The sequence below is a fragment of the Dermacentor albipictus genome, chromosome 3 (assembly GCF_038994185.2).
Source record: "Dermacentor albipictus isolate Rhodes 1998 colony chromosome 3, USDA_Dalb.pri_finalv2, whole genome shotgun sequence".
In the NCBI taxonomy this organism is placed as follows: Eukaryota; Metazoa; Arthropoda; class Arachnida; order Ixodida; family Ixodidae; genus Dermacentor; species Dermacentor albipictus.
The window spans coordinates 100,323,846-100,395,934 of NC_091823.1; the positions used below are offsets into that span (position 1 = coordinate 100,323,846).

Below are 72,089 nucleotides of genomic sequence, written 5' to 3' on the forward strand. Positions count from 1 at the left end.
GAAAGCCTTCCAAAACCCTTGATAAGCAGCAACAGAGCAAGCACAGCACCACAGCAACGCATCTAAACATCTAAAAGAAACAAAACGAGAGGGCGTAGGCACTCCAGAACGATGCAGAGGATGAACAGCGGCGCTAATAGAAGCCTGAAACGCAGTTCTTGACGATGCAAGCGACCTGGCAAGCATTAGAACACATGGCGGCTTGTTCGAGCAGGTGGCTCAATATTACGAACTATCTGGCGCGCCTTGCTATAGACTGAGATTCGGCTCCAGTGTGTGGCAAGTGGACTGCGTAGCGACCACGGTGTCAACGAGCCAAAATAAAGAACGTTTACAAGCGATTCTCTTGAAAACTCTGAAGACGGTCGTGACAACCTGTTAATGAATATGTTGATAACGTTGCTCGAAATTTATTGCCCATATTTTGCACCAGCCTTGTCCGTCTGTAAGTGCCTGTTTTTTGTCTCTAAGGGTGAGAAACAACCAATAAAAAGTTATCCTCGCGGCGCAAGCTGCAACTTCTAGACGACTGCCCAAGCGTTACTACAAATATAGCTTAACATATGTATAGCTTTTATGTTACTTACCCAGTAAACGTTATTTCTAGAAAGGGAAAGTTGGGTTTTGCTCACAAGCTTGCCTGTGGTAAAATTTATCTGCCAGAGCCTTGTTCAACTCGTGCCAATGGTCATCGGCTTAAAAAAGCTTTCGAGTGGCTCGTCGAGGACGTCTAAATAGAACTGCCAGTCTGCCGCTCTTAAGCAGCCTTTGTTTATCAAAAAACAAGTTCTCGTGGATTGAAAATTAATATGCCTCGTGGCAAAGTAATGACTCCAGACCACATCACTCCTCACGTGCTTGTGCCGGGACAGCATCTACAAGGGTACTCGCCGTGGTTGCTCAGTGGCTATGCTGTTGGGCTGCTGAGGACGAGGTTGCGGGATCGAATCCCGGCCATGGCGGCTGCATTTCGATGGGGGCGAAATGCGAAAACACCCGTCTACTTATATTTAAGTGCATGTTAAAGAAACCCAGGTAGTCGAAATTTCCGGAGCCCTCCACTACGGAGTTCCTCATAATCAGAACGTGGTTTTGGCATGTAAAACCCTATAATTTAATGGACAAGGGTCAAACAACCATGCTCGGTTACTGCTCCATCAAATGAAATAAATTGAACTTCTGCTTCGCAAGCAAAAATTGGCGGTGCATCTATCCTTTGGAGATGATTGGCGACTTTAAATATGTTAACAATAAAACTGGCAGTTAGTACGTAATTAATGATAACATTTTTTATATAATGATTATTATGAAAGGCGGCACATACCCAGCGGCAAATACCATGTGACCCAGGTTGGTTCAACGGTTATTTTTGAACCTGGCTTCCACAGCACAGGCAGCCCGACGTTCTACCTGTTTGGCTATAGACCACCCTGTGTCCCCAGTTGACGGGAAAGATGTTAGGCATGGACATAAATACGTAGATACATACATATATATATACATAGATGCATACCGACATACCGCAAACTGGGGCAAGTTCCCAAAGAATGCTAATAGAATTATAAGAACACTCTCGTTTCACGGTGAGCAAAAGCGACCAACAGCGGGTGAACAAAGCAAGCTTCAGTCTGCGTTCCAACCAGGAAGCTTGTCGTAGTAAGGGCGCTATGACAAGCCTCCATGTCTGTGGCACAAGCGTTGGCTCTGTTGTCGGGAAGGGACTCAGCATGAGACATCCCTTTTTCGCCCACTGTTGACCTTTTCAAGTCTCCACTTTCTTGTGACTCCTCTGCGCTGTCTGGTCAGCAGGAAGGTTTCTTTTCCCAAGACCAACAAATCTGAACAGAAAACGAGAGAAAGGAAAAAGAAGGACAAAGGTATCCCTTAGCCCGTATGATCCCGGTTCGTCAACTTACACTGGGGTAGGGCAAAAAAGTGAGAGAATAGAGAGAAAGAGATAAGGGGGCAGCACGAATTAGTGTATGCGCGCTTTAGTCGCAGACGAACTGAAATGTCTGGCGCTGCGCACTGACTTCCGACACTGCCCTGTTAAAGACTCTCGTATGCCACGTAACCTTCGTGTCCGTTAATCTTGAAAGGAGAAAATGGGCATCCACGTGGACTGCAGTGCGAAACTGCAGGGGCAACTCATACGTGTTTCTCAGAAAGAAAGCTTCGCAGACGAAGAAAAAAAAAGAGAGATATCTCTTCACTCACCTAAGAGAAAACTCATTGGTCACATAAATATTCAATTCAACTTAGTTTATTTATTTCCTATACCAGAAAGAGTAGTAAGAGCTAAAGGCCACATGGCCTGACAGAGACTCTTGCTCCTGTTGACGTTCAGCATACAGGTACAGTGACGTGCAATATGACATACAACACCAGTGCCCGTGGTCGAAGGGGATCCAAGACTGTACGGCTGCGCAGACACAGGGTAAGTTCCAGACCTAAACACAGCTTCAATTAGTGGTATATATTAAACCGCTATTTCACATATCAGAACCGCCGTGCAGCCCTGGAGCCTCGTCAACCACGAACAAGGTTGTTTGAAGTCATATTGCACGCAACTGTACATTTCACAATCCATACAGGTATGTTTACATGCATTGTACGCACATTTTATTGCATACTTTCTTCGTGCACCTTGCATCATAAAAATCCCTCACATAAATCTTAGATCTGTTAAATTTGAAAAGCGACACAAACCAATACATATATCAAAATCACTTTTTTTTCTACCAAGATTACAGTGCAGGGAGCACATTTACCCTAGGAAAGCGGATACGGCCGGACGTAACTGACACGAGCTGCTATCATTCATTGCAGGGACATCAGTTACACACGGGATGTAACAATGACGAAGCTGACAGAGGTGAGCGTGTTTACAAATAAAGGATTCCAAGTTCTTTGATATTATTACATGTTAGATGTGTTATGTAGAAAGCCTGTTTTCGACGCGACGCACGGACAAGACCGAGGTTCTCTCCGAGGAAAGTGTCGGAGTGGATTAATCGCACCTCTGTCAAGAGACGGAGAGAGAGAACAAGTTTATTTGAGTGAAGACCCCAGTCCCGGTCCATGAAGTAGCATATTGGGCGCTAGAGCAGGAAGTCACTCCGTGGCTAGGTAAAGTGCCTTGACAAGTTCTAGCACGACACGTTGGGCATCTAGTGATAGCTCAAACAGCTCACGGGGTATATCGGTCATCAGCCTTCGCCAAAATCACGCCAGCCAACTTTTGTCGATGTTTGCCTAGTGACACCGGCTTTCTGCTGCTGTTTCTGATGCAAAGTATTATTTATCTCACACTGAGCTGGATTTTCAATAGCAGCGTGGTCTCGGTGTCGAACACGAGTGACTTGTCTGCAAAGAATGCAGTGCTAGCGATACTAGTGCCTCCACGAAGCTCTTGATAGTACGCCACGGGAGTTGTGTATAGGTTCCCCTAGTCCCCTAGGCCCAGAAAGTAAACACAGCATTTATGTTTACTCTGTGGTTGCTCCCTCTAGTTCTTAGTACGTAGCTTAATATCCGGAGAAACGTCATTAAACATCGGTGAATTGTGCATGCAGCATGTCTTCTTTCAGCACTGCGCTCCGTGCCGTAAGCTACACATATTGTCACTCACCTATTCTGCATTCTTGGTGCAGGACGTTGTGGGAGTGACCAAGGAAAACGGGTATGTAGCGCGATTAGCGCACGGCGTTATTCATCAAGCAGCTAACCGAAGCTCGCGGAACCGCGGAAGCGTCTATAGTTCTTGCAGCATCATGCACTGCTTACCGCCATCATGCATGTCAAGTCAGCTTCATTTCAAAAATCATGTTGGAGTTACATGGTAAATAAATATTACAACAGGAGGTCATATATCTTTAAAAAACAGACATAAGGTCTTTCTATGATTAGATAAACAGGATAATTATACAAAGTGAGACCGCGGTAATAAGAAGTGCGGACATGTGAGCAATAGGAATAACAATGATTAGGTAAGTTGCTAATATCTAAGAAAACAATTGGGTGCATACGATAATGATATACTAAGTAGCCAAAGCACAAGAGAGTGAACAAGCTGAATAGGAACGAACAATATAACATAAACAGTATGAGAGTACGCCAACAGTATAACAAGTTTCTTCCTGCAATGTATACTGCAAACGTTTCTGCAAAATACAGAACACAAGGTGTCTTGTATTTTCCTATGTCAGATTTACATATTGTATTGTAACAAGGGCAGCGATTTTATTTTCTTTCTTGCTACTCAATCTATACTACAGGACAACTAGTGTGGACGGTTGAATGTTACATCATAGTATGAATAGAGGCCGATAAAAAAAAAATATGTCCCACACTTTCATGTGCCTCGCTGCAGTAATTGTTTCCGAACTGATATCCAACTAAGACGCCAGCGCCACTGGAGTATTCCAACAGGAAGTAGCATTAAATTACCAGAAAGAATAATTTTGTCACTATCCCTGCATTGTGTCGTGACCATATTTTTTATCAGCATGAAAAACACGTAGAACATTAACGTTGAGGGCACGAAATTGTGCTATTGCGTTTCACAAGGCTTCACAACAACCAAGACTTTGCAACAACGAGAGCTTTCACTTAAAGTTCATTCTCACCGTTCACTCTTTAACAAGAACATGTGTGCGGCAGTTCCTTCGAATATATCTCACCGCAATAGGCCCTAATGCGCAATTCCAGGCAAGGGACAATGCGGAGGGCGTACAGTGCCTTCCAAATTAATCAGCACTTCTCCATCCTAATGGCATTTACATATTTTCTTTTTTTTATTCCTGTCGTAGGCCACCCGCTCGTCTGGTACTGTACTTCAACTCACTCACCTACGAGCACATTCTTTCGGTACCCAAATACGACGTAAGTACCACAGGCTATACTGAACACAGCAGGTATACCTAGTGCTATTATTACACTTTAAAAATTCTTAGCATAGGATGTCACGCAATTTGTTCGAACAGAATATGTATACGGATGGCTTTCGTTGGAGTATAGGTTCAGCTACATGAGCTTGGCTCAATATGTTTGAGCCAGAAGTCGTACGTACCCGATCGCTTTTGCTATTTCTAACTTGGAACCTTTATTCAAGCACGCCCATATATTAAAACACCCATTTATAAGTAAGAAGATGTAAAGATTCGCGCGCGCGCTGCAAAGCACACGTAAACAGCATGACCTGCTAAGATTTCGCTCAGCCTAAATGATATACTTCAGCCCGACAAACAATCTCCACTCGTTTTTGTCGAGTTCACGTGAGCGCATTGTCTGCTCGCAAGTGACTCAAGAGATCTGTCCTTTTGGAACAGCCACGTTAGAAGTTCCGTGTTCTTATAAAATAGCTGTGAGAACGCATCGGTGTCGCCACACTAATCCGCGCTTAGTAATGCATTCGGCTTAGAGTCTGTCCACAAGCGCTAGTTGAGCCGTTGAACACCACAGACAGCAGGTGCTGTGCTGTACTGTTCTTACAGTTGTTCCAAAAATTATGAGCAAGATGCGGGCACCAACCGTACACTGCTGACCCGTACAGAATCGTAAGAACCAGGAAAATGTGAATGGTTAACGCAGAGTTCCGTTTTAGTTGGTCTATCGTACTGAAAAATGAAATAGCGCTGTAGAAAGGCAAGGACGGACATAATACAGCACCTGCCATGGCTGACGATGTGAAGTGATGACTATGGACAGGTCGCTGAGTGAAGGATTGCAAACACATTTATTATACGACACAGTTCGGCCAACTCAACTACAAGCCGTGTCGTCGTGCTTCACGTACGTCCTTGTCCTCTTTAGCGCTACTCAGTTTCCCAGAGCAGGCCCGCTCCGGTTTTCCGGGTGCGTCAAGCTTCGGTGTCCATCTCGACGCCGGCCCTCGAGCTTCCCGTGTAAAAGTGGTACGCGTGCAGGAAACCCACGTGCTGGGCAATCTGGGCGGCATCATTGGCATGTACCTGGGCCTGTCCTTCTTCGTCCTCTTCCAAGTCCTCGACATCCTGGTCGTCGGGACGCTGCGGCTCAGGACGATGTTCCAGCGAGATGCACGCGAGCGCCATCTGGTGTCGCTTGCACCGCCACCTGCACGGGGCCAAGCTCGGACCTTATTGCACCAATACTGAGTGTCAACTCGAGTAGCGTCGTCGCGTTCCCGCTCTCTTCGCCACCTCCACGGGGCAGAGGTGTTTGATGCAACTCACCTCGATGCGCGTTTAGCTATAATCGCGCCCACTTTGCTGCGTCGTCGTTAAGTTTGCACGCAGCCGCTATTCGCGCTGTTATAGCATTGTCCGGTACTACGCCTCACATTCTCGTGCGCCTCCCGTGCCGTACGTGCCGAATGCGTCGTGAAGGGCCCCATTAAACTCTTACATCTTTCTCCACCTGTTTCTGCTAACTGCACCCGTTTTTTTCCTGAACCGTAATCCTCTGCCTCGTAACTGCCGCGTTTTGCCGGACGGAAAGATTTGCCGCAAAGGTAATGGCGGCATGGCGAAGCCTTTCTTGTGGTGCGCCATATACCGCACAAGACTACACAACACTACATAACAAGGCCACATAACCACCGTCAAACAAAACTGCTCGTCACCTCGGAACGTCGCGGAAGAGCCAATTATGAGGCCCTCCTAGATTTAGAAAGAGGTCGACGTCTCCGATTCCTTTCCCTACACCTATAACCCACCTCTTCCTGTCCCAACCAGGCCACGGGCCAAATTTTTATGAATAAACGTTCATGCCATGTCGATCCCTCGATCACCTCGATTCCAGTTTCTAATCTAATGCTCCGTGCGACAGGGCCGTCGCGTGCTGGCCGCGACGGCCTGACTCTTGCTGTTCTACGCTGGACTTCCCTCATTCCTGGAGCCGGTTTGTACAGCATGTTTCTCAGTTACTGGTGCATTGGCACAAAGTGTTCGCTGGATACGTGCAATATGGAAATAAACTGGGAGGGAGCATCACGCCGCCAGTCTTCACGAGTCAACTCTCCGTGACGCCATTCCCCCCTTCGCCCTTTCTCTCTCAAAACGCCGGCCGAACACGTGACCCAGCACTTGGCCGAATCGGCCCAGTGTGCTTAGTTCCCAACATATAATAATCGACGCGAACTTTCGCCTTCCGACATGTTCGTGCAAATTCAGCAGTTTACTGCGACGTATGCGCATACATTTATCGTCGCAGCGTACAATTGCGGGAGCCGCATAGTTTGCGGTCGCACTCGCTTTCCTTGCGGGAGAGAGCGCGCAATGAGCGCGGCTGTGGAAGAAACGGAAACTTACCGTGACATGACCACGTGTCAGGCCGACTCTTCTAGGCTTCACTGTTGCTACGCAGTGCTCCCACCTAGTTCTTTCTTTCCTACGTGGCTTATCGTTGCACCAGGTTTAGACGTGCCCCTGCTTGCCTGAAGCTCTAAATTTAGGAAGGCATCGCCGCGATGTCTGTAGCAAGAAAGAGCATTTTCCTTAGCGGAAATGGCGCAGCGATTGTAAATATAAACAGAAAAACATTGCAGCTGTGCTTGTTGATACAAATCGGAGGTTATATGCAGCGAAAGAAAGTAGGCAAAGAAAGTATCGTTTTAAGATCTCACGTGACTGTCCACACAGCGAGCGTGATGTTCTCGTGTCCCGCATGAACTAGGCTGCATCAAACGGGGCTGCATGCATTTGTGTGACGCCTCTTGTTTCTTTTCTTTCTTGCGCGTATGTCTTGCGGCAAGTCCACCAAATATAAATATTTAAATGAGAAGAAAAAAGAGAACAACGCTTTTAACATAGTGCAGTGCAACAGAGAAATTGATAAATTATCGGTGCAGGCGTTCACTGCGAAGTTCACAGTGGATATTTGTCTTACTAGCGCTACCGAAACAGGCATGGCGGTTGGTGATAGCGATAAACGCACTGAATAACCCTAAACATTTGTCGCAATAAATAAGTTATGTACTTAGACAGAATACGCCCGATCGGCCCACGATGGTGCCCACGTTGTACCACTACCACTGTCACGAACAGACGCAGCCACAAGTCTTCGCTCCCTCGCCCGCGAGCTTACGCACAATCTGTGGAACACCAATGAGTTCACGAACGAACGTCTCCACTGATTGGATCCATGTCTGCAACTCCGCCTAACACCAGGGTTACCACGAGCGGAAGCAACACTTCTGTGCCGCCTGTGGCTCGGCGTGGCATTCACGAACTCCTATTCATTCCGCATTGGAATGACCGACAGCCCTACTTGCGGCACCTGCGACTGCGAGGAGACGATTCAGCACCTCCTTTGTGACTGTCCCAGCTACAAAGTGCCAAGAACAGTGCTCGTAACCGCTCTCGAAAAACTGGACAATCGCCCCTTTACAGAGGAGAAGGCTCTAGGACACTGGTCCACACGGGCTTCGGCACTCAAGGCCTTAAGGGCTTTGCTGAAGTTTTTAAGGACATGCGAATTGTGCGATCGCCTTTGAGTGTTGTATCGCGTAGTATCGCGGTACTGCGTGAATTTCCTTAATTTTTTTTCTCCTCTTTTTCTTCTTTCTCCTTTTATTCCCTTTACCCCTTTCCCCAGCACAGGGTAGCCAGCCGGTACTTACACTGGCTAACCTCCCTGTCTTTCCTCCTCTTTGTCTCTCTCTCTAGACAGAATACGAGAAATAGCGCAACTTGCTCCATAGAGGGGCCTACACTCTCTTATTCGCGTTCCCTTATAGTGCGCCTATCTTTTCCTTTTTTTCTTTTTTTTTTCTTTATTTAGCTGGAAGACCAGTTAACATTCACTACACATATACTCGGTGGCAAATGTTTTCGAGGCCACGGCATCAGCAAAAGAAAAACAGCAAAAATAATTTCTTGTCGCGCAGTCGTGCAACGTGCAATTGTGTCAATGCATTGTATTTATTGAACACGCAGATGTTGCTGACTGGACAATTTCACACGACATGCCTGACTACAACAACAAAGAAAAAATAACAGATTGTTTATGTGGCAATTTTTGCTCGGAACTGTTTAGATAGAGACTAGGCCAGGAGATGTAGACACTTCGCATCAGTTTGCAACACTAAAAAAAAAAAAAGGGGGGGGGGGGTACGACATCTCTCTCTTTCCGAAACGAAACAACATCCACGTCGTAGACGACGTCACCTATATCTTGATGCGTAAACGGGCAGGCGTTCCTCTACCATGTCTTACACGCAGTTGTCGTGTAAATTGGCACTCGAATTTTTCCACTATTGAGTCAGAAAAATACCCAACCTTCTTCACATACAAAAGTAGCATAGGCTGCCATAAAAGACTGCCAGAAATGGAAGCCAGAAATCAGATAAGAGAAAGATTGCTACAGTTCAGCAGACATACGCAAAGTGTGAAAAAAGCTCACGGGTGGAGAAGATAATGTCATTTAGCGAAGTAGTACGAAGCTACAAGAATATAGGATACAAATATCTGGGATCTAGGACAACCATCTACTTCTCTAAAGAAACTACTTACACTGAGTATGGGCTCCGAGGATGGTACACGTGTACGCTGATTTGATCGGTTATGCAAGGTGGGAGGATTATGGCCCTCAAATAGGTGGTGGCGCCGCGATCTTAAAGATTCGGTACTAACGCAGTAGGCTTTGAGTGCCGGGTATTTTCCAAGGTGGTGTATCGTTACACAAGCACGTGGTGTGGCGCGATCAGAATATGATCGCATGCCTTCTCCTGAGAGTCACGGCGCAGTGGAACACATACAATTGTGCTCGGCGTGGAAGTAAGTTATGTGACTGGTGCTACCATGCCGCCTTGCCTAGTGCTACTGTATAAGCTAACGGCAGTTTGGATGGCGTGTCGAAGTAACGCTCACCTGACCGAGACTTTTTTCATACCCGCTACAGTCTTTAAAGCGAGCTTCTTCCCACACGTTATCTTATTGCGGAGAAGCCAGCTTCAACTTGTCTTTCTTTTTGGCGGGGGGAGGGGTTCGTTGGAGGGGGGAATAAGAAGGGAAATGAGTCATATATTAAAGAGGACTGCATATCCGGCCATAGTGAAATAAAAAAGCGAGGCGGACTCTTTTATAGGAACCTTCTTTTATATTCTTTTATAGGAACAAGAAGTGAAAACCCGCGAGGTTGACCCGACCAGATGGTCCGGTTGGCTGCTCTGCACAGGGAGATGGCAAGCCGCAGAAAAGATAAGGAAGCAAGAGAGGATTTAGAAAGAAAGGAACACAGCAGTGTTCGCACATTCTATAGTTCTTCAATGAGCCATGTTTTTTTTTTTCTTTAAGCACGCTAGCGCTTTCAAACCAGTTCGGGCCGACGTCGGCTGGGAGCAGGGTCCAAGAATTCTGGCTTCCGTAAGGGGACGGTTGTCAATCCGGTACGAATAGACTTTCTTAATGGGAAGACTTCAATACTGTGAATTGCGTTTTCAACTATCTGCAAGCCCCGTTACGTACATTGCGCGCGCTGTACCATGGACGCCTTTTCGCCATAAAAATTCGCTATTACAGACCCAGTACCGTTCTGCAAGAACACTATTTGCAAGTTCCTCAAAAGAGCACTATTTCGGCGACAGTTCGCTGTGCAGTCACAAACCTCGAATCTCTCTACCTATGCGCCATGAGGCTCGAAACCTTAGGCGAAGTCCTAGATTTCTAGAAGGAACCATATCGTACTATTGTTCCCTAAAATTATGTGCAGACTGTCAATTGCTAAGAAAATGAGCGAAGTCATCGGTAGGCGGAATGTTCCAAGTTCACATTTTGTTTCCGATATATCGAGGCCTTGGCTAGTTAAGCGAAGGAAGTCAAAATAAGAAAGATATTTCTATATGAAAGCTGTACCATGAAATGAACTAATAAGATCTGACTCGATTTGACTGTAGCGTTTAAAGTGCGTTTATGTGAGCCCATCGCTTTCATCCAGGGGTAGCGAAAACTTTTCAGTGAAGTGTAAACCTGACAAAGAAAAAATACTACTTCGCATCTAGTTATTGTATTCTTGCTTCACTGCGTCTGAGCATGTGCGATAAAGGATCGTTGGAATGGGGGAGCTTAGAGCTCTCTCTCTCTCTCTCTCTCTCTCTCTCTCTCTCTCTCTCTCTCTCTCTCTCTCTCTCTCTCTCTCTCTCTCTCTCTCTCTCTCTCATGCACGCACACCTAGCACTGTAACCCTAACAGGTTGGCGAGACTCGAATACGCTAAACACTGGCAAGTCTGCATCGAGAACGTCGCAATACAAAGCATATATATCGTCCAAAAATATGACCCACTCGAGCGTGTTACTTAGCATCCCGGGGAAAAAAACTAGGGCACGCTAACTTCGAGTTCCTCACCATGGAAATCACCCATCAATCAAAGGACTTCCCTTCGCTTTCTATGAAGCTCGCGTGGCGGTCTCATTGAAGAAACTAACAATCGATGTCAAACGCAAACGCCCAATTTTGTGGTCGATGCTGCACACTCCCCTTGCCAAATGAAGACGGAGGTCGCGTTTCGAACTTGGGAAGTAGCGCCCGCTCGTTCACTGCGCAGTTGTGAGCGATCATGTTAGATGTGAACAAAAAGACACTCGGCTTTCCCTCGGTTCCGATAGTGATCCCGGCCGAAAACGACGTCCGGTTTGGCACGAGAGTTCGTGCGACACAAAAGGGTCATTTTCCGAGTGGCTCTGGATATGCGTACGCACACGCGTTGCAAATAGCGTGCGACGTCCGCGCTGCGTATTCGGCCGCGTTTATGCATTAACGAAACGGGCCTTCACAAACTGGGTCGCCACAACACAATGGCCACAGGCGGCCCGAGCTGTCAACACCGATTCGCGATCAATCAACGATATTTTCGAGAAGTTGGCAATATGGACCTGGGTGTAACTCTCCCCAAGTACAGTGCAGGGTGGGAACGGTATTACATACTTGCAAGTCTGTGGTAAGTTCGGTATAGTTTCTCCTATTTTCCAAGTAAAAGGTTCTTTTGTTAACGTTTTCGGCAGCCGTTTTACGCGTGTACTCCTCCGCATGCGAGTCAGAAGCAAGGGGATTGCCGCTCAGTAACAGGTGATAGACACCACGTGAAGTTGGCGGTCCACTGAACTCCTGGATTCACTTATTTGTTTCACATATGGAGAGCTAGAGAAAAAGTGGGAAGAAAGGAAAGGTAAGGAAGTTAAGCGGAGGGGGAGTGAAAGAGAGGCATATAGAAGACAATTTTACCAATTATGCGCGTGCAATGGACGATTCCCAGCGTTTCTACAGTCGCGACTTGAGCCTGTCGGCTTAAGGTACAGTATAGAAGAGCTCGTGCGACTTCCTGGGCTGGTTAGCTGTGAGGCCCGGCTCCCAGGACTTTTGCAGGGTAAAGCCGCTCGGAGACTCCGCAGTATGTTAACCTGTCGCAAAGCTAGCCCATTTCACTCACTAGTGCGCCTTTGGCCCTGCATACTAGCAGAACGAAAGAAATGTCTTCTCCACATTCGTGATAATCCAAGCTATAATCAAAGAAATTCGTTCTGCTTGAGTATTTGCTGAAATCAGTCTTACGCCATCTTTAGTATGCAATCTGCATAAGTTGCGCTGGTTGGTCCCGGTTTAGCAAAGTTTCACAGTACATCGGAAAACGACAAGGGCATCAAGCGCTGTAAGCGTCCTTTCCTGTCGTTTTTGTTCCGATGCGCTGGGAAACATTGATGATGTACTCCAAACTCAGTAATATTTATATAGCTGCAAATTTTCTTAATTATAGAGGACGGTTCATTTTTTACATTATTTACCGAAAGAAGTGCACGGGATTAGATATTTTCGATTATTCCTTATTAGTGCTCGAGGTAGCAGCGATGTTATGAAAACTTAACAGAGTACTTCCGCGCGAAGCGTCACGTTATAGTAGATACTGTAACATGACTCCTGGTGCCGCTGTTGTCTACGGTTCGCACCTGTAAATTTTACTCCTATTGATGCTAACTTCAAGCCTGACCAAAAAAAAATAATAACAATCGGAACATCCGATTTTAACATTTTTAGATATTATCATTTGAGGTAAAGAGCGATGGTTCCCAGTAGAATAGAATATGTGCAATTTTTAATGTTACGTACTATGATTTATGATTTGGGCCTACTTTGGCATTGTGTGACCAAGTGCGCATTAACAGCTCATGATTATGATGATGATGATGATGATGATGATGGTGGTGGTGGTGGTGGTGGTGGTGGTGGTGGTGGTGGTGGTGGTGGTGGTGGTGGTGGTGGTGGTGGTGGTGGTGGTGGTCGGTTTGGTATTGTCTAAATTTTCCGAAACGTTTGTTACGGCCAGAGGCCTTTCGGACCATCTGCAACGCCCTGTACGATGCAGAATCAAGGATCAGGTTAGGTGTGCCACTACGTACCAGTGATATCGAGGATGCATCAAATGCAGAGTACAAGTTCGCGACAAGGATCCTTCAATGCGTAATTTGTCTAAAAGGCGTTTGAGGCGTCCTTAGCGCAGGACCAGTTACATAGCACAAGACGTTTGCACAATGCACAAGCGTCAAAATGTGCATTTCTTGCAGGAGATCTTGCACGCGTTCTCTGCAGGGACTGTTCGTTTCTTGCAGAATATCCTGCGTTGGACTTGGGCCCACAGTGTTTTCTTTATAAACGTGGCTGATTTGTCACTGTGTAACTCCGCACGGATAACTTCAACAGGGCGTCTTGAGAGCGGTCCAATATGCATATGTTCTCAGCAATGCACGGTCAAAAGTGAAGCATCATTGCGCAGAGCCTCACAGAGCATCTGGTTGTCTTGCACGCAACAAGAGCCACCATGGCACGAACGGACGGCGGAGCAGAGCGTGGCGACTACGGCGACACCCGAAGCAACAGCGTGTGGCGCGCATGCGGTCACGTCTACGGCCAGTTGGCTCGGGACTCCGGTCTCCCGGGCGCCGATGTCCTCGTCGAGGGAGGACGCGTTCGCCGCCTGCTGTGGACCGCGGCGCTGGTCACCCTGGTGTACTACAGCGCCAGCGAGACCGGCGCCATCCTGCGCGAGTACTTCGCGTACAGCGTGGCCGTCGCCTTCGAGTACGGCACGAACGAGTCGTTCGAGCTGCCCGACGTCACCGTGTGCAACGTGAACCCGCTGCGCCGTTCCAAGCTGTGTGCCCTGGAGGCATCGGAGCGCGCCATGGATTCGGAGCTGGAGGAGCGCCTCTGCGGCAAGGGCCAGAAGTTCAAAGAAGTGCGCGTGCTTGAGGAAAGTTATCATTCGGAGACGTATGTGTAGCGGTGAAATGGTAGAGAGAGAGAGAGAGAAAATAATGCAGAGGAAGGCAGGGAGGTTAACCAGAGGTAGTTTCGGTTGGCTACCCTGCGCAGGGGGAAGGGTTAAGGGGGATAAAAAGAGAGAGTGGAAGGGGGAAATAGAAAGAAAGGGAGACAAGCACGAACAAAGCGCGTACACTACATAGCGGTAGGGGGCGGCATTCTTAGAGTCTGTCGTGAAGCCCCGTAGACCGCAAGAACCTTAATAGCGCGAGTAAGGCCTTCAATGCGGATGTTCTTTGGGAGCATTGGCCTAAAGCTTTTAGTTCTGAAAGTGGGCGATTGTCCAACTGGTCCAGTACTCTCCAGAGAACGTTAATGATCTGAAGCATAAGGACAGCGTGCGATGGGAAGGACACGTAGCGTTCGTGGGATGGCAGGATCGGCTGGACGCGCGTTTCAAAAAGCGCGTCAAGTGCAGCTTCGCGCGGTAATTACGCCAACGACGCGGCTGACGTTGCTGGTCGATCGTTAAGCGAAATTTGTTTCGTTAAGAAGTTCCTTTATTTCTCTGCACACGCTTGTAGACTATACGTAGACTATGTAAGTCTATGCAGACTTGCAGATTCTGATGGGCGAAATTTTCATTTTTATTTAATGGCTTTCTTTTCCAGCTTGCCTTCTTTTTTTCATCTGTTCACCCTGTTCGATTACCTGATTCAGTGTCATAAACTTAACATTTGCTGGTAGCTTCGTACCTCGACTGGGAACAATGTGCACTTAGTGTTGTTCTAGAAAAAAAAACATCCATCGTTTTACTAAACAAAAAAAAACTTGGTCCATATTAGCAGGCACACTCTGCATATATATTCAGCGCGTCAGATAAGGAAAGAATATAATTAAAGTGATCGAGATTTATTTCCATGACAAGCGCTTCCGCGCTGCGCTTTGACAGAGCACAGCTTTGTGTACGGTCTCCCAAGAACGGACAACGCATTTCCAGGTTACTTTTGATTTCGCAAAGTAACTGCTGGTCGCCGCAGGGACACGGCGCGAGCAAGCAGCATAAGAATCTGTTTTCTAAGCGAACGCTTAAAGTGCAGCCCTTACTCCGACACGCACGTTGATCCTTGCTCGACGCAGGCCAACACGGACGACCTCAAACTGCAGCACCGATTGTCGGACTGGATGGCCCAGAGGGCGGTGCGCGACGAAAAGCAGCTCCAAGCGGTGGGCCACCAGTTCACCGACGTCATCATCGACTGCACCTACCACGAAAAAGACTGCAAGCATGCCAGGCGAGTCTAGCAGTGCGTCTGAAACAGTGCAGTTGGGTAAGGGTTTGCGCCACTTCGGTGACCGAAGTCGGGGAAGTGGAGCATGTGAGCTCATTTCAAGGAGACCAGACAGAGCAAACAAACTCACGACAGAACATATCAAATAACGGTAAGATCGATTCGTCAACTTTGACTTATCTGTCCGGGCAATAGGGTTGGCAAGGTCACACCTAGTGAGACCTGTCTTTTCTTCCGTGTCTTGCGACTTGCAATACAGTCTCCTATTTATGATTTAGTAATGCGAGCTCTTGCAGTTCTGTCTTCAGTTTAAGATTTAGCATAAGCACCAAATTCTAAGCTTTTCATAATACAGACAGCTTTCTCTACGGGAAACATTTGTGTGAAGGACGAGAAGTATGAATCAAACAAGACTGAGTAGATTTTGTCACTCGAAACTGGCGACGTGGTCAAGATATGTGTATAACACACCTGCGCTGTGAAGGGGATATACGATTTTGGGTGTCGTTAGACATTTGTAAGAGACTTCAAGTCAGTGTACTGGTAATTTATAGAACCCAGGAGAATACGACTATATTTTGGACGGTTGTTGACTCCAAGTGACGGATGGAGTGTGACTGTGTCCGTCAAGACACCGGTGGATGCAGTGAAACTCTGAAGGCACTTAACGAGGGATGTGATTTTGGGAAAATAACGGCGCGAAAGTAATCATCTGGTATTTCACTCTGCTAACACAACTATGTAGCGTTCGGGGTTCTCAGTGCGCCATTCTGCGAGGCCTCCAGTTTGTTTCAAGGAACAGCTAAGTGCACTGTTCGGTTCGTTTAAAAGCTTGGTAAATGTGCACCGTTTCCTTCAGTCTTGTCTGCAGCCCTACTTAAGTTACACGCGTATACATTTTATGTAGCAAAATATGAGCAATTAAGGAAGAGAGATTATGAGCAAGCAAATGCAATGGTCAATGAAGATGTGCAGGCAAGCGTGCCTTCGCCAGCGAAAGTATTTAAACTCGAATCGTTCAAATGACTTTATCAGTACATGAGCAGCACACGACGAGTGAATGAGAGCACAAATACTGCTAATTTTAACGCGATATGAACTCCACACTGTCTGACTTGGCGCACATGACTGATAACAGTCAACGGGCGTAGCGAACCAATCGCCGCTTTGAATTTTCACCGTTCACAGGTTCTTCCTTAACCACACAAACCCCTGGTACGGCAACTGCTTCTGCATCCACTGCGAGAAAAACGATCGGCTCTTCGAGTACAACTCTTTGGAATCGCCTTTCGACGGTAAGTAATGGTTGTGTAGCATGGCCCACCAATTGCTCCGCTTGAGTTGAACCTTGTTTCTGCTGAACGGCTTTCTGTCTCGTATTTGTAATGTAAGAAAAATGGCTGGAAGTAGGTATTTCAGCTCCATGCCTCATTGTTCTTGACACTGCTCTCGCACGTGACGATGCACGCGTTACCGAAAATAGACAAAGGATGGCGATAAGAAATTCGAAATGATGCTCTTATTGACGAACGTAGATTTTCTTCGATTAAGCAGACCTGTTCTTTTTTTTTTCCTTATCCCAATATAAAAATTCGTTCACGAAAGAAAATCTGAGAAAGGTAAGCGTCTGTCACAGCTACAAAAAATGCAGAGAATTCATTGGCATCACTATAGAATAATAGCTGGCTAGAAACCATTTGCGTCGTAAACCCAACTATTAAAGAAAGTAACTACCACAGGTCGTTGTTGGCAATGGCCTAATTACTCTTATCTGGCCATTTTGTGCGATAAGGCGTATGCGCGGCACATGTGACCTCGGCTTGGCGCGCGAGGTACTGGAGCCGGTCACATGCTTCAATGGCCATTCACGTGTGGTGTGAATGATTCCGCGCGCCGAATAGCGTTTTCTCGCGTCTTCCACTGTGGATGCTGCTCGCGCGAATGTAATGCTCGCGCGAATGTGCGCGAATGTGCGCGAATGTAACCGAGTTCTGCGTAAATTGCTGTGACTGTGTCGTCCCGATGTCGCAGGTCTGGTGATGACGCTGAATCCAGAATTGCACGAGTATCTGCCCACGTCCTACCAGGCTGGATTCCTTGTTATGATACATGCGCACGGCACCAGGTAAGCTTCTGTGTACCTGCCGCAGTGACTCAACGCTCCAGTAGAAACGAGTACAGACGAGCAGCGAGAAAAAGAAAAAAGAAACGACTGGTGGAGAGAGTGAAGTTTCAACGAGCCACACACTCGCTGGTTGTGGAACCGGATTGTACATAGAGTAAAAGATAAGACGAGTCTTAGTAATTAATTAATTAATTATTAATTAATTAATTAATCGTTGATTAATTGTTTGAGTGAGTGAGTGAGTGAGTGAGTGAGTGAGTGAGTGAGTGAGTGAGTGAGTGAGTGAGTGAGTGAGTGAGTGAGTGAGTGAGTGAGTGAGTGAGTGAGTGAGTGAGTGAGTGAGTGAGTGAGTGAGTGAGTGAGTGAGTGAGTGAGTGAGTGAGTGAGTGAGTGAGTGAGTGAGTGAGTGAGTGAGTGAGTGAGTGAGTGAGTGAGTGAGTGAGTGAGTGAGTGAGAGTCAGTCAGTCAGTCAGTCAGTCAGTCAGTAAGTCAGCCAGCCAGCCAGCCAGTCAGTCAGTCAGTCAAGCAATGAAGAATCTCTCGTGGCTGGTATTAGCGGAAACGGCAACAAATAGATAAAACGCCAGAAAAGACAAACTATAAACTTTAGACTGCGACGATATAAGTACGCTCTTTCTCAAGGACCCAGTCACAACTCATATCACATTGGAAATGCTCATAGCAAACATCAGGCACATTGCCCGCTCCCCTTTCCAACACATTGCCGCACTGCCGAAAGACCAGCCCAGTGCCTCCTTTTGCCAGGAGATATCGGCGTGCCGTGACTGCCTCCCTCTAGATTATATACCTACCGAGAGGCTGCTTTCACCTTCATGGCGTTTGGCCCGCCCACAAGTTCGACTGTCCGTACCAGGGATTCGAACGAAAGCAGGGTCGGCTTGCACGATTATTTAATACCGAAAATAATAACGAATTTAAGAACGCGTTCTGGCGCGGACTAGGAGTTGTTAAGGGACATATAAGAACGCGTTCTTAAATTTGTTATTATTTTCGGTATTAAATAAATGTTCGTGCAAGCCGCCCCAGGACTCTCGTCGCCAGTCCTCAAGCCCCTATCTCTACTCGTGCTGCACGAGACATTCAAATATCTTTTTCACATTTACACCGATGGCTCGACAACTGTTGACGGATCTATCATCGTCATCATCAGCCTGGTTACGCCCACTGCAGGGCAAAGGCCTCTCCCATATTTCTCCAACAACCCCGGTCATGTACTAATTGTGGCCTTGCCGTCCCTGCAAACTTCTTAATCTCATCCACCCACCTAACTTTCTGCCGCCCCCTGCTACGCTTCCCTTCCCTTGGAATCCAGTCCGTAACCCTTTATGACCATCGGTTATCTTCCCTCCTCATTACATGTCCTGCCCATGCCCATTTCTTTTTCTTGATTTCAACTAAGATGTCAATAACTCGCGTTTGTTCCCTCACCCAATCTGCCCTTTTCTTATCCCTTAACGTTACACCTATCATTCTTCTTTCCACAGCTCGTTGCGTCGTCCTCAATTTGAGTAGAACCCTTTTCGTAAGCCTCCAGGTTTCTGCCCCGTAGGTGAGTACTGGTAAGACACAACTATTATAGACTTTTCTCTTGAGGGATAATGGCAACCTGATGTTCATGATCTGAGAATGCCTGCCAAACGCACCCCAGCCCATTCTTATTCTTCTGATTATTTCCGTCTCATGATTCGGATCCGCCGTCATTACCTGCCCTAAGTAGATGTATTCCCTTACCACTTCCAGTGCCTCGTTACCTATTGTAAATTGCTGTTCTCTTCCGAGACTGTTAAACATTACTTTAGTTTTCTGCATATTAATTTTTAGACCCACTCTTCTGCTTTGCCTCTCCAGGTCATTGAGCATGAATTGCAATTGGTACCCTGAGTTACTAAGCAAGGCAATATCATCAGCGAATCGCAAGTTACTAAGGTATTCTCCATTAACTTTTATCCCCAATTCTTCCCAGTCCAGGTCTCTGAATACCTCCTGTAAACATGCTGTGAATAGCATTGGAGAGATCGTATCTCCCTGTCTGACGCCTCCCTGTCAGTGCTGTCTGACGGATCTATAGGAGCTGTGATCTCCCCCGAAAAAGCCATGGCCATTCAGTTTAAAACTTCTCGCCGGACAACGTCGACTGCTGCGGAGCTTGCTGCGCTTCGCAGCGCACTTCACATGATTCATGAATATATACCACGAATTCACGAAGCCACAAAGATGGAGCATATTTACCGATTCGAAGGCAGCCCTGCATTATCTGCTATCCGCTCTAAGTTGTGGGCGACAAGACCAACTTGTGCTGGAAATGACGCAGCTATGTCACCGATTAGCAGAAAGATGGCATGACGTCACTCTTCAGTGGCTTCCAAGCCACTGTGGCATCATGGGCAACGAACATGCCGATGAAGCTGCGAGGAGGGCTCACGAAAATGCTCGAAAGGAACGCATCCCGCTATCAAGAACCGATGTAACAACCAAGCATCGCATACTAGGGCGTGATGCCACACGATTCAAATGGAACACGCTTGATTTCCGGCATACTCGACAGCACCGCCTGGACCAATCCCTCCGATTACGCATTCTATCTGGACTTTTTCGAATTGAGACGACTGTTCTCTATACCGACTGTGGCTTGGAGTGTCTTTTACGAATACATTTGCTTGCCGCGTCAGAATGGCTGACAGTGCTACCTATGATAGTTGCGGCAGCGAGGAAACAATTGCACACATCCTATGTCATTGTCTCCGCTACAGCTCCCAGATACAGTCGCTTGTGACAGAGTTGGCACGCCTCGACGACCGGCCGCTTTTTGAGCAGGCAATCTTTGAGCGCCGGCTGATGCGATCTTCACACCGGAAGGCGATGGAGGCACTACTGAAGGTCCTCCGGTCAAGCGACCTGTTTGAACAACTGCGACACTCATGAGTTCTTTCGTGTGTGTATGTCTGTTTGTTTCCTTTATTTCTGTAATCTCCCACTCTTTCTATGTCTGTGCATTCTTTATCTTTGTGTCTCCCCGTGCCATTTCCCCACTGCAGTGGATTTCCCACAAAGTGGATTTATATCTCCCAGTTAACCTCCCTGCCTTTCGTATCTCATTTCTCTCTCTCTCTCTCTCTCTCTCTCTCTCTCTCTCTCTCTCTCTCTCTCTCTCTCTCTCTCTCTTTCTCTCTTCCTCAAGGTATCTTTCTTGAAAAAAAAATGCTTGGAATCAAGTCTGAATTTGGACTGCGACTACATTATCATTATGTTTCTCCCTCTCTTTCTACTTACGCAGGCATTCAGTGTGCAGCGATGGCGTGTATCTCACACCTGGTTACACTACATATGTTGGACTTACCGTGGTAAGCCACAATTCCCGGGCATATCATGTCCCTCCGGAATGCGGTACTATGGCTGCAAATTACTCGCTTTCTTTTTATTTATGACAGGAATTATTAACCTAAAGCGCTCAAATGAAGGTTTCTAGAGACTCGGCAAAGCATAGCTCGACGTGGGCTGAAACTGTGTAAAACAGCACGACATTAAAAGAAAGCATCGAAGCAAACTCGGCTCAGATTTTCACTCTTGATAAATGTGAGACGAAGAAGTTGTCTCGTTAGGCAACGACTGAGCAAAATTTGAATTTAATGTTTTTCCATTTCACTAAAGAAAGAAAAGATTGTAGTGCTGGTGGTTGCGGAACCTTGATTTAGGTCCTTCAATTCTTCAATAAAGAAAGAGCAGAAATAGCAGCATTTTAAGACATTAAAGTTAACAGCTTACTTAGTTAAGACGTCAGCTTAAAAATTTGTAAGTGTCCGTCAGAAAAAGAATAGATTTCGTAATTCTGTAAACTGTTAACAGCTTACTTAGTTAAGACGTCAGCTTAAAAATTTGTAAGTGTCCGTCAGAAAAAGAATAGATTTCGTAATTCTGTAAACTGTAAACCGCGGACAAGCCTGCATGTTATGCTCGACAAAAAATCCACACGGCAATCATTTTCAGGGGACTTTGGAGAAAGCCTAAATAACTCCGGTGAGTGAGTGAGTGAGTGAGTGAGTGAGTGAGTGAGTGAGTGAGTGAGTGAGTGAGTGAGTGAGTGAGTGAGTGAGTGAGTGAGTGAGTGAGTGAGTGAGTGAGTGAGTGAGTGAGTGAGTGAGTGAGTGAGTGAGTGAGTGAGTGAGTGAGTGAGTGAGTGAGTGAGTGAGTGAGTGAGTGAGTGAGTGAGTGAGTGAGTGAGTGAGTGAGTGAGTGAGTGAGTGAGTGAGTGAGTGAGTGAGTGAGTGAGTGAGTGAGTGAGTGAGTGAGTGAGTGAGTGAGTGAGTGAGTGAGTGAGTGAGTGAGTGAGTGAGTGAGTGAGTGAGTGAGTGAGTGAGTGAGTGAGTGAGTGAGTGAGTGAGTGAGTGAGTGAGTGAGTGAGTGAGTGAGTGAGTGAGTGAGTGAGTGAGTGAGTGAGTGAGTGAGTGAGTGAGTGAGTGAGTGAGTGAGTGAGTGAGTGAGTGAGTGAGTGAGTGAGTGAGTGAGTGAGTGAGTGAGTGAGTGAGTGAGTGAGTGAGTGAGTGAGTGAGTGAAACAACTTTATTTTGTCCACTATAGGCGTAGGTAAACTCCACGCCACCTGGCTAGGCCCACTCGGGGACCATCAGGTGGAACCTGACGGCCCTGTCGCGAGCCCTCTGGACTGCCAGGATTTGAGAGGTCGGATCCTGGGCCATAATTATCTTCACCATTTCCTCGTGAGTGAAAGGGGGACCGGCAGAGGCGCAGCCCCACAGGACATGTTCGAAGTCCGCATAATCACCACACAGAGGGCAGTCCGGGCTTGGGAACTGTTCGGGGTAAATTGTGTGCAGCGCCGCGGGGCTCGGGTAAGTGCTTGTTTGTAGAAGTCTGAGAGTGACTGCCTGGGCCCGGCACAGCGAGGAGTGCGGCGAAGGTAGAACTCTTCTTGACAGATAATTGTATTTGCAGATTTCGTTGTGCGAGCAGAGAGGCTCGGGTCGCCCAGGAGAGGACGCGTTGCCCGGCGCACGGTCAGTCAAACCTCGTGCAGCCGAGTGCGCCTCCTCGTTGGGGTTGATCGAGGCACCCTCAATGGTTCCAAGGTGCGCAGGGAACCAGGCCAAAGAGTGATGTTTCATGTCTTTGGCACTTCGGATGATACGTAGGGCCTGGGGAGCCACCATTCCAATCTGAAAGGCCCTGACAGCGGCCTTGGAATCCGAATAAATCGTGTCATGTACACTGTCCGTCAATGCAAGAGCAATAGCAACTTGCTCTGCAACGCTGGAATTAGAAGTGCGGACGGTAGCGCAGCTAAGGATTTTAGAATCGCAGTCGATGACCACTGAGGAGAAGGCCTCTTCTTGAACGTACGAAGCAGCGTCTACGCAGCATGTTCGGTCCTTGTTCAAGCGGGCACTGGCGAGCAGAGCTTTACCCCTGGCTCGTCTTCGTCCTTCGTTGTAGGTGGGATGCATATTTCGTGGCGTCCGGTGTATGTAAATCTTGGACCTGACGTCGCTGCTCAGCTTCACAGCGTCGAGACTGACGACCATGGGGTTACGTCCCAGCTTGCCAAGTATGGCTCGACCCGCTGGGGTACCGGAGAGTCTGACAAACTGGGAAAATTCTTGGGCTTCAACGATTTCTTCGAACGTGTTGTGAATGCCCAAATTGAGAAGGTCTTTTGTGTGGGTTCGGATGGGAAGGCCGAGGGCAAGCTTGAAGACTCTTCTGATTAGGGCATTGATCTTGTTGCGCTCCGATACGAGCCAGTTGTGCATAGCCCCTGAATAAGCGAGGTGGCATAGCACGAAGGCGTGGATAATCCGGATCAGATTGTCTTCCTTGATTCCGCGGTACCTGTTGGCGATTCTTCGGATCAGACCGAGGGCGCTTTCGGTCTTGGAACAAATGCGTTTGAGGGCGGCTCCATTGGCCCCGTTTGACTCGATAAACATTCCTAGGACCCTGATAGTGTCTACCCGCGGTACTGGGGAGCCCTTGCCGGTGAATAATGTAATGTGGCTCTCTGTTGCTGGCTTCCAGGACCGGTGTGAACCGCCTCTGGGCCTCTTCTTGTAGAGCAAGAGCTCGGATTTAGCGGGCGAGCACCTTAGCCCGGTGGGGATAAGATACCGCTCCGTCACATCGATGGCCTCTTGCAAAGCATCCTCGACCTGCCCTTCACATCCACTGGAGCACCAGATGGTGATGTCATCCGCGTAGATCGTGTGGTTAATGTTGGGGATCTGGTTCAAGGCCCTCGACAGGTTGATCAGGGAGATGTTGAACAGCGTCGGGGAGATCACCGCCCCCTGAGGTGTTCCCTTTGGCCCCAGCTGGATTTCGTGGGTCAAAAACTCCGGTGAAAAAAAAAAAGGCCACACGTTTTCATTTTCTTTTTTGTCTTTTTTTTTTACTTTGAACACATCTTCAAAGAAAGGCCTGTGGCAGATGTCAACCTCTTGTATCGTCTAACTTGTAGAAGTGAACACTGTTTACAAGGCACACCACTATCTCCAAGGGACATGCTTTCGAACTGCGAGGCTCGTTGCACGTCCACAATTTCCTCAAGCGTGCTGTATACAACCAGCTGTAGCATACGAGCAGTGCTCGTGGACTCCGGTGGGCCAAGGACGATCTTGTAAGTCTTCCGCATAAGGGTGTTGAGTTTCTCCCTTTCGGTGACATTTCAGTTGTGGAAGGCAGCCGCATAAGTAATGTGACTGATTGCGAAGGAGTGCATGAGGCGTATGAGGCTGTCCTTCTTCATGCCCGTGTACTTGTTTGTAAAGCGTTTGATCAGGCGGGTAGCCGCTGTAACCTTGCCTTCGATCTTGAGGATAGCTTCTGCATTTGACCCGTTGCATGCCAAGGATGCGTACCTTCGGGACTCGGGGAATGCAGGAGCCGTCTTCCGTACAGAGGATAATTTCGTCACATTGACGCGATTCGCCGGTAGGTTCGGGCCGGCGGCTCGGGCGGTGGAGGAGCAGCTCCGATTTGAGTGAAGATAGTCGGGACCCATGTCTTGGAGGTAGGTTCCTACAGCAGACGCCGCTGCTTGTAACGTCACTGTCACTTGTGACCGTGACGTCACTTGTGACCGTCACTGCCCTTGTCGACCCACAGGGTAGTGTCGTCTGCATACAAGGCGTGATGGAGGCCGTCAATCTCACTCTACGAGACACTTGTCGGCCGTGTGCGCATGTTTTGGTCACGTTGTGTGTGCATCACCCCAAACTGTGTGCAGCCTCGTTTTTCACCTCATTTGAATTCATACCGAGTAGCACGTAAAGCCTGCCGACAGTTCGTGGCCATCTTGGGCTTTCATGAGATGAAGTTAAAAAATAGGTTCAAATGTGTTAGCGAGTTAGCTTTCTGCTAGGCCTGAGCGAAAATTCGAAATTTTAGAATGACGCATCGAATAGTCACCATTTGTAAATGCGAATATTTTTCGAACAGCTTGCGAATATATCAGAACGTCAATTGAGCCCAATTAAACATAAACTTTTAGCAAAAGTACGGCAATGTTTCACTCCCGCGGGCATACCGTGCGTGGACGCAAAACGTGAGAAATTGCGTAGTAAAGCAGGCTTTATCGCTAAGGTAGCCATACTTTACAGGCTATAAAGCGATTATTGGCACATTCTGAAGAGTCGTATATGCATGCGAAGAAACTACTTGTTTGCTCCTAATGATTTATTTGTGCTCTTAATGAGCAACGCTTCATAACGTACAACGTAATGACAGAAACGTGCTAACATTAAGAATACTAGGATCTGGACATCGTTTTGCGTTAGTTATGATTACGGCTTTTCATTATTCGACAACTTTTCGAAAGCTATTCGATATTCAATTCGATTCACTTCTGGCACTATTCGATTCGGCCTCAAAAATCACTGTTCGCCCGCCCCTATTTTCCACACTACCAAAAAAAGCCATGGCACACTTACCGTAAGAGGCGTCCTGGTGAACCAGAAAACACACGAAAACTTAAAAGACAAGCAGTGACGCTGGCTTGACGTTGCCGTGTTAACTTGCCATAGACGTCATCAAATTTAACGGCGTCTGTTCGAAAACAATTATTCTTTTATTTAGGCGTACAGATGGACTACATGGTATTTTAAAAGAACCGAATACTAAATTCCGCAAGTGTCGAGAACGCTCCCTGAGCCAAAGGGGCTCATACGCAAGAAATTACTTTGACATATGTGACGTCACAATGACGTTCAAACACTAAAGTTCTGGGCGAATTTCTTTTTTTTTAATGCAACTTTGAACTTCATTTTGTCTTCTAATCATCAAGCTACCACAGCGAAATTTAGTAAAATAGCGTTTTGAAAGAACACTTTGTCAATCTAGACAAATGAAATGTTTCTCGTTAGCGTCCCTTTCCATTAAACCTGTTTTTCTCTCTCATTTCTCTCTCTCCCACACCCACGCAGCTTGCGCGGACGGGCCTGCCGGCTCCGTACGCCAATCCATGCCGCAGAACATGGCCCAAGTGCTTGCTCCGACTCATGGAGGAGCCCTACGGAGCGTACACGCGAGAGGTAACACAAGTGCATCGCTACTCGTGTGCTTCCAAAGCGATAGAGCGATGGCGACCACCTTGTGCAGAAGCAACTGCTCCTCCCGTATTTAGCCCCCTCCGCGTTTCTCGTTTACTCCACGATGAAGTGAGTTTATTTCGCTTGGCTTCCGTTTTGCTTGTGTACCGCATCAAAGTAAACCGTTGAGGTGGTAAGAGAGCTGTCAGAAGTACAGAGCTAAAACACGGAACCGTTCCCTAGTGGAAATATTAGCCATTAGCACGCCGTTTCTTCTTGAAGCGTGCAGAGATAGATTTATATTGGGATAGAAGAGAGATTGGCCTGAATCAAAGTTGTGAGCAGGTACTCAGCATTGAGGAAGGAGAATGGGATTGAAAAGAGAAAGATAGAAAAGTGTAGAAGGGGAGAACGAAAAGACTGGTTCGAATAAAAATTAACAGCGAAGAGTGTTTACCGAAAGCCTCAAATCAAGACCACTTCCGTGCAGAAATTTGTTGACGGTTTTTAGGACATCTGTCCGACGACGGGGTTCGGCCAGAGTCCCAAGAGAGTTTTGTGGAACGATATTCGAATGTTGCGATTGGACAAATGCTCTCTCAGAGATCTTCGTTCCACACCGTATCACGGACATCTGCACAACACGTGTTCTGTAGTATCAGATATAACGCACTCCTCGCTGTTCCAGACTGCCTGAAAAGAAGGTAAACATGAATGATTTATTACAAGAAACGCTGCATGGCCGGCGGTAAGGTATAGGTAGCGCCTAGTGACCACAAATCCTCGCTGCAGCCTGTGCAGCAAGCCTGCTTGACTTCTCGTGATGTAGACAAGCACTCTTTTCTGCTCAGCGACATTTTTGTCGACAGACAAACTGACAGACAGAAATACTTTCAGCTGAATATTCAGCTTTATCGCTGACTTACATAGATATATAGCACTTACTCATACGATCATCACTTTGTAGTTTGTGATCTGTTCTACGATGCCCAAGGCCTAGCTGGTAAACAATCTTTAAAGTGCTGTCTCGTGCCGTGGATTCAATCATTATCGTCACAATAAAAGTTGTGTACCTTTTAATTTTCAACATGTAATAATTCAGTTTTATTGCTATCAAGCTTTTTCTTTTCATCCCATCTGCGTAATTTGCAAACAAGACAGTATGGGACAGCCATGGTTATAATCAGATGCCCTCGTCCCCGGCTGGACTAATGAACCGGCTTAGAATGCACATTGCACGAAATGACTGCTTGACGTTTCCTAACTGTGAGGCATTCAAAAGACTGATACGTGCGATTACGCTTTTTCTGTGTTTTTTTCTGAGCGCGGAGGAAGCCCGCGAGTACACGCAAAACTGCCGCGCGAATGACCGCTCCAGGCACTATATGTGTATTCGCGGGGCTTCTCTCACGCTCGGGAAAACACTTTTATGTAGCACGTACGTGTTGAACAGCAGAAAGCTGTATGGGGAGTTTTTCATGCTGCTCTACAATTTTCTCATTGACACCTTTCACCTAATTTTATTGTTCGAGAAGTTAATGAATTAATTAATTAATTAAGACTGATTATCTAATCAGGCGGAACGCAAACAATATTCATCTGAGTACCTCCAAGCGGCGGCAAAAACATTACCTTTGCTTCATTCCAGCTACGTCTCATTTGCATATTTCCAATGTTTGGCTCAAGTTACGTGAAGCACCCTGCCATACAGCTCGTCTCTCGCTCCGGCTTGCGTGCAGGACTGTCTGAACCTGTGCCTGCAGCACATCGTCGTGGAGAGGTGCGGATGCCTCACCGCGCAGCTGCCGCCGCTGCACAAGCTGGCCAAGAAGTACGGCGCCTGCGGGGAACACGGTAAAGCCACTCGCTGCACAAGTTCGGTCAGTTCAGTTCGCCACTGTGCCTTGAGTGTAATCTCTTCAGGCGCGACGTAAACACCCCTCGGACAATATGAAATGGAACACCGGATCTGTGTTGAAAGCCAGTAATTTTCCCTTGCGTGTGTGTGCTTGCAATGACAAAACCTCTACGGACAGTTTGCCGAGCTAAACTGCGATAGGCGAAAGCCTATCTATGACTGCTTCTGTAGCTCTTGTCTGAACTGTTCTGTGAACGGACGCCGCCGTGGCCGCGAGCATGGGACGCAATCACAGCCATATGGCTGCAAGGTTTGTCGCCGTTGTGCGCGCACCCCCCACACGCATGTCCGCGCTCTCTCCCACGCGCCCACTCGCACAGCGCTACTAGCACGGCGCCTCCTCTCCTAGCTCCCCTCGCCGGTGATCAGCGCTTTCCTGCGTCCACCACGGACTGTGCACGGACACTCATGAGCCACTAAATGCTTACGCCTTAAAAGGCTAACGAACGTGATTCTTCATCAACGTAACAAACAGCAGTGAGCGAGGTTCAGACTAGCACGTTTACAGTAATCTCGGTTCGAACACACACACACACACACACAGAGAGAGAGAGAGAGAAGGAGATTCTTGATGATGGGAAGGAAAGGTTGGGGTAAAGGGCAGCGCAGTAACTGTCTCTCAGAAGAGGACACCTCAACCGCGCTGCACAGGGGGTAGGGAATGAAAGTAGGGGGAGAGAAAGAGCACCAGAAGACGAGGTGTTCCCCACACTACTGGGCGAGGGTGCGCAATCTTCACCGCTATTTAAGGCAGCACGCGAGCGAACGCGGCAAGGAGCCACCGTCGGCCGCACGTTACGTGGCGCCGCGATGAGATGCGAAAGCAAAAGGAGATAAGAACAGCGCGTTCCGCATTCTTCTTGCAACCCCGCACCGAATGCTACATTTATCTTAATCCTTCTCGCGGCACGCCCACAAGCATGAAGTATTTCGTTTGACTCTGATATGGACGCGTATGAGTGTACTTATCGCCGCTCCGGAAATAGTGAGCGTGTCTTCTATACAGCGTGATTGTTCCATCAGATACTTCCGTTCTTCTCCGCATCGGACGCGGTGTATCGACACCGAAAGAAGGAGGAAACGCGCAAGCAGAGGTGCAGGCAGCAGAAAGAACGGCACCCACTCTCTCTTCTTTTCCACGTCTCGCCATTCGCGCCGCGCGACATGTTGACGACGAAGCACTGGCCACGCGCTCACGTGTGTACCCCTTCGTAAAGGTGCTTGTACATACGACCATCGCCCGTCGTCGTCTACCTACCTTAGACACACTGCAAGACGAATGCGTGCGTCCAACGGCATCCAGTACTTTGCACCAGTTGATTCAACTTCAGGTTCAACTTTAGTTTTCTGGTCTACACACTATAGAAATGTTCTCCGTGGCTAAAAGCTGTCGTAAACAGTTGGACTGGTCCCATGAGGCGTTGTATGTACACGTGGCAGCGCGAGAATAGAGCGTGCTCTTGAAGGGCACACAAAGAGGAATACTAAAGAGTAAGGCAATTGAAAGCATATTAACAGAAAATAAACATAGCAAGGGAGATTTCTACGCACTTTCGCAGTGCGCACACTGTGTCAAGATACCTGACGCACGGTGACGTTTCGCGGAGGCGTAATGACGTAACAACTTGTGGTGTTCACCCGCGACGCTCACGGCGCGCCGGACGACCACCACCGCGGGTTCGAGCACTCCGAGCCGCCGCGCGCGCAGGGCACCGCGCGTCCGCGCCTACTCCAGCCCGCTCCGTGTGCCGACGCGCAGCTGCGCGCGTACGCGCCCCGCCGGCCCCACAGCTTAGGGGAAGGCGAGACCGCGCGCGCGCAGCAAGGGAGACCCTAGGCAAAGCTCTCAAGAAACAACAAAGAACATTTATTAACCTGGGACTCAATACAAACACACGTTTTAACATAACTTCCGAATATGAATCACACAAAACATGGCCGAATGGTCGCCGGTGGCCGCTAACGGCGCACCGCGACAGAGAGAGAAACAAAGAACAAAGAACCCCCAGCAGTAAGAATTTGCCTATCCTTCGGTCAGCGCCTACCATCGTGCGCCCCACAGCAGAGAAAAGGGAAATAGAGAGAAACGACAGACGAACAGACGGGGGCACGATCGGCAGACGCTGCCTCAGGACATCGAGACGACGGAAGAGTGCGCGCGCGCCCGCGAGGCCGGGACCCCGACGAGCCGAAGTAACCATCGGCCGGCGGCGGACAAAGGGGGCCGCCGCCGGCAGAGAGGAACCAGTACGCACCTTCCGACGTCCCGATGTGGTCTCTCCGGGCGCCCGTCTTGCGCGCGCTTACCCGGAGCGCACGCAAGCAGGGCCCGAATCCCGCCAAAATGTCGGCCAATGGGAAAAGCCTGTTGACCTTCGCGTGGGCGGGGTGACAGCCGAGCGACAGTGTTTTATGACCCGCTGCCACCCCGTCCAGGCAAGGAGGAGAGGGACACGAAGCCCCCGGCAACACAACGCAACGGCTTTACACAACCACCGCGAGAACCGGAAACCCCACAAACTGCATACTGGCAAAAGAGCAACGTGTCGGAAATAAAAGAATGTCAAAAAATGACTGTCCCTTATACGCGTATACATTTGTTTACAAGTTAACAAAACACAATCTCCGGTCTCTGCGAGACGGTTTAGTCGTGTTAATGTACTTACTAGGGACGTTTGCCATGTTGTGTATAATGGACTACGATTTAGCAGTACAAATCAAGGATCAGTATCTTTTAGGTGTACCGGCATTTCGCGAGGTTGCAGGGTTGGCTACTGATGTAAGAAAATGTTTCGGCTCATTTTCGTTTTTCTTTTTTCGAGATAAAATAGCTGTAAAACAGGGCATCCGTAATATCAGTCAGCCCCTACGATACAAAAAACATTTCCATGCCTGTTCTAACATCACCACTTTACATTCGGGTGGCGGCGGTGGGAGAGGACGAGGGCAGTCGCTTTCACCTTACATATATATATATATATATATATATATATATATATATATATATATATATATATATATATATATATATATATATATATATATATATATATAGCCACTCGCACTACAGCTACGGATGTGCCCGTAACCGTAACCGACTCCGTGCTCTGCGGAATGACGCAATGAAACGACAAAGGCAATTTAAATATCTTCAGTGCAACAAATATGCGCCATCAAGCACGTCATTGCTTTAACGAAGCGAGTGACTTTATGAAAGTGTGAATAAAGAGGGCTTTTGAGCAGGACAAGAGAAGAGGACAGACACGACGCTGTCGTGACTTTCGCCTCCTCTTGCCACGTTCGAAACCGCCGTTTCTTCAGATAATTAAAGTATCGACCGGCCCAAGTTACAGCACAGTCTTCCCATGCTTTTGAAAAGCTTCGCTGTTCGCTTTGCCGTTCCCTTACTTCCGTCCACTTCGCCAGCTCTTTATCGCTTATATACGTCTATAAAAAAAGAGTGTGAGGTATTGAAATTCACTGATGGTTAAGTGGTGTAAAGTGCCCTCCAGACGCATCTTCACCCAAGAGGAGTTCGAAGAGCGACGAAGACGTGAACGTTGAAGTCGTGTGCCCGCCAACCCCTCCGCCTCACCCCCCCCCCCCTCCCGATAGCGTTCGCCTTCAGCTATTCACAAGATTCCAGCACAGATTTTTTTTCTTTGTGTGTGTGTCTGAGTTTCCTGCATGTGAAAACCTGTAATGGGAACTAACGTCTTCACTGGCAGATGAGCTGAATCAATCAAGAAGACATAAAGCAACGATGACTACCCGAAGCTTTTTGCCAGATGCGTACCGATTTGTATAGCTCGAGGTGCTGTCCACAGAATTGCAGCCATGACACCACCGGTCCTTTCGACCATCCTCAGTGCGGAAAATTTATGACTTTCGAGTCTGGTTATTGTTATTCCGAGGAAGCCGGCCGCTGCGGGAGGTATGCGATGTGGGAACTATACACAGCGCTGCTTTGGGCGAAAGTGTGCAAGACAACGAAGGAAATGTGAACAACGCTTGTGTGGTATTGACCGAAGGTGGAAGTCAGACTCCAGCCGTCCCGAAGTAAAAAGCCGTTTATTTAGCATATACAACCAATATATATAATGAAGAACAGACGCGCCCCCTGGGGAATAAAGAACTGAATTGAATAACGAAACTGAATATAACATACTCCCTCCCTTATTTTTAGTGGTTAGTTGTTAGTAAGTATTAGTAACGAAAACCCCAAAGCATGCACACTGTACTTATTTACACATATTTACAACCTATGTACACAATGACAGACCACCAACTAATTGGTCTGATAGTCTTGAAGCCAGGCCGGTGGCCGGCGCTCTCGGGTCGGCCGCGTTGGACGTCGCACTGGCGACGGGCTTGTTGACTGCTACTGGGGTATGCCAGGAGACAGTGCCTGCGTACTAGGAGAAGGAGGCTGTAGCACGGCAGGCTGCAGCACAACGGGAGACAGCGGCTGCGGCGTGGCAGGCTACAGCGCCTCAGGAGACCGCGGCTGCGGCGTGACAGGTGGGCCTGGTCCCCAGGTGCCCTCTCTGGAACCCTGGAAAGCTTGGAGGCATTCCACGTACGGCCGTCTCCAAGTCGGAAAGAGGCTGGGCCCCTCCTCTTGATCACCTCAGTTGGTGATGAAAAGGCGCAGTCTCCCTTAAACCGAACAGACGGTTTTTTGACACGGACAAAATCGCCTACGGCTATCTTCGTCTTCTTGGCGGCTCTCCTTTTGTCCGTGTAGTGCTTGCTGCTTTGCTGATGACACCGAACCCTTTGACGAAGTCGCGCCAACTCCTTGGCTGGATCTTCCGCAAATGCTGGTGCCGAGAAACCCACGATATCCAGCCTGGTTCGGGGCATTCTACCATGCAGCAGAACTGCTGGGGCGACCCCGGTGGTGGCGTGCGGAGTACAGCAGTAAATGGCAAGGTATTCTGTGACAGCTTGCCGGAGTGGTCGTCTTTCGAGGAGTGAGACTTGAATGAAGTTTTTCAATGTCCGATTGAAACGTTCTATTTGCCCATTGGCTTGGGGATAGTATACTGAAGAATGTGAAAGTCTGATGCCTCTGTGTTGCAGGAAAGTTATGAACTCACGCGAAGTGAACTGAGGTCCATTGTCACAAACGATCTCTTCCGGGTAGCCTTCACGGGCAAAAACACTTCTTAAAGGGGCACTAAAGGGAAACAATAAATCAGTTTAGACTAATAAAGCATTGTTTGAGAAACCTGCAGGCAGTCATTTCAAGAAAATAGTTTGAATATTAGATGAGAAAATGAAGGTCCAAGTATCTGTATTTGAATTTCGCGCCGAAACGCCAGCGCCGGTACGTCAGCGTGACGTCAGGGATTCCAAAGTTTGTTTTCGCATTTGGGCCGCGTTGGCTGAATAAAGGTTCCCGAAACTTGGCATGTTTAATATTTGGTTCCTTTAGAACACAATGTAGTCAATCTGTACCGCTATATATAATTAGTAGGCCCTAGAAGATGCCACCAAAATCCAAGACGTCACAGCCCCCAGGTGCGGGAACTCAAGTAGGCGTCGCCACCCGCATTTCGTTCTTGCGCTTTTTCTGGCTTACCAAACGTCTTATCGTTGTAAGAGTGGTGTTTTTGGTGTTGTAGAACGGTGATTTACTGATGCAGAAGAAATCACTTTTCCCTTTAGTGTCCCTTTAAAAAGTCTTTCACGGTGCTCGTGGACACTTCGCTGCAAAAATACACCTCTCTTCTTTCAGAGTCCGAGTGCGTGGCTCAAGTGTCCGCCGACGAGACGAATATGCAGCTCGAGAAACGGTGCAAATGTCAAAGTGCTTGCGTGTAAGTGTCGCGTCATGTTTTGCTTGTCTGTTCGTGCGATTTTATAACGCATAAAACTCTCGGGCACGTATCTGGGTGCGCACGGAAGAACACGTATGCGGTGGAAATTAATACGGAACCACTCATCACGGCTTCTCCGATAGAGCCTCAGTGTACATTTGTGGCATTAAAAAAAATGCCTTTACGGAGGCTTGGAATGACATCTTTCTTTTTTTTTTCAGAGTTTTACATAAGCCTCTAAACGGTCTCGAAAGCCTTTGGTAAACAAAATAAAAGGTCTTACACGTGGTACTCTAGTGTGCCATAAAATAAAACGCGCGTAAAAATTGTCATTCAAGTCTGTTTACTGCAGTATTATGTGGTGAACAGTGCAGACGACGGGACAAGAAATACAGAACACGTGTGCTATCAGCTGAGGGATGTCATCGGACTGGTGTGTAATATACAGCATTCAGTTATCACCCGTCGTGGGTGCTTAGTGGGTATATGGTGTCGGGCTGCTATGCACGAGGTCGCGGGATCGAATCCCAGCCACGTATCCACATTTCAATGGGGGCGAAATGCGAAAACACCCGTGTACTTAGATTTAGGTGCGCGTTAAAGAACCCCAGGTGGCCCAATCTATTCCCGAGCCCCAGACTATGGCGGGCCTCATAGATCGTGGTTTTGGCACGTAAAACCCCAGAATTTATTTTATTCGGTGTTTAGGTACGATCGTAGTATAAAGAAAACAAACGGCACATGGATGCAATCAATGCTGGAAACGCGCAACGTATACCTTCACAGGCGTTAATGTCACTATACAGCAGCTGCACAACATTGTACAGCTGCGCTATTACGAGTAAAACCATCCATTGCTAGCCAGCGCATGCGCTCCGTCTATCTTGTCCCGTCGTCTGCTCTATTTGCCATGGTATTAACAAACCGGCCAGCCCAGTTTCGTACTTTCGAAGAATTCATTACACTGGAAGTCCCTGCTACCAAAAGCACAGCTACATGAGCTAACACATGATGCCGTGCTCCCACCATCCAGCCATTTTCCAGTCATTTTGATGTAATCACTGTAACACTTCATACATGTCTCCTGCCCCACTTTACAATGTTCGATGACAAAGCCGCGAGGCCTCTAAGCAAATCACAGAACGAAACACTGACAACCACTGCCGCGCCCAGTTACGTCTGTGAAATGTTTACACATGGCAAAGTGTAAACATTTTGATCCCGTGAAAGTTCAAGCGAACCAATATAGCATCTGTATAATATGCGACTTCAACGAATGTTCGTGAAAACAAATCTCTTCGTTTCAGAGACATCTCATACAAGCGCGATGTGACAGTCACACGACTGAGAGAGGTAAGTTTTCATCGAGTTCAAGCGAACTGAGTGTACAAAAAACACACCAACGAAAAAAAAATAAAACATATTGTGTCAAACAACAAAAAGCAAAAACATTGACAGTTTAGCATCAAAGTATTAACTAAAACCTACATAATCTCGTGCCCATTTAAGCGCGATAATCAGTATGTTCAGAGTGTTTGCTAGCAAGCAGCACTGCCTGTGAATGCGCGACTGCGTTGCATTTGTTCTGGTATAAAATGATTAAATAAGCTTTTCATGCAATGTTGATCGCGCCAACTAGCAAGACTGTGCCAGCTGAGGAGACGGCACCAGACCGCTTCGCACAAGGCCTACAAATGTGTCGAGTGCAAGATAAGAATTAAGTTCGCCATACGTTTTCAAAGATATGATACGAATAACAACGGACACATTGACCACACTAAACAATCGGAGGATCCCACGCATGTGTAGAAATCGGTGATAATTAGCGAAGTTGTCTCTGTTTACGAAAATGTTGAAGCAAACGTTACGCAAAAGTAAAGCCAATGACGCAAATACAATATATATTCTATTGGCGCAAGTGCGACACTGATGACGCAATTGTAGTGCGATGTTTCATCAAATGTAACACAATGGGGCAGATGTTTCGATGAGGGGCGGCGTCCGTTTCAACGAGACACTAGTGCGCATTAAACTTATTTACAACGACACACGTGTCTGTTCTTTGCACTGCGCAAAACTCCACGCTTTAAAATGCACGGCTTATCGAGGTCACTCAGTCGCTGCTCATAGTCACAAAGCATCGCTGTTCCTCCCCGCGTTTACGAGCCATGCAAATTCTCGCCTTCCTGCACCACGCTTCGCAGGCGCAACGAAAACCTTCTTGTCTCGCACTACGCTTCTTCCGGCCCTCCTCCTTCTCTTTCGCATTCAACACACAGTGTGGTCCAATTTTGTTCACTCCTTTCTCCGCGCTCGGCTTTCTCTGAAGCCGACTTCTCTTCTCTGTCTCCGGCTCCTTGAATTTCTTGTTACCGACTTCGTAACTTCTTGCTATCTTGACCTACTTGTCTATTCGGACACATACCCAGCGACACATAGCCATTCCGACAAATTGCTGTGTCTGCGAGACTGCTATGTCTACGAGATCCCCCCCTTCTGTTCGCACCAGCCGCGAGTGACGCACCCGCTCCCCCTCTCCTGACTCACTCCCCGTCGGCCGCTCCCGAGAGACACAGAGAGAGAGCACAGTGAGCAGGCGCCAGACAGAGAGCAACAGGAGACGACTTCGGACCCCGCTGCGCGCAAGTCCCTCTGAAACAAACTCCGTTCCACGTTCCGAACGCCTTTTATTGCTGCTACCGCGGGCGTAACAGAAATTAAGCTCCTTTCGCGGGAATGGTCATTAGATGAATAGAAACACAGGTGCACATACCAAAGAGAAAAAGAAATATTTAAAATAAAGAAAACGCGCAGACCCGATGCAGTGTTTCGACATAAATTACGTGAAGTCTGTTAAAATATCAGTGCCCACAGCATTGTGAAATAAGCAAGTGAGCGAACTTTGAGATGCCATCGGATTAATGATTGCAATATTATTATGATGATAGCACATTGCGAAAGTAAGTAGGGCACCAATGAACATCTTTGGGCCCAAAGGAAGCATAAGCAACACAAGAAAACGCGGAATATGGCGTGTATATTTTTATTTGTTGGCAATGCTCACAAAAAGATAGCTGTTGCTGAATTGAAGCGTCAAGTGCCAATACTGCGACCGACGGGCACAGCTAACAAACTTGAACGTTCACTTTTATTGCAGGGTGTCACCGAAACCACCAAGGAAGACGGGTATGTCATGTGCCTTATGCAAGTTCCAGTACTTACATGATTACATGACTTAAAATACTTACAATACATGAAAGATGTTCGTTGAAGAGTGGCACGCATGTGCACATTACCACATAATCAGCGGTCCAAGTTGGTCCGATGATCGGTTTCAAACCTTGATACCTCAGCTGCGGACTACCATGTGAGCCCGGTAGGCAGGAGTTGTTCGCGATGCCTTAGACTATGTGGGCAGCCTTTCTGGGCTTTCGATATCTGCTAGTCTACATTACGGCTATATTATAAAGGCAGTACAGCAGTATGGCAAACAATATGGAGAATTACAGACAAAGCCCGCATGTGTTACGGTAACATCATTTTAAATAGTGACCCTCCTTACAGGGCATAAATAACAATGACGTGATAGTATAGTTATAGAACTAACTGAAAGTAATCTATATGTCATACCCAATGGTGTACTTGGCCCGGTGGCCATTAAATGTGACGTACTATTGTGAGAAGCTTCGGCCATAGCGTGATATAATGGGCGTCGACACAGAGACAGCTTTTGTGTCACGCCTTATGCCTCAAGGTGCAAAACCAACTTGTTCATGTGTCTATCTTAATACATGAGCACATATTTTCTCGATTTGCAGATGCTGCGGTAGCTCGTTATCATGGATGAAAAATTGTTTGTGAAATAATTGGGGGCACCTTAACAGAGCCGACAGATCAAAATCAAGAGCCGTCCACAACGGCATCTCTCATAGCCGCTGTGCGACTTTCGTAATTGAAGTCTTAGCAACAAATACAGAACTCGTTCCGACTAGAAAAAAGAAAGCTGCCGCAGAGTGCTTCCGACGATTATCCTAGCACATTGACTTCGTTGCATGAAAAAATCCACTGTGGCTGTCTTCCGGGAAAACTCTCAAAAACCGAAATCAATCATCGCAGTGTTTGCCGTATCGCGACTAAACGCTATAAGTATGATAAGTCATTTCCAGCCAACGGCCTGCTGCCCTTTATGAAGAACTGGACAAGTTTTATGAAGAACGTGACAAGCTTTGCAGTGAAATTCAGTACGCAGGGATATTTTTTTGTTATTGTTGTCGTCACCCCTACACCGCGGCAAGTTTGAAAATCTTGAGGTCGGTGGCACCCACGCAATCCAAACCCTGATGTTCAGGAAAGCATGCGTACGTATACGCCGAATTCTAACAACCATATCAGTCTTTGGCATATCATGTCTGTTTTGAGTTTTGACGCAAATATGCATGGTGCACATGAGAAGCCTAGTAGCTGAGAGCGCGCGCAGCAGTTTATCTCCATCTCCGAAACGGGTACCACGCGTCATACGTACTCCTGAGGAGCAGCAGCTCTCTATCAGCAACACCCCGAGCAGAACCGGGAACGTGATCGTGATCGTCTACGCGATGCCGATGGTGCACCCCAGGCACAAGAACAGGCTCGTGCAGCCGAGCGCAAGCAGCAACTGCGTACCGAGGATCCGGCAGCCTACCAAGCCATTGTTTAATGAGCCGTCGCGATTAAGTCATTGATAAACACCGGGGCCGCTGGTTAACAACACCGCTGGTTAACAATCTGTACAGAGTGCTTGAGCGGTGATTTTTGTTTATTCATATTCTGGACAAATCTTTTATTTCCAGTATAACTGGAATGGAGTAACCGGAGGCGCATTTATTTCAACTTCTCCAGTAGGAACTCATTTAAGCTATAGTTACCCGCAACCATGCTTTTTGTTACTGCTGTTTACTATTACTCCATTTGACTTCGTGTTTCCGCAAATTTCTGCTTAGGCTGCACCATATAGAGTATAAGCGCGCCAAACGACAAATACAAAAGCAGTCTCAAAAAATTTTAACAGGGAATGCTTGCGATTACCGCTAACATTTACGCCTATACGTTTTCCATTAGACAAAGTTCAGATTAATTCGGAAAGTCTATGCAATGTGCATAGTTTTTAGCCGTGAAGCAAGCTCTGTGAACATCTGTTCGATTCCATACAGAGACATGCAGCGACAAAGGTCAACACAAAACTTCTCGTAGGTGCAAAAAAAAACGATTCAGTTGGTTCTGCGCTCCCTACACCGATGTAGCAATGTTGCTTCCTCAATTTGCACAACTGTGCCTCAAGAGAGCCCTATCCGCGCTTCGATTCGCATCCTGGCCGCAAAGATAGCACATCCTGCCTGACAGGAAGTCGTAGAGGCCTTCCTGCAGGGGCATTTTCATGCAACTGGAGGCAGGAAGCATCAATAAACTAAGTACTGCATGTCTGCTCTGCGTCATAAACACGACTAGATGGCGGTGGTGGTGTAAGCATGCAGAGACTGCATGCTTACAGGAAACATTGAGCAGAAAGCATCGGAGTATGATTCATGCGACATATTCTTCGTATGTGTCTGCAGAGGTGTGATGCCGGGAGACTCATTAGTTAGCCCTACTGATTAACGCTATCAGGTGCGTGGGTACTGTGACCGCATACACATATGTGGGAGCACACTCGGCTGCTAATATATACGTACAGCCTCGCCATGCGAGGAGACGAGATACGAGCTGATTTACTCGTTTTCCTTGCACTAGTGCACTGTATAAGCGCGCGTTGTTCTGGCGCACTTGTTTTCCTCTAAGAATTACGGCAAGAAACGTTAAGGTTCCGTTTATAAAGCCATGCGCATGCGCACTGTTCGAATAGGGAGAAGGAAAGGACGAAGCAAATGGGTGAGAGTGCAACGCGTGAAAAAATGAATTTCGTGAGGGCTCGTGCAACGGCGCTGCGGCAGATACTGCCAGGAAGCGTTCTGCGGTGTCCGCTCTTGGATGAAGTGAGCGACCGAGCCTGCAAGCGGGGGCGGCAGAAGATTTCTATTGTTCCGCCACTTGAGTCCAGTGCATTGCTAGACACATTATACATCGTTTTACATGCACACTCGGACGTAGTTTGCCAGTAAGACATATTTGTATTTATTGGCGCACTGTGTCACAGCCCTATAGACAGCCACATATGTTGATTACTTACTTCTTCTATCGATTTGCCTCGTTCATTTGTGAAGCATGGTTCCTGTCTTCTTTCTTGAGGTACAATGACTTCTAATAGACTTCTAACAGACTTCAAATACGGGCTTATATACTTTCATGCTGGCATGAGCTTGTGCTTTGGTTTTATTGCCAGCCACCTTTCTCAAGGTGATTTCATTTTTTCTTGAAAGAAAATGTTAAGTGCACTTAACGTTCACAAATGTACAGTTTACCATGGTAAACTGTACAGTAACTGATGACGTGGTAAAGCAGGAAGATTCTGCAGCAAGGGTAATAAGGGGCACTTTTCAAGTAAACGGGGTACTCAACTAATGATGAATAATAAATGTGGCAGGTTCCAAGCAGTAAAACAGAGCTAAAAAGCAGGACGAGGAGAGAGACATCACGTGCAGCTGTCCTGTTGTTTAGCGCTGTTTTACTGCTCGTAATCATGAACCAGCCGGCCCAAATGCGCACTCTTGTGGCAGGTTCGTTTTCATCAAATCGCACAGTTACAGAACTTACAAAAGAACCGTTAAAACTTTAAATATGACGGCACGTCATTGTGGTGTCATACAATGAAATTACAGAGGCCATTATTGTTCACCGGAAATATTGCTCTAAATACGATGGCTTGTTATTGCGGTGTCATAAAACGAAAATACTGACTTCTGCAGTTTTTACAGTAAATGCCTGCAAATGTGACGGTGTGTTCTTGCAGTGCTGTGAAATGAATACGGACGTCTGTACATGTTACGGGACATAGTATTCAGCTGGTTGCTGCCGGTAAAAGTCCAGTAAAAACAGTATCGAATGTTTGTGCAGTGTGGGTACACCATCAACTGCGCTGTGGCAAGTATTTTGTGACGTGTTGTCTGTTGTCCGTGCTGCAAAGTGTATCTTAAGAGGAAGCTCAAGCCCTCGGCCTCCTATCTAAATACATGGGAAAAGAGAAGTCATTTTTCTCGGCAACCACTGCACCGAATTCGACGAGGTGTGTTAAATATAAAAGAAAAAAAAAGTTTAAATCTAGCGATTGTTGGAAGCGGATATATTTTCTTTTAGGCTCTCAGTTTTTTACAAAAATTGTCGGAAATTGAAAAATTTAGAAAAAGAAACTATCAGGTTTACAACTTGCGAACTCGCCAATGAAAATTCTGGAAGCTGCAGTTAATACACCAAAAGCGGACAAAATTGACGCATCGTACACCGCCTGTGAAATACAGTGTATATTACTAAATTGTGAATAGGGCTATTGTCAAGCTCTTGTAAACAATGTAACAAATTCACGCAAGCTGTAAATAATAGTACCAAACTTTCCCGCTTGAGTTGCTTTAACAGGTGCAGTTTTACAAAACCGCGATATCTGTTTTTGGCGCAGAGCTACGAATTTGTAAACTTCATGCTTCTATTCTTCTTTTCAAACTTCGCAATTTTTTGAAATTTCAGTAACATTAATTAAAAATTTGAAGCTACAAATCAAAATTTTCCTTGCTACGGTCACTATAATTACACTTTTTCCTTCCAAATGCAATAAATTTCCTTAAAAATCGGTCCAGGGTTTGTCTCAGACAAGGGTCCCAGCGTTTTCACGCATCTTACGCGAAATTCGCGGCATCGCAGTCGGGCCCGAAGCTTTCTTTGCGAACTCATCCGGACTTTCCTGACCGTGACTGCTGGGCGCTGATGTCTTGCCGAATATCTCCCACTTTAAAAAAATTAAATATCGGATCGAACCTCGGTCTCCCAGCACAGCAGTCTGATGCTTATCCATTACGGCACGATAGCACCTTTTCTTTTCTTTGTTGCATGGAATTATGAGCGGTGTCACTCCAAAATCGTTACATTACATTTGGACACACACGAGAAACAAATGCACACTTGGTACGCGCAGTCCAATGAAAGTTCAGAATTCGGGCAAACAAACGCAAGCGTCCAGACGTGAAGTCCGTTCTGGAACGGGATCAAAGGTAGCAACCACACTGCGCACCTTGGGCAGCCTCTTCTCGAAAGACAAGACCTTGTCGAGCGAGGTGGCTCGGCATGCATGTCGATCATTCGGCTTCTCCGCATGCATCTGTCGCGCCAACGTCAACCATACCTCTTTGAGATGATGGCCGCTCGTGTCACATCACGTGTAGCACGAGAGTGTGAGAGCGCATGCGCATGCGCACCAGTCACCTTAACGCCAAAGACAGCTCGAGTGTGCATACGATGGGCACATGTACAGCAATTAACCGCTGTACAGCAACTAACGAATGTACAGGAATTAAATGTACAGCATGCAATTAATCGCTTCACGAAGGCTTCGCTTCCCATATATTGCAAGACGAGCCTTGGATCTGCATAAATGTTTAAACTATATGTGTAGAGGATCCGATTCCGCCGCCGCCGCCGTGAGCGTCTGCACAACGAGCGGATGTTTATGTTTGCGGCGCCGGCCTCCTCGGCGTGGAAGGCACGTAGAATAAAGGCTCAGTTCCACCGCCGCTCGGCTGCTCGCCATTTGCTCTCTAAGTTCGTTCTCTTCTCTCTGCGCGCGTCTGTCTATAGCGGACGCATTTCGCGCCCCTATAGCCTGATGGCCCGGACGTAGCAAGCACACGCAATGGAAGACGAAATAAACACTACAGTGTCCAGCAACGACGCCCCGGCTCTTCAGCCCCAGTCCACAGTGACAGCCGACAGCCCTGCTCCCAGCGCTGCCATGGACACCATTTCCAATGCCCAGCTGCGGCTGCCGCCGTTTTGGCCGAAGAATCCCGCCGTGTGGTTCACGCAAGTAGAAGTCCTCTTCGATCTGCAGCGCATCACATCGCAACGTGTGATGTACCTACATGTCGTCTCAGCACTTTCCTCCGAGGTAGCTGATGGGTTCGACGACGTGATGAGAGCACCACATACGGCTGCACCCTACGACCATTTCAAGGCCATAGTGCTCACACGCAAAACCGTATCCGAGAGAAGCCACTTGCAGCAACTCCTAACGCGGAAGAACTTGGCGATCGCCGACCGTCGCAGTTATTATAGTGAATGCGACAGCTACTCGGTGACCGTACCCAAGACTCCGAGAGTCCACTATTGCGTGCTATTTCTGCAACGCTACTCGGCGACAGCTACTCGGCGACCGTACCCAAGACTGTGAGAGTCCACTATTGCGAGCTATTTCTGCAACGCTTGCCTCAGACACTTGTGGTGGTTTTGGCAGCTGCGGATGATATGCCTCTTGACAAACTGGCAGAGCTCGCGGACCGCGTCAATGACTACTCCGGCGCAAGCTCCGCGGTGTCCTCGACCACTGTCACATCAGACCTCGAGGCCCGGCAATCTCGCCTCGAGGAGAAAATTGACAGGCTGATGGACACAATGGCAGCAATGCAGATCGACACGCCTCGTCGCTCTCCACTGGCTAGGGGTGGCTCACGTTCGCGTTCCCGTTCCCGCCCAAGACACACTTCCGACGGCTTATGCTGGTACCACACCAGGTTCGGCGCCAGCGCTGCAAAATGTCGACAGCCTTGTCGCTGGCAGGGAAACATGGTAGCGAGTCACTATTGGCGGCGCGTGACTCAACCGCTACGGGAAGCCGCCTATTCTACATCACAGACAGGATCGCAGACCAACGCTTTCTTGTGGACACCGGTGCAGAGGTAAGCGCCATTCCTGCCTCCCGCCACTACCAACACCGTTGTCCGAGGACTGCACCTTTGCAAGCTATGAATACATCCACAATCGCAACATATGGCCAACGCTCCCTCACCATTGACCTGGGCCTGCGTCACATATTTTGGTAGATTTTCATCCTCGCCGACGTGCGCTTCGCCATACTATGTGCGGAATTTCTTACCCATTTCGGTTTGAACGTGAATCTCCGCTCCCGTCAACTTGTGGACTGTACGACCAGCCTCTCCGTGCAAGGTATCCTCGCACCGCTGTCCGCCTCTACGCAAGCAGCTCGGAATTCGCCATCATCAGAATTAGCGTTTATCCTCAGTGAATTTCCTGAACTTACCAAGCATAGCAACCTGGAACTTCCGGTGCGACACACTGTGACGCACCACATCGTCACCACGGGCCCTCCAGCGTCCTGCAAGCCACGACGTCTTGCTGGAGACCGCCTCGCCACAGCTCGCAGATAATTTGATCACATGCTGCAGTTAGGTATAATCCGCCCATCGTCAAGCAGCTGGTCATCTGCCCTACACATGGTGACCCAGGAGATTGGCGCCCTTGTGGAGACTATCGTGCATTGAATGCGCGCACCACCCCCGACCAGTACCCGCTCCCGCACATTCACGACTTTGCTACCACACTTGCTGGAACAACTATATTTAGCAAGATTGACCTAGCCAAGGCATATCATCAAATTCCTGTGGAACCAGCGGACACACCGAAGACTGCCATCACAACACCTTTTGGCCTGCCATCACAACACCTTCTGGCCTATTTGAGTACGTCCGCATGCCTTTCGGGTTACGGAATGCAGGCCAAACTTTTCAACGCTTCATCAATGAAGTCATACGTGGTCTGCACTTCGTCATCGCTTATCTTGGTGATCTGCTGGTGGCAAGTTCTTCACCAGAGCAGCACGCTGACCATCTGCGGTTACTGTTTTCGCGACTCCAGGAACATGGCTTCACTATCAACACAGCCAAATATGTCTTTCGTGTCGACAACGTCAAATTTCTTGGACACCTTGTCACACCTGAAGGAATCAAGCCATTTGACAGGAAGGTTCAAGCTCTGCGGGATTTTCCACGCCCAACGTCGCTTCGCAAGCTCCGCGAAGTTCTCGGGCTTCTGAACTTCCATCGTCGGTTCCTGCCGAATATAGCGTGCATCATTCTACCTCTGACCGACATGCTGAAGGCTCCAAAGGCACCATCTGCGATCTTGGAGTGGACATCCGAAGCAGACGCCGCCTCCCAAGAAGCCAAGAATGCCCTGGCACGAGCCACCCTCCTAGTGCATCCCTTAACTGACGCGCCCATGCGGCTCATCACCGACGCCTCCTCCAGTGCCGCTGGTGCAGTTCTGCAACAATTCCAGCAGAATTTGTGGTGTCCACTCGGATTCTTTTCGCAGAAGATGAAGCCGGCAGAAACTCGATACAGCACTTTCGACCGCGAATTCCTGGCTGTCTACCTTGGCATTCGCCACTTTCGCCCCCTTCTCGAAGGTACCGTGTTCCACGTACTGACAGATAGTAAGCCACTGACATTCGCTTTCCGTGGAAACTACAGCACACACACGTCCCGGCATATTCGGCACCTGCATTTTATCTCCGAATTCACGGTCGACCTACCTACGGTACATCCAAGGACCCGTTAATGCGGCTGCCGATGCCCTGTCACGTGTCGACGCGTTTTCCACTGCTGCTGTGGATTTCGACATCATCGCAGAGGCACAACGTTCCGCCAACGAGCTGCGTGACCTGCGTGCAGGGTCCACATCTCTCTCGTTTGCTGAGGTGCCACTGCCGTTCTCCTCCGGTGCGATCGTCTGCGACATGTCAACAGGCTGTGCCCGTCCATTTGTGCCTTCTTCGCACCGTCGTCAAGTTTTTGGCAAGCTACACGACTCGAGTCATCCTGGTGTTCGCGCCACTCAGCACCTCATCACCTCCCGTTATGTGTGGCCCGGCATCAACGCAGATGTCCGCCGCTGGGCTCGAGAATGTCAGCGCTGCCAACGCGCAAGAACGACCCGCCACACCAAGTCACTACTTCAATACTTCTGTCCGCCTGACTCTCGCTTTGACCACGTTCACATCGACATTGTCGGTCCGCTGCCTCCATCGCGTGGTAAACGATACATCCTCATCTGCGTTGACCGTTACACGCGCTGGCCTGAAGCGTTTCCCGTACACGATATTACGGCGTCCACCGTGGCGTCCGTTTTCGTAGCCGGTTGGATATCTCGTTTCGGCTGCCCCAGCGTGGTAACAACCGACCGCGGACGACAGTTTGAAAGTGAGCTCTTCGGAGCGTCAACAAGCATTCTCGGTATCCGCCACATCCACACAACTGCATACCATCCGTCAGCAAATGGAATGGTGGAAAGGCTTCACCGCCAGTTGAAAGCCGCCCTCATCGCCCGCGACGCTCGAACTTCGTGGGTCAACGACCTGCCGCTAGTTCTACTAGGTGTTCGGTCGGCGATAAAAAGAGGACCTCAGGTGTACTGCTGCCGAAATGGTCTACGGGACGACACTACATCTACCCGGTGAATTCTTCGAACCACCTGCAGTCCCCAACCTCTCGCCTCCTGCCTACGTTGAGCAACTTCGGTCGCTCTTTGAGCGCTTGCGACCAACATCAGCTCGACAGCCCTCCACTTACGACGTTTTCGTAAGCAAAGACCTAGCTGCCTCAACTCACGTTTTCGTGCGCCGCGAAGGCATCCGGCCCGCCCTCACTGCACCGTACGACGGCCCGTTCGAAGTGCTACAGCACGGAGGAAAGACTTTTTTACTGTTTCTGTGAACGGCCGTGAAAACGTGATTGCAATCGAGCGTGTGAAACTCGCGTACATGGCAAACTTGGTTTCTCTTGCACTGCCCACTCGTTCCCCGCCCGATTCTTCCTCATCCGTACCCTGCCCCATGAGTAAACACGTGTCCTGGGCATCAGCGCGACAACAGCGACCTTTGTCTCTACGGGTGGGGGGGAGCCCTGTAGTGGATCCGATTCCGCCGCCGCCGCCGCCGTGAGCATCTGCACAACGAGCGGATGTTTATGTTTGCGGCGCCGGCCTCCTCGGCGTGGAAGGCACGTACAATAAAGGCTCAGTTTCACCGCCGCTCGGCTGCTCGTCGGTTGCTCTCAAAGTTCGTTCTCTTCTCTCTGCGCGCGTCTGGCTATAGCGGAGGCATTTCGCGCCCCTATATTATGTGTTCACGTGTCGCAGAGATCCAACGTAGCATTCGACGGAGTCGACGTTGCGTGCGAAAGGACACTTATGCGGTTATATTTCGCCGTCTGGAGTGGGTCGCGGGTAGCCGGAACACGATGCTCACGCAGTGCCGCTCCATAAAGTTGCTGTCGCAGCAAAAGCCATTGACGACCAAATAACAAAGAAAAACCACACACGCAAACGTGAAAGTGAGTTCAAAACATCGTTCGCCCCGTAATGTAAAGTGAACTACAGGCCCGCGATAATAAAGCCGAGTAAAAAAACAAAATACAGTTAAAGTACAGAATCAGAAAGGGAACATTCCTGCCCGATACAAATGAAACATTTTTTTTTCTTTCGGTAACAAACGCAACGTGCAAGCACTGTCAGTGAAGAACGCAATCGAGCCAGCTATGCGTACACCTTGGCACATGCTCGAAGTAATAAATAAATAAATTGCGTAATATTGAAGTAATTATTCAATTGATTATTTAATATTTTGGTAACTAGTTGGTTAAACATTCAGTACATTCTTTATTGATAGTTTAATGAAACATTATGCCACTCCAGCCTAATTATCGGGAAGCAGTAGATTGGAAATAGTTTCTCAGTGGTGCCGACTTCTCCTCAGGCCTACACGTGGTAGAAGCCGCCTGCCTCCCTCGCGAATACTAGGAGGCTATAAATATATTAAGCGCTGTACACGGCAAAAATTTGCTGTCACACTGCATCACTTATGCTCTGTTGTGTACTAAGAGACGCTGTCAACGCCACCGCAGAAAAAAAATAATAATAAAGACAAACTTTACTGTTCAGCCGATTCATAAAAAAATAGTTATAATCTATGTCATTAGATACCGCTAAAATGTGCTAACGTGTAGAATCGCGCGTATTTATTTTGCGAAGCACGTTCGGTCTGCATCTACACAGGCTTTGCGCTTCCCGTAACCCCCTGTCGCTGTTCCCTCTGCAGGCCACCGGCTCGGCTGGTCCTGTACTTCGACTCGCTCACCTACGAGCACATTCGATCGGTGCCTAAGTACGACGTGAGTATACCACGTGTTTCCTGACTTCGCAAGTGCGCCGTCTATAGTGTTTTTTACGCCGCATCACGGCGGAGTTAGATATTGCGCGGCTAGTCCAGTAGGGTTGCCAGAAGAAGAAAAGGTCACGTTGAATGATCGGACAATGGCAGTGACGTGAGGCCATGGAACATCACGTGTAGCCGTGGAAAAGGGAGCACACTCGTACACTCAAACGATAGTTTGGCCTTCACTACCTCCACAAGCTGTTTCTTTTTCTTTTTTTCTTTTTTTTTTTGCCTGAAAAAGAATACATTCATGAAGCAGTGATCTGCCTGCGCGGCTAGATTACTGTGAACTTGATTTGTGCAGCTACAATGGCAAACTACACCATGTGCTAACCTCTCGTCGTTTGCTGTTCTGAGCGAATAAATGGCTTAGTCACTGGCAAAGTCAATAGCCGTCCCAGTCAATGTCCAGCCGCGTCTCTTTCTTTCACTCTGAATCACCAATGATAGCCTATAGTAATCATGTCTGCACCAGCGATTTCGATAGTCACGCCTCGCCAGATGGTATACCTCCCTCGGCGAGTCAGAGAGTGGCGGAAAAAAGGCACCTCACTCGTCAACTATAGCCCCAACTAAATCCACGTACCACGGTATAGGCGATATGTATAGGGGCTTTAGCGCTTACAATTATTTCTATCAAAACGTTAAATGAATATAACCAAAACTTAATTCTCTTCCGTGATCAAGCGCAGTGTCACTTCCTTCCTTCTTTTTTTTTTCTGGGGGGGGGGGGCAGTGATTGACAGTTCTTGGAACATCGTTTCTAAGGTGTTTTACTTCAAGAATAGTATTGTTCCGCATTTCCAAAACAGACGGTACGACCTTTCCTATGTGAATGTCTCGCTTACGGGATCTGTTTTACAGAACTTACTTTAAAGCACTAACTTATCAGTTTAGCTCGGCTTAAATTTTGTATTTAAGCTATACTGGCTGCGTGGTGGATTGAGGTGAAGTTCCGCCTTTTTCGCCGGTCCCGTGGATTTCTGAACATCTGATAACTGGAGTACACGAAAGAAGGGCTGACTGTTGAGCCATAATTGGTCTTGCATTCTAATTAGAGCATGGTATAGCGCAAACTACTGAAGCAAACGCAGAACAGAGAAGGGCGAGCGCTACTAATCGCTCTTTAATAACACGACACCGCCCGCCACCCGATGTCATCATTTCTGATTTGGCGGTCCTCATTGCGCAACTACTTGCACGTGTTCACAGTGCACACATACTTATAAAAAGGAACAAGCTGAGCGGAAGACCGCACTTTCACTCTCCCTATCCCTTTTCCTAAGTATGCGTGCGCTGTGAACACATTCAACGTGAAACGCCTACCAACTCGCCCATTTAGAGCCGGCACGCTTGCCGACATGCAGCTTACGCCACTGTTGTTTCTGCAGGTTTTCGGTGCATCCTGGACGGTGATCGCACATCGACCGCTTGGTGGGCGTGCGGTTAATCCGTGCTACCCCGAGCAATCTTCTGCCCCATCATCGCACATATCGACAATCGACGCAAGCTCATCGCTGTACGAAGAACGCTGCAAGGCTCACTGGGATGGTTTCTTCGACCATGACGTCGACGGCAGGCTCGTCGAGCATTGCGAAGCACGTGACCCAGGACTGGCCTATATAGCTGCACATCACCTTGACTGCGTGGGATTTAGAGCCGGCACGCTTGCCGACATGCAGCTTACGCCACTGTTGTTTCTGCAGGTTTTCGGTGCATCCTGGACGGTGATCGCACATCGACCGCTTGGTGGGCGTGCGGTTAATCCGTGCTACCCCGAGCAATCTTCTGCCCCATCATCGCACATATCGACAATCGACGCAAGCTCATCGCTGTACGAAGAACGCTGCAAGGCTCACTGGGATGGTTTCTTCGACCATGACGTCGACGGCAGGCTCGTCGAGCATTGCGAAGCACGTGACCCAGGACTGGCCTATATAGCTGCACATCACCTTGACTGCGTGGGATTTAGAGCCGGCACGCTTGCCGACATGCAGCTTACGCCACTGTTGTTTCTGCAGGTTAGTACTGTTCACCTAATTGAAATTTCTAAAGCAGTCATGGCGTTGCCGGCTCTTCCCACGCGGGCATGTGTTGCATCTACAGCGCGAGTACAGTGCACTGGACGTGATAGACGTTTTCGTTTGGTTGTGAACCGAGTTTTATGGCTCGTTTTGCTCTTGCTTCTTTCCGGCGACATTGAGCTCAACCCTGGGCCTTTTGATAAAGGTGAAATGGATTTCTTAAAGACGCTACAGGATACTATTATGAATAAGTTAGAAAACATTGATGCCAGGATAACTAGTCACGATGCCAAAATGGCTGAAATGGACAGCAAGCTTGACAAAACCCAAGACCAGATAGGAAACGTTATGAAGCTAGTACAGGAACAAGCAACTGTAATTAGGGACCTAAGCCATCAAGTAAGAATTCTGCAAAAGAAAAATGTAGACCTCGAAAACAGAAGCCGTAGATCGAACCTCGTATTTTACGGGATAGATGACAATGATCGGTCCGAAACATGGGAACAATCTGAAGCCTTGGTAAAGGGTATCTGCGCTACAAATTTGGGAATCGAACTGCAGTCGGTTCAAAGGGCACATCGGGTTGGTCGTTTTTATGAACGGAAGAAAAGACCTATAATTGTAAATTTTTCATCCGATAAAGAAAAAATGGCCGTTTTGAAGAATGCAAGCAAGTTCAAGGGCTCCTCTTACAGTGTAGAACAGGACTTTTCATTTGAAACTCGAGCAGTGCGAAAGAAACTTTGGGAATACGGCAAAGTAAAGAAGGCGGATAAGAAAAACCAGGTTAAGTTGAAGGACGATAAACTGATCATAAATGGCAGAGCGTTTACATGGGACGATGAGAAGGAAGAAGTTATTGCCCTGTCAAAACGGTGACGTACAAATGATATTTGCTCTATTTATCGTGATTTAGTTATTGCGGTGGTAAATTGCCGTAGCATAGTCAACAAGATAGATGAGTTTGCCGGATTGGTTGAGTCATTAAAGGCAGATATAGTGTTTGGTACTGAATCCTGGCTAAACCCATCCATTACTGATAGCGAGGTCTTCCCCTGCAACTATACTGCTTATCGCAACGACAGGCCGGGTCATGGCGGTGGTGTTTTTATATTAGTTCATTCGTCCCTTTCGTCTTCGATGTTGAACATCGGTCATGACTCAGTCGAGTCGGTTTGGTGCACAGTTACACTGGCTAATAATCTTTCTTTTGTCACTGGAGCGTTTTATCGATCACCAAGTACGGATTTCAGTGTTTTAGAATTACTGTGCGATATCGTTTCGGAGGTATCTGGGCAAATAATACTGCTTGCGGGTGATTTTAACTTACCCGACCTAAAGTGGGAAAACGGTACATGCGAGTTAATGAGTGCAAACCGTATTAATCTAGAAATGAGGAACCTGGTTGAAAGCTTTGGCTTTTTTCAGTATGTCCTCGAACCCACACGAATTAATAGTACCCTAGATCTTCTCCTTTGTAATTCGCCAAATTTAGTTGGTAATGTTGATGTCATTCCAGGTATCAGTGATCATCGGGTTGTGGCTGCAGAGATCAAAACGAAAGTACGGCGCATAAAAAAGTGCATCAGCAGAAAAATTTTCTTCTTTCAAAAGGGCGATTATTCATCAATTTCTGATAAACTTCTTGATTTTCTTCCTGTTTTTGAATGCTTTGCGGAGGAACATGAAGTAGAATTTTTATGGAGCACATTTAAACAAAAGCTGTTTGAGCTTACAGAGAAGTTCGTACCAAGTATTGAATCGGCTAGACTCCAAAAGCGTAAGAAACCGTGGATCACCTTTCGTGTATTGAGGTTAATTAAAAAACGAAGGCATGTGTTTCAAAGATATAAAAGAACAAAAACACACGCGTGTTTTAAAAGGCTGCAAGAATTAACACGCGAATACAAAGACCTGTCGAAAAAAGCAAAAGAACAGTATCTTAAACGATTAAATGACAAAATGAAAATAAATCCTAAACCGTTCTGGCAATATTTGAAGGGATGTGGGTCTGATCCTGTTGGAATAAATGAAATTATTTACAATGAACGCATTCTTACTGACGATGCAGAAAAAGCGACATGCCTAAACAGATATTTCCAATCAGTCTTTCTTTCTCAATCTGCATGCAGCCCAAAATCATCCAAAAGCAACGTTCCTCTTATGAAACCAATCGAACTCAGCGTTAGCGGCATTGAATCTCTGCTAAAAAACCTTGATGAAAGTAAGGCTATTGGCCCTGACGGTATCTCTCCGAGAATTTTAAAACAGTGTTCTCACGCCATCTCGCTTTACCTTTACTTAATATTTCACAAGTCATTAACTACTGGTCAGATGCCACAGGACTGGAAAATTGCAAATGTAGTCCCTATTCACAAAGCGGGCTCTAAAAAAGAAGTTATTAATTATAGGCCTATCTCACTTACCTCGATTTCGTGCAAGATCATGGAACACATAATATATAAGGCTATCATGGAACATCTAACGGACAACACATTGCTTACAAACAGACAACACGGATTTCGCAAGGGGTTTTCATGTTCGACACAACTGATTGAATTTTATGATGACCTGGCGTCAGTGGTTGATATGGGTGGACAAATAGACTGCATATTTCTGGACTTCCGCAAAGCATTTGATACTGTCTGCCATTCTTTACTACTTCATAAACTTCGAATGCTAAGTATAGATTCTAGTGTTTTTAGCTGGATAAAGAACTATTTGTCAAGCCGCCGTCAACGTGTGGTCCTAAATGGTACTACTTCAGATTATCTTGAAGTCACATCAGGCGTCCCGCAAGGATCAGTTCTGGGGCCTCTTCTTTTTCTTATATATATTAATGATATTAACTTAGGTATTGACTCTAACATGCGGCTCTTCGCAGATGACTGTATTGTGTATAGAAAAATCGATAATGAAGATGATGTTCTCAAACTGCAGGCCGACCTAGATCGTATTTGCGAATGGTGCTCAAAGTGGAAAATGAATTTGAATACCGGAAAGTGCGTCCATGTGCGGTTTACAAAGAAGAAAAAAGTAATCGATGCCAGCTACAGTCTAATGAATAATATATTAAGTACTAAATCCAAGGCTAAATATTTGGGCGTAATGCTGTCGGGCGACTGCTCTTGGCGGGCACACGTGGACTATGTAGTTGGCAAAGCGGCAGTTGCTCTGAATTACATTCAAAGAAATTTAAAATGTGCAAATTCCAACCTTAGAAGCACGGCGTACCTAACTTGTATACGACCTATTTTGGAATATGCTAGTACCTTATGGGACCCGTCGCAGATCTGTCTGATAAATAAACTAGAAAAACTACAAAACAGAGCAGCCAGGTTCGTCTTGAATAGGTACGGGAGGACGCACAGTTGCACAGCAATGAAAACAGAGCTCAACTGGGAGTCCCTGTCGTCTCGCCGAAAGAGGCTGCGGCTAAAGCTTCTATATGAAATCTATCATAACAAAACGGGAATTGATAGGGAAATGTACTTAAAACCGCCACACTATATATCGGCTCGCACTGACCACCAGTGCAAAATTAGAGAATACCGGGCTAGGACGGGCCTGTATGCCAACTCTTTTTTTGTAAAAACTATCGCTCAGTGGAATAGACTGTCATGTGAACAGGTGTGCAGTGAGAATCAAGATGTATTCTTTTCATGCTTGTAACCCCCCTGCTGTAACGCTTTCGGGCAAAGCGGGGATATGTCTGAATAAAGAATAAAGAATCTTCAGCCCGTGGGCGCAACGCGGGCATGTGGCTGTGCGCATGCGCTCTAAGTGTAGCATATTGTAGGTGGGTATAGTCTCCTGCACTCGTCCTAGAACGCTTCGTGTTTGTGCATGTTCCGATATTTTGCGCCGACACGCCGTAGTTAGGCAGTGTATACGAACAAGCGATGCATACGCTTCGCATGCCACCTGATCTCAAACGCTTCGACAGAAGTTTGGTTCACGTGACACAACTTAGGCATACACATGGGGCTGTGCGCACCTCATGGGTCGTGAGAGCTATGCGGTGCGCATGGCTCTGACACGGCTCTTACAGAGTCCACTAGGTGGTCTCTGTAAGAGTCTACCTAGTGGACTGTCCATTTTGGCCGCTTCTGATTGGATGCAGCTGTACGAAAGAGGAGACGAGAGGCCCTAGCCAATCAGCAGCGGCCGAAATGGACAGTCCACTAGCTGGGCTCTTACAGAATACCTCCCCCCCCCCTCCCCAAATCGCAACTGTCACCACGTGTCAGAGACACTATAGAGCGCATATCTTGCGTCAGTCAAACATACAGAGACAAGTGACAGGCTTTCGCGCTTCACTGGCGACCAGCGACGTCACATTCTTCTCAGAAGACGATTTTGCGACCTTGGCCCCACCCGCAATGTGCTAGACGAACAGTATGGTACTGTTGCTATGTTAGCAACCATCATTCATCGCACCAGTATTCTTATCGGCATAATCATCCTCCTTCTTCCGTTCCCCTTTTTCCCCTTCCCCAGTGAATATCACCACACTGTAAACCGATCTTAAAAACTTAAAGCTAATTAAGGTTGCAAATCAGTCTATAACTGATACCCGTTACGGCCACAAGGGTGCGAGTTATACAGAGAAAAAACCCTAAGGGTGCAACTCTGTTTACAGTGCAGTGCAGAGCGCACTAACTGAGGCTGTCCTACGTGCCTTTCTATAAATAAAACCATCCCCCATGCGCAGGAGACCCGGGTTCTTAGCAACCTGGGTGGCATCAGCGGCATGTACCTGGGCCTGTCCTTTTTCGTTCTCTTCCAAGTGCTCGACATTCTTGTCGTCGGGGCACTGCGGCTCAGGAGGATGCTGCACTGGGACGCACGCCAGCGCTTTCTGGTGGAACTCGCAAGGCCCCATTCACGAGGAGACGCCCGTACTAACTCGCACAACTAGCCGGCAGCAGGAAGGTTGCCGTCGTCATGTTTACGTCCTTTTGGCAACTATACTGAGCCCTGGTGTCTTATATATAGGACAGGACGCCATATCTCTAGTACCAGAGTCATTCAATGCTTCTCAGCTAGTACTGATGGGGCACTCATAATATAATCATCATCGCTTGCCTTATATATGTATAATTTGCAGTGCAGGACGAAGGCATCTCCCTTTATTTTCTTGTTTGTTCTTTTTGAGCGAAGTTTTCTTTGCCTCTTCTTCCGATTTTCCGGACGCTGCTGCTGATGTGGTCTTGCTAGCGCGCGCCGCTGGGTTTCTTGCAATACCACCAGATGGCGCTCGTCTCCACGCATCCCGGCGTATGGCCGGGATGCGTGGAGTTGGCATTCAAAGAAAACAGGGGACAGTATCAATACAGGGCCAGGAAATACCTCGCGTAAAAGAATATAAATACCTTGATATGTGGATAAACAAAGGCAATAAATATTTGGAAACACAGGAAAAAATATTAACAGTGAAGGGAAGGAGAAATGCAGCCATAATGAAGCACAGAGCTATATGGCGATACAATAGGTACGAGGTGCTCTAGGGTATGTGTAAAGGTGTAATGGTTCCAGGACTTACGCTAGAAAATGCGGTTGTTTGCTTGAAATCAGGGGTACAATCAAGCCTCGATAGCAACCAAAGGTAAGTGGGACGCCTCGCATTGGGCGCTCACGAGAAGACTACAAATGAATATGTGCAGGGTGATATGTGCTGGACGAGTTTTGAAGTGAGGAATAAGCTCACAGTAAAATTGATTATGAAGAACGACAGAGGAATATGGAAGAAAGTAAATGGGCTGGTAGAGTTTTCAAGTATTTGTATAGAAAGAAACATCCATTAACAGTGGAGAAAAAGAACTAGGAAGGTTACCAGCAAGTATGCGGCCTTTATGGTGAGCAACACAGCAACAAAGAACGTCAAGTGGAAAGTCAGACAGGCTCAGATAATCTAATGGGTAGCCGCAATGGAAAAGAAACCTGGCATGAGGGACTACTTAAGAGAAAAAAACGAAATCAGGAAAGAAACAATTTATGATAACTCAAAGGGAAGCTCATTACTTTTCGAAGCGAGATCAGGAAGCCTTAGAACACGGACTTATAAAGCGAGGTATAAGGAAGATGCATGTGCTTGCTGCGGTAGAGCTAGGGAAACAAGGGAGCATGTTTTATTAGAATGTGAAGATATCTTCTCAGCGGTCGATTTAGGAACCGCTGGCCTCCTTGAAGCCCTTGGGTTCAGCGATAGCAGGGGAAAAGTAAATATGTCCGCAGTAGAGATTTCCATATCGCGATATAATGGCTGTCGCTGACAATCTGTCCCGTGCTGCATGTTGCAAACGGAGCTATGCCTGGCGCCGCTGCCTCGCCAATCGGGAGATCGCGAGAGGCAGCGCGTGGGTGACGCGCGGCCGCGATTCACAGCAGCCGCCGCAGACAGACCTCCGCTCATGCAGCGCTTTGTTTCGATACAGACGACGCGCGCTACTATGGCGCCATCTCGTGGTCCTCGTCCCCGCAAACCCTTCTTGTGCGACGCTACGCTTCTCACGCTTTTGCCGTACCAACACCTCCTCTAGACAGCTTTTCAGACATGCACCAAAAATTCTGACGTCACGCCCGACAGCGCAGCTCCAGCAGCAACATCACTCTGCTTGCTTTCAATGCGGTCTGACACACTTGGGTTCGCTGCTGCCGCTGAAAATGTGATGTCTTCCTTGTGTGTTGTTCTGCGTCCGTGCTGCTTCCGAGCATCTGCCATTGATATATCTTCACTTCGCTTGGCTGTTAAGGTTCGTTGCTGCCCTCTGAAAATCTCTTCCTTGTGTGTCGTGCTGCGTTTGTGTCGTCTACCGTGGATACTTATTCGCATCGTCATGTCTGACGGCACACACAATGCCGAACAAGTGTTGTATGCAACGCTGTTGTATGAATGTGTATGAGTGTTGTATGAGCAAGCGCTGGTATGCAACGGTAATTTCGATACTGTGAAAAAGATGCAAGTCTTTTCTTCCCCCAAAGATGAGGCCACGCGAACGAATTGGATGCGTGCCATCCCCCCGAAAGGATTTCACATCAACTGCTTATACTAAGGCAAAACATTTATATCAATTGTATTTACGCTGATATTTTTCCTATGCACGCATTTTTGTTTGTAGGTGAATGTAATTCCTGTTCGTGCAATCAGCAAATGATGCAAAGCGTTGTGATCTCATTGCATTCGTGACATCGCTATTTTTATTAGCGCTGTTTTCCTGTATGCAAGCGAATGTTTTTTTTTTTTTTATGAAACGCAGAATGTTATATGTGCAGGTATCGTGTAGCATTTAGCCTGTGTAGGCTTTGTGTAGTTATCTGCGTAGGTCTTGGTGTAGCTGTTGGCCATTTTGCTAGCAAACTGTGCGGCTAAGATACTTTTAAGCATCATTTACAAGCAGAGGATTGACATTGCACGTGTGTCAAAAAATAAGAGAGCATAAAAAATTAAAGCTATCTTTACTGAGAAATGAATATTGGAAATTCAGTGTCTTGCAAGGATAAATTGCATATTTCATGTATGGTATTTGTTGAATAAGAATCATAGTGAATTTGATGTACTTACTGCTTTTTCCTGTCTTGTTTGCTTGTTTTGTCTGTGTTGTGTGCTACTGACGGCAACTAAAAGCTGTGCTTATTTTGTATATATTTTAACTGTATATAGACTGTATTTCCTCTCTACTGTCGGAATGTATGCACTCTATGTGAACACTGCTATGCTGGGATATAGTGCTTAAGAACTGACAGCATTTTAATGTTACTCTGACAAAGTGATAACTGGATGTCAAGCATTAAATGGACTACTAACTGGCCAGAATGTGTTGCGAGACGTCGATGGAAATGAAATGACCATTATTTGTAGTGATAAAATCTAGCACGCTGTTCGGGATTTATGTAGGAAATATAATTTTAAATTGGCAAAGAAGGTCAGAAAAACCAGTAAGTGGCGAGACCCGGCGGTAAAATCTTGATACTTCGAAATGGTATCAAGAGATTACTGTACGTAAGTCAACTGCTTGTCATTAAGTACCGTACAATTAGCGCTTAAAGTTGCATTTAGCACATTATTAGACATTCGCGCTTTATTCTATGCGTATTACGAAGTAAAGAAAGTCAACGCCAACGAGCGGCGCTCGCGTCGTCCCACATTGATGGCAGCGCACATGATGTTGTACCATAGTTGTACGCGCGCTACGCGCGCGATTATAGCACCTGTTAGCAAGTACCCAGAGTGTTATGCTCTCCCTGTGATATAAGATGCCATCGACGAGTTGTGCCGTAAATGGGTGCGTTTTTTACCTTCGTGTCGGTGCCTATGTCACATTGCACAGACACTGAGCTCTCCGCCGACCGTCGGCACATTGTCGGCGTCGGTACAGTGTCACAGAGGCGCCGACACGAAGTAAAAAACGCTGTCGCCGACAGTCGGCAGACCGAAATCAATGTCGGGTCGGCCTAGTGTGAGTGAGCATTTACCAATTGGCGTTCTCCAGGCGCGCTGCTTGTGGTGGGGACGCGTTTTTACAATTGCTAGTAGGTACAGCGGCGCGGAATGCTAGTAGGAATGGCGGCCTGTCCGGAGCCAGTGATTCTTAGCACCTTCTGCTGCGTCGCAGGTCTGACCGCCGCCGTGGTCAGTTGCTGCGCAGCTGCTGGGGACTGAGGGCTGGGGTTTGATTGTTGTGTTCATATAGGAGGTTGTGGCCAAGTACTGCACCAGGGTGGCCAATCCTGCTCTGGTGAGGGAGTGCGTTACCGGTTCTGGTCACCGGGATCAGGCCGCACTCCAGGCCTGTTTGTGCAATTTTATCAACACTCGGATTTTTTTTTATCCGGTGGAAAATTGCCGGCACCGGGATTCGAACCACGGACCTCTTGCACGCGAGGCGGGTGTTCTACCTCTACGCCACCGCTGCATTCCAAGGCAAAGCAGAAGAGTGGGTTTAAAAATTAATCTGCAGAAAACTAAAGTAATGTTTAACAGTCTCGGAAGAGAACAGCAATATACAATAGGCAGCGAGGCACTGGAAGTAGTAAGGGAATACATCTACTTAGGGCAGGTATTGATGGCAGATCCGGATCATGAGCCAGAAATAATCAGAAGAATAAGAATGGGCTGGGGTGCGTTTGGCAGGCATTCTCAGATCATGAACAGCAGGTTGCCATTATCCCTCAAGAGGAAAGTGTATAATAGCTGCGTCTTACCAGTACTCACCTACGGGGCAGAAACCTGGAGGCTTACGAAAAGGGTTCTACTCAAATTGAGGACGACGCAACGAGCTATGGAAAGAAGAATGATAGGTGTAACGTTAAGGGATAAGAAAAGAGCAGATTGGGTGAGGGAACAAACGCGAGTTAATGACATCTTAGTTGAAATCAAGAAAAAGAAATGGGCATGGGCAGGACATGTAATGAGGAGGAAGGATAACCGATGGTCATTAAGGGTTACGGACTGGATCCCAAGGGAAGGGAATCGTAGCAGGGGGCGGCAGAAAGTTAGGTGGGCGGATGAGATAAAGAAGTTTGCAGGGACGGCATGGCCACAATTAGTACATGACCGGGGTTGTTGGAGAAGTATGGGAGAGGCCTTTGCCCTGCAGTGGGCGTAACCAGGCTGATGATGATGATGACAGCGGCGCGTGGCGCTTTTGACGGCGCTCGACGTTTCTGCGCAGGCGCGAGTAAGAGCGGGCGCGAGTGAGAAAATCTGGGGGCTTTTGCTCCTTGAATATATGACTCAGCCTAGGCACTATGGAGGAGGTTTCTTAGACCGCGTTGTATTCATTTGTCCCCTAAACATGCCGGTATGGCATTGCGGAGTGCGGTCGAGTTGGTTTATACGCTCCGCCGATGGCTGCCCGCGCGGTGAGGCAGTGGGCGCGGACGCCGTTTGGTGATCGCTGTGTCTGAAGGGACAATGTTCTAACTGGTGTTGTATAAGTCGCGGGTCGCTTTTTTTGGTCGCGACGATAGATCGGATTTTTCACAAGCACTGCTCTAGGAGGGCACATGCAACCGGCATACGGAGGCCTCAGGAGAGCACCTGAGGTTAAATTAAAGCAGGCGGCGCAGGATCTCCGGGGCACACAAGCGGTAGCGGGGGGATCAAAGCTGGAAGCAGGGCGGCCCGTGGGTTGGGGCCGCAGAGGCCGAAGCGTGCCGGGAGGTGTCCGATCTTATACTCCCCTGGCACGCGCAGGCCTCTGCGAGCCCCAACCCACGGACCAGTCCGGCTTCTATAGCTTTGATGTTCCCGTTGCCGCTTTGGTGTCCTGGAGGCGCCGCCAATAATGCGAAATAATGACACGTTGTTTTCATTAGTAAAAGCATGATCGAATAAATATAATTGTGTCGAGCCGCCAACAAGTGATGCTAAGTTCAGCACTACCGCGCCCCGCGACTTCTGCTTGCGAGCCTAGGGACAAACGCATACAACGCGCGCCAAGAAACTCCTCCGTATAGTACCTAGGCAGAGTCGTATTTTCAAGGAGCAAAACTCCACATATTTCCTCTCTCGCACCCGCTCTTACTCGCTCATGCGCGCAAACGTCCGTCGTCTCTGCAATTGCCACGCCCCGCTGTACCTACTACCAATTGGAAATACGCCTCTGGGATCGGCCCACATATGGGGAGTTTTTTGCTTACCACGCCAACGACACGAAAATTTCCTTGGACGGTAGAGATATACAGCTTCGCTGTAAAAACCACACTAGACCGTACGTGAAATGTGCGACGGGCGTTATTGGGGGCGAGGACTTACGGAGTCGCCATATGTCGGAAGCGCCTCCCTTGCGTAGTATGAGGGATCACGTGGCGCGCTCCTCATAGGTCTCGCTTACAGCGCTCAATAAAAACAACAGGCGGCAGCCCTCCTGGACATTTATGTAAGTACTCTCAAAACGAGGAAAGTTTTTGACTGTCGCTATAATAATCTTGGGCAAACTGAAAGCACAGAATCGTTTACAGACGCTATCTCTATTGATTACGTAGAGTGAACGCCACTGCGCGCGATCGCCGCGATGGAGTCTCCCGAACTGGCTTCTTGCGTGAAAGGTAGGCAAACGTTGAGAGTAAACTATGTGAAATATGCTCTCATAGTGGGTTGTCTGTATAACCAAATGGAGCATAACAGAATGAAGCCTCAATGCGGCGACCGACAGCGCGTCTGCATGCATGTCCGCGCACTATGTTTTGCTTTCGCTGTGAGCGCATTTTCGCATCGTGCAGTGAGCTTTCGCAGCATATGGGCATTCGACAGCACACTAGCAACCATTGTTGCGTGGACGCTATGAGAAATGTTCAAAAATAATTTCGTTATAGAGACTTCGACGCCTAGCTACGGCGACTGTGATGTGCCGTCGCGACGACTCAATCTTCTTTTTTTTTTGGTCCAAATTCTTGTGTTTAAATATTATTTCTCAAGTTGCGTCGCACTATGTTTACCGGTCTTCTCAGCGTGCGATTTCCTCCTGCTTCGTTTTCGTAATCCAGTGCATTAATTAATAACACAGACATGACCATATGCAATGCCATTTTTTTTTAATGTGCATCTTACCGCTCCCTTTCCGTTCAAGTGAACTTGCCGGTACCTAGCATCAACAAGTTCGTAGACCAAACCGTCATGACAGCCGGACAGCGGGCGCGGGCGAGCGTCTGAGTGCGCGTTTTCTGCTACTCACCGAACATCGCAGTCCCGGCGCCGTAGCAGATATCTTCCTCGCGTCTGTGCTTGCTGCATACCCGAGTTGTAGCCGATAGCTGTCAATTTCGCGAGCCAAGCTTCACGCAGCTCCTTGTCCTGGACCACGTGTGAATAAGGCTCACACCGACGTCCGTCACTGCGGCACCGAGCAGTAGCCTACCATGCTGCACGCCTCCAAAGGCAGCCACTACCTATTATAGTACTTTCAGATGTTGTCAAGCAGACACTCAAGGCGGTAAAGCCTGACTACTTAATCAGAAACGCAGCGCAGCTGGGACTTTAAACTTTCGTTTTCAGTTCGCTTCGGCGCTTCCGAAGCAGCCGCTGTGTCCACGTGACCCCTTGTGCCACGTCACGCCGACGGTGGCGCCAGCTTTTCCAGTGGTGGAGCTCGCCCCCAATATACGACATACCGCTGAAACGCTGAAATGTGGGAAGTCCACATGGGACAAACGGGGAGATGTGTCAATGACCGAGCCCGGGAGCATGAATTACCTATAATCAAGAAAGGTAACGCGCATTTACCTGCACATTGCATGGTTTGCTTGGAAGGCAATTGCCAGCAATTGAAGGCAATTGCCAATTGCTAAGGAAGATTAAGATACTTGGCAGGAGTGGTGATACGTTAGCAAGAGAACTTTTGGAGGCATATCACGTAAGAGAGGCACGAGTTGTATTAGTGATACGTCTGTTTTTTTTTCTGTTTGGCAACGAGATGATGCTGTTCAATAACGTCACTGTAATCGCCCTAGACAACACTGATGTACGCATGCGCATTTATTGATTCTCCCTGCTCTGCTGCAACAATAAGATCAGTTGAAGTTCAGCGCACGACCTGCCGTTTCTTAAAGGGAAGCTGAAAGGTTTTCCAGAAAAAATGAGTGAACATCTGTACATAATGGTTTTCAACCCTCCGAATTCGAATATCGTATCCAAATTGAGCGAAAGAAAGCGCAAATATATTTTATTTTGACGAAAAGTGCAGCAGCGGACACGCCCAGCTCGTGCGTCTCGTTTCCGCCTGTGACGTCAACTCTGCGTCGTGACGTCAACTCTGCCGCTGCCGACCGCTGCCGCTACACATGAAGCGCGGTGCCAGGTAGTTTGGTGCTGTTTTCTGAGACGGTAATGGAAAATTTAGAGAGACTGCGTCTTTCTGAGGAGTTCGGCGTTACTCCCTACATGTACGAGCCGATTGCGAAGAGCCGGCCTCTCGAAGAAGCAAACGATGCTGGTGCGAGCAGTGCTTTAGACGCGAACGAAAGCAAAGCCTTGTGATCTCCTCGTGTTGGAAATGCTCTTTAGTGAGTGTGTTTTTTCCAAAGCGATCTAGTGATCTCGGCGATCTTTCGGTGATCTAGTGAGCTAGTTTCCGGTCAAACAACTGTAGTGTTGTGTTTCTGCATGCCTCCTCGTGGAACGTAAGCGGGGATGCGATCGTCGGCATTTGTGCGCTGTCCAAAGCTGTCGGCAATCTACAAAGACGGTTTAAACGCGCGAAAAGCTTCCCGGTTCATGCGGTACGTGTAGCGACCTTCATCTGTTGACTACCACTCACGTTGACTACCACTCACGTTGATTACCACTCACGTTGACTACCACGCACGTTGACTACCACTCTACATACACGCAGACGCACCAACAAAGGAATGCAGGGTCGATCGAAGCAGATACACGATGGCACGCACGCAGAAACAAGCGCGGTCAGGCACGGTCGCGGACGCTGCGAAGGAACGAAGCAGAGTTGACGTCACAACACCGCGGTTTCCGGTCTCCGCTCCGCTCGCTCACTCAAAGGGGGGCGGAGCTACAGCGCAATTTCAACCGACGATTACGTCGCTCCTAATTGAAAAAAAAAAACCCAAATTTTACCGACATGGTTTATAAGGTTCCCGCATCCGTATATGAGCGTCTTATTGAATTCGACAGACTCTTCAGCTTCCCTTTAATCCCCCTCCGAAGTCCTTATTTTTCTTTTGGCGCAACAATGTATTCATTAGATATAACTTATTTCTTGACTTGCTGGGAGCGATTTGATCACAAAATTTTGATGCTAGTGCAGCATAATCGTGAGCGGCATTATTATTTCTCGAGCGTCGCAGGCATGGAGGAAGTAAACTCAGGAGAGGCCCTGACGTCACTCTTTGTGAAGCTAAAGTGAAGCCGGAAGTTGGCGTTGCTCATGACGTTGCTCCGCCTTTCGGGCCAGCTCTCCTCTCTTGTTTACGTTTCTCGCGAAACCACGCTGCGCTGCGCGCAACCGAGGTGCTCGGACGCGCGCGCTTCGCAGCAGTACTAAACAAAATCATGTAATCGCGATGTCCCAATGCATTACCGTTGCCGAAGTCATGTTGAAAGAAGTTCATAATGAACTTCGCAAATTGGGCCGTGGGTCGAATCGGCTGCTTTTACCGGCTTTTATGAAAATAAACATGCTTTATCAGGCCAACCAAATGAGCTATTCATCAACCGCAGGTACCGGTGTCAGGATTGGGGGCTCAATCCCATCGTCCGTGGTCCTTTGCCAAGATTGGAGTACGGCATGAATTCGGAGGTAGCTGGCCCATGCCGTCGTCCAACTTATTTACGCTGAGATCGTTGATGAAGTGAAGAACTGCTTCTCATCGAGAACGAGGAAAAGGGTTTATTTACAGAAATTAAATCAGTCTAACATGACTGCTTGAGAAAAAGAGTAACAGTCCAACATGACTGCATGAGAGAAGTGACTCAGTCTAACATGACTGCTCAAGAGAAGTGTTCAGCATTCGCACAACCACAGTTTTTATACACTCGATCCGCCGGTCCTACAACGCGGCGACTGTTCGTTTACTCATCACCACCTCGCCGCTGCTCTGCTGATCAGTTTACAGACACAAAGGCACACACATTCCGAAGCCCAAGCGACGGCGTTGAAGGGGGTGCCGTTCCGGAAAGTATCGACGCCGCTCGAGGGTCGCTCGTTGTTTTGCGTCTGCCGAAACGTGAGAAGCGCAAAAATACGTCGTTCCCGCGGCAGCTTGTCCAGGCGTGTCGAATCAGCTCCGCGTTGGGGAACTCTGGAATCATTGTCCACACACCGAACTAGTTCCGTCACAATGTCGAAGGGGCTGGAGGAAGGCGGCGGATTCCAACGCAAAGGCCGCTTCTTTGAACGCCTCCCAGCTGCAGCGACGGAGAGGGAGAGGTGCGCGTCTTGCACCCCTTGTCGTAATCGGGTGGCAAGGTGGCAATCTTGCTTCGAAGCTCGCCATTCTTGACAGCGCCTCCATGGGCCGGAAAGTCTCGACTGTCTAGCGCTGACAACCGCTAGGCAGGAAGAGAACGGCTGCTGGTCAGGGGGGAATTGATGTCTTGGCTCGCAGCGACCACTTGTGCATTGATGTCACCGCCCCAAAACATCCAACAAGGACAGGCAACTGCAAAATGAACCCCACAACACGGCTCTGCGCCGAGATGACGTGCATTGGCTCTCACTTTAGACTCGCTAGGCTTCAAAAAAAAACAACAACATAAGTGCAGAAGCAAACAAAAAATGCTGCATTTCGCTATGCCAATTTCTGAAGCAAATTCCTGCTGACACATTCAGCAATCAAGGAGGGAATCCTGCCAAATGAGAGGGGATCTTCTTCACTTAATAAAATTAACACTAGTAACCCTAAAATTTAGGCGGGACCCCCAAACGCAGAATTCAAATTAGCCTGCTCAAACCATCCGCATTGCTATGCAACTTTCCCTTCTTATATCTAACGGAGAAGTTGTACTCTTGGAGAGTGAGGCTCCATCGGAGCAAGCGGCCGTTTTTGTGTGACATTTGATTGAGCCACGTCAGAGGACAGTGGTCGGTCTCGAAGATGAACTTCGCTCCGTACAAGTAACACGACAACTTCTGGGCGGCCCAAACCAAACAAGCGCATTCCTTCTCTGAAGCGCTGTAGGCTTCCTCTCTTACATTTAGTTTACGGCTGGCGTAGAGGATAGGATGCTCCTCGTTATCGTCGCCGACCTGACTAAGTACCACGCCCATACCTCTGTCGCTTGCGTCGCATTGAACTATGAATTCCTTTGTGTAGTCTGGCGCGCGAAGCACAGGGCGAGAAACCAATAGCGTTTTCAAACTTTGAAAAGCGTTCTCTTTGTCCTTATCCCAGTGTACGTTACTAGGTGCTCCCTTTCGGAGGGCGTCTGTTAATGGACTTGCCAATTGCGAGTAATTCGGAATGTACCATTGATAGTACCCCACAAGTCCCAAAAATGAACGAAGGTCCGTTTTCGTGCGCGGCTGAGAAAAATCTCCAATCGTCGCTATTTTCAGCTCAGCCGGCCGTCTCATGCCCTGACCGACAACATGGCCCAGATAAGTAACCTGCGAACAACCAAACCTACACTTTTCCGCTTTCATCGTTAAGCCGGCTTTCCTCAACCGTGAGAACACGTTTGAGGTGCGATACGTGTTGTTCCCAGCTGTCCGAAAAAATGGCCACATCATCAAGATAAGGTAAGGCGAACTCCTGCAAGTCCTTTAGGACAATATCCATTAACTTAGAGAAGCTAAACGGCGCGTTCTTCAGCCCGAAGCTGAGTGCGAGAGGGCGAAAAGTGCCTACAGGCGAGATGAATGCGGCATAGCGGCTGGCACTTTCTGAAAGGGGAACTTGCCAGTACCCCCGCACGAGATCTATAGTTGAAATGTATTTAGCAGCGCTAACTCTTTCAATTCGTTCCTCAATGTTGGGTATCGGGTACAGCTGATCCCTAGTGATCGCATTTAACTTCCTGTAGTCAACACACGGACGAGGGTCCTTGTTAGGGGTTTCTACGAGTATTAGCGGTGACGTGTAGTCACTCTCAGCGGGCTCAATATCTCCTAACTCTAGCATGCGCTGTATCTCTGCCTCCATAATCTCTCTCTGTCTTGGAGACACCCTGTAAGGTTTTGATCTTACTGGTTCGGCAGAGGTCAGCTCAATTTCATGCGTTATCAGTTCGGTTCTACCCGGCCGATCGCTAAATCTGTCTATATATTCCCCTAGCACCCCTTTTAGCTCATCTAGCTGCTCGGGTCTTAGAGCATGCGAGCTTACCGAGTGTTCTACTACTTCTTCTAGGCCGATTTCAGAGTTGGAGGTTGCCCTATACTCCTTAAACTTGGTACCAATGCCATCCGGCTCTTTGACGGTATAGTTAACGACTCCGCTCCGCTCTACATACGGCTTCATCAAATTACAGTGATATATCCTCACTTCCTTCCTGCGACCGGGCATTCTCAAAGCATAGTTGGTATCTGAAAGTTTGTGCAACACTTTAACGGGCCCGTCCCAGTGAACTTCAAGCTTGTTCTTTCTTGAAGGTTTGAGGATCATTACCTGGTCTCCGGCGTTAAACGTACGAAGCCTCGCATTCTTGTCGTAATAGAATTTGGCGTTCTTTTGAGCTAGTGCCATGTTCTTTCCGACTAGTTCTTGGGTTGCGCTTTGCCGTTCCAGTAAATTTAGCACGTATTCAACCACGGTTGGACTCTCCCCTCTTTCGTCCCACATTTCTCTTAACATTCTCAGTGGAGAACGGAGTGTCCTCCCATACACTAGTTCTGCTGGTGAGAACCCTGTCGCTTCATGTGGAACCGTTCGCAAAGCAAACAAAGTTGCCGGCAGACAGTTCTCCCAGTCCTCCTTGTGCTCGTAACAGAGCGCACGCAAAACTCGTTTAAGCACCGAATGCCACCTCTCTACACTGTTTGACTGAGGGTGATAGACAGAACTGTGTATTAACTTTACCCCGCACTTTTGCAAGAATGCAGAAGTCAGTGCGCTCGTGAATACCGACCCTTGATCTGCCTGAATTTCGGCTGGAAACCCAACTCGTGCAAACACTGTCAAAAGCGCGTCTACTACTTCGGTGGAGCTGAGCTCTTTCAAAGGGATTGCTTCTGGAAACTTGGTAGCCGGACACAGCATGGTAAACAAGTACCTGTAGCCTGATTTTGTTTTTGGAAGAGGCCCTACCGTGTCTATTACAAGCCGTCTGAAAGGCTCTGTTATTAAGGGCACTACCTTCAGTGGAGCTTTCCAAGTCTCTCCTGGTTTACCAGAACGCTGGCAGGCGTCGCATGATCTTACAAAGTTTTCTACATCTTTGAAACAGCCAGGCCAGTAGTATTCCATAAGCAATCTTTCCTTTGATTTGTTTATGCCTAGGTGGCCGGACCACCCATTTCCATGACAAAGACTCAAAAGGTCCTCCCTATACTTAGTAGGTATGACTAACTGATCTAAAATCTTACCCTTTCGATCTCTGTAATGCCGATACAACAATCCTCCTCTCTCATGTATCGTTACGTTGCGCCTAGCAATGCCTTCTTTAGCTGTGTCACGTAATTTAGCTAAGCTCTCATCATTCTTTTGCTCAGCTGCCAGTGACTCTCTATCCACGCGTAAGAGTTGATCGAAGTTCTTTGAGGCCGGTGATAATAACGACCCTGTCTCGCTTGTGAGCGCGTCTGCTTGCTCTTCCTGCAGGCTAGAACTCTGACACTCTAGTGCTACGCTCTCATTGAGCTGGTCAGCTGGCAGGCTCTCCTCAACTGTTCTTTTGTCCCTCGGGCCTAGCTCGGATTCGGGTATTGAAGTTATGCCCTTTTCTGCTTCCGCTGGAGGAGCTTGAGCATTTTCAGCCGAAAGCGCCGCGATCTTACGAGCTTGGCCTCGGGTCAATGCCTGTACTATGCCCTCTCCCAGTTTGAGCCCTCTGTCACGCAGTAACTGATTCGAACGATTCGAAAAGATGTAGGGATACTGCAGTGACAAAAATTTGGAAACTGCAGCCTCAGTCTCTAGCTCCCCGAATGGTCCACTGATTTTGACTTTGGCCATGGGCAGACACACGCTGTGTTCTTCTACAACCTGTTTTATCCATGCTACTTCTCCGGTGAAGTCATCTACCATCACGTAAGACGGATGGACAATGTCCAGCGTGGCGGCACTGTCTCTTAGCACTCGGCATGGTTTTCCATTAACTTGCAGGTCGTGGAGATATGGACTTAAAAGTTCCATATTCTCATCTTTTTCCTCCACGTAGGAAAAAACTACGCTAGACTTCTCGCAGTTTACAGCTATATGTCCCAGTTTGTGGCATTTGTAACAGCGAATTGGTCTAAAAGATTTGAATTTTCTTTTCGGTTCTTTTGGTGCGATTTCTCCGTTAAGTTTCTCCTCGCTCTTTTCTGCGGGCTTTTCCGCCATGTCTACAGGCTCGGATCGTCTAGTTTGCGCACCTCTTTTGAACGGAAATGGTTTCCGCGGTCCATTTCGACCGTCCCAGTTTCCCTCCTCGGCGTTCAACTTTCTACGGGTTGCGTACTCTTCGGCTAATTCAGCCGCCCTTTCTACAGTGTTTACATTACCTCTGTCTTGCACCCACAGTTTCACAGCTTGGGGGATGGTTTTGTAAAACTGCTCTAGACACATGCATTCAATGATCATGTCTCTGCTGTCGTACGCTTCCGCGCTTTTAAGCCACTCGACTAGGTTGGCCTTTAAGCTATATGCAAACTCCGGATAGCCCTCGCTATCTTTCTTGCCTGTGCTCCTAAACCTTTGCCGAAAAGCTTCGGCTGAAAGGCGGTATTTCTTCAGGAGACTAGCCTTAACTTTTGCATAATCATATGCATCCTGCACACTTAGTCTGGCGATTACTTCCGCCGCCTCACACGGCAACATAGACAGCAACCGCTGTGGCCATGTACTCGGGCCGAAGTTCATCTTTTCGCAAGTCCTTTCAAAATTGCTTAGGAACAAGCCTATGTCGGTCCCGACCTCAAATGGCTTTAATAGCCTGTCCATGCGGTACGATTCTGCCTCACTTGATCGTCCCAGAGCGCCTTCACTTCCTTGAGACATCTCCAAACGTTTGCTTTCAAGTTCCAGTTGCATTTTCCTTAACTCTCGATCTTTATCGCGTTCCTCTCTCTCTTGTTCTTTTCTCTCTCGTTCTTCTCTCTTTTTCAGAAGTTCAAACCCCATTTCAATTTCTTCCTCACTGGCCTTTTCGGAAATTAGCTCCAATAATTCCGATTTAAGCATTTCCTTGCGTACATCTAGGCCCAGTTCCTCACCAACAATCAACAACTCGTCTCTCAGCAGTGTCCTTAATTCCATGACTGCTGCTTTACTGCCTTGATTCTGCTCTCTAAATCTAGCTAGTAAAACACAACCTAGCTAACACACAACAATCTAGCTTCCTTACTGTTCTAAACAGAACAACCACAAAATGAAGCCTAGAGAGTCAAAGCAAAAACCAAGCACTCACCGCAGATACAGCACCATGTCGCAAAGTCCATCTCACCGCTGTCAGCCAGTTGTCAGGATTGGGGGCTCAATCCCATCGTCCGTGGTCCTTTGCCAAGATTGGAGTACGGCATGAATTCGGAGGTAGCTGGCCCATGCCGTCGTCCAACTTATTTACGCTGAGATCGTTGATGAAGTGAAGAACTGCTTCTCATCGAGAACGAGGAAAAGGGTTTATTTACAGAAATTAAATCAGTCTAACATGACTGCTTGAGAAAAAGAGTAACAGTCCAACATGACTGCATGAGAGAAGTGACTCAGTCTAACATGACTGCTCAAGAGAAGTGTTCAGCATTCGCACAACCACAGTTTTTATACACTCGATCCGCCGGTCCTACAACGCGGCGACTGTTCGTTTACTCATCACCACCTCGCCGCTGCTCTGCTGATCAGTTTACAGACACAAAGGCACACACATTCCGAAGCCCAAGCGACGGCGTTGAAGGGGGTGCCGTTCCGGAAAGTATCGACGCCGCTCGAGGGTCGCTCGTTGTTTTGCGTCTGCCGAAACGTGAGAAGCGCAAAAATACGTCGTTCCCGCGGCAGCTTGTCCAGGCGTGTCGAATCAGCTCCGCGTTGGGGAACTCTGGAATCATTGTCCACACACCGAACTAGTTCCGTCACAATGTCGAAGGGGCTGGAGGAAGGCGGCGGATTCCAACGCAAAGGCCGCTTCTTTGAACGCCTCCCAGCTGCAGCGACGGAGAGGGAGAGGTGCGCGTCTTGCACCCCTTGTCGTAATCGGGTGGCAAGGTGGCAATCTTGCTTCGAAGCTCGCCATTCTTGACACCGGCCGCTGCCCAGTTCTTGCGCGATTTTAAAAAAGGTCACGTTTATTGCTGCCTTCTACTTTTCTCTGCTTGGGCTTCCTGGGGCTCTCGGACGGTCTTGCGAGCTAGACGTCTGGTGATACGAAGAAAATGTACGCATACTCACTGCACTGCAAGAACGCACTGGAGACACGTACGACACGCCGACCCATTTGCGATCCACTTGGAGTTTATGAGCATAAACACATTCTCGCTTGAGGAATCGTCGTGCTTTATTGAACAAAGTTCAGGTGGCCGCGCATCACTGCGACAGCGCGCCGGCGAGGAGGCAATATGTCATTTCTGACTCCGTGTTTAGATTCATTGACTGCGGCCCGAGGTACCTTCTTGGCACCGTAAGTGAAGCATCACGTCACCAAAGTTTTGCGATAGCCGGCGCACGGTGCAGAACAGTACGCGCGTAGAAAGTACCGGCCTACGTGGGACTATCCATGGGACAGCCGTTTGATGTGTTCGCAGGCGTACGTACTGTGGAGCCTTGCTCACTCTTGCAGCGCATCCGATAATCTTCACTTCCCTGCACTTCTCGCGCGCACAGTTAAGATACGCCTGCCGTAGGGAGGACTCGTTCCTTAAGCCAAAGCAGCCGCTTCTTTCCCATCTTCCAGGATGAAGCGTCGGCTGGCAGGCGCACGGTGCCGAGGGCAGCAAAATGCACATATTCTGCGTAACGCTCTGTCAGCACGTGTATTGAGGTTTACAGCTGTGCAGGTGTGCATGAACCTCGAACGCGCTCTGTTTAAAAGACTTCGTGCTGCCACGAGTACTGCGAGGAACAAGCAACAGTTAAGCAACATGTGTTTCAATATGCACAAAAGCAACTTGCTACCGAACACGGAACTATGCATTCATAAAGCACGTCTACGTGCCGGCAAATTCACCATATGCGCTGTCAAAAGCAGGAATCACTGACCTGCAAAGCGTTCATTGTACAGATTCTGAAACGCACCGGTTTCAGCCTGCGATGGCACGTTAACATGATTCCGCCATAGAGGGCAATATTTCCTGCGGATATTCCTTCACCCGTTGCCATATGGCCGTGGCGCGGTACATTCC

At 48.0% G+C, this 72,089-nt stretch overlaps 2 protein-coding genes across 3 annotated transcripts in view; both read left to right on the plus strand.

The window, feature by feature from the left end:
* Nucleotides 1-6,187, plus strand: part of LOC135901359 (acid-sensing ion channel 3-like) — a 7,104-nt gene extending 917 nt beyond the window's left edge. The window contains exons 1-5 of one of the 2 annotated variants that reach the window (XM_070536640.1): nt 2,416-2,594; nt 2,830-2,875; nt 3,654-3,682; nt 4,812-4,884; nt 5,928-6,187. In XM_070536640.1, coding sequence (XP_070392741.1) covers nt 2,858-2,875; nt 3,654-3,682; nt 4,812-4,884; nt 5,928-6,137 — 330 coding nt within the window. In that variant the 5' untranslated portion in view covers nt 2,416-2,594; nt 2,830-2,857 and the 3' untranslated portion in view covers nt 6,138-6,187. Of the gene's footprint in view, nt 1-2,415; nt 2,595-2,829; nt 2,876-3,653; nt 3,683-4,811; nt 4,885-5,927 lie in introns of those variants that run through there. The other variant, XM_070536639.1, reaches the window with a different exon arrangement.
* A 21,698-nt stretch (nt 6,188-27,885) lies between these two features.
* On the plus strand, nt 27,886-55,081 carry LOC139057728 (acid-sensing ion channel 3-like). The gene is made up of 6 exons (XM_070536476.1): nt 27,886-28,062; nt 33,870-33,951; nt 35,259-35,304; nt 37,109-37,137; nt 48,020-48,092; nt 54,875-55,081. The coding sequence occupies exons 2-6, from the start codon at nt 33,911-33,913 to the stop codon at nt 55,079-55,081; spliced, it is 396 nt and encodes a 131-aa protein (XP_070392577.1). The 5' UTR covers nt 27,886-28,062; nt 33,870-33,910.
* The last annotated feature ends 17,008 nt before the right edge of the window (nt 55,082-72,089 follow it).

What these genes read in the sequence shown, in the direction of transcription:
- LOC139057728 (XM_070536476.1), top strand. Translation starts at nt 33,911, where the DNA reads ATGCAGCTCGAGAAACGGTGCAAATGTCAAAGTGCTTGCGT. An exon ending in AAATGTCAAAGTGCTTGCGT is followed by an intron (nt 33,952 to 35,258) that starts GTAAGTGTCGCG and finishes TCTTCGTTTCAG; the next exon opens with AGACATCTCATACAAGCGCG. An exon ending in GAAACCACCAAGGAAGACGG is followed by an intron (nt 37,138 to 48,019) that starts GTATGTCATGTG and finishes TTCCCTCTGCAG; the next exon opens with GCCACCGGCTCGGCTGGTCC.